At 40.4% G+C, this 72089-nt stretch overlaps 2 protein-coding genes across 2 annotated transcripts; both read left to right on the top strand.

The window, feature by feature from the left end:
- Positions 1-25746: 25746 nt before the first annotated feature.
- On the top strand, positions 25747-26862 carry LOC111911223 (uncharacterized). Its single transcript, XM_023907003.2, has one exon. The coding sequence runs from the start codon at positions 25747-25749 to the stop codon at positions 26860-26862; it is 1116 nt and encodes a 371-aa protein (XP_023762771.2).
- Positions 26863-29830: 2968 nt separating this feature from the next.
- Positions 29831-31765, top strand: LOC111911287 (berberine bridge enzyme-like 21). The gene has a single exon (XM_023907091.3). The coding sequence runs from the start codon at positions 29869-29871 to the stop codon at positions 31522-31524; it is 1656 nt and encodes a 551-aa protein (XP_023762859.1). The 5' UTR covers positions 29831-29868; the 3' UTR covers positions 31525-31765.
- Positions 31766-72089: the final 40324 nt, after the last annotated feature.

Here is a 72089-nt window from a genome sequence, read left to right as displayed (position 1 = left end):
GCCTCTCCTCTTCTCTTTCTCTCTTCTAGAACTCCTTTCACTGCTCCACCGGTGTGGATTCCTCCCCCTGCTTTTGTGCCGCCTTGGATAGATTCATCTTCGCTTTCATAAGAAGAGATCAAAGCTGAAGACAATGGAGATGAAGAGACAAAATCTTTCATATGCATTAGTTCACATGGTGAACTTAAAACTCAAACTAGTTGTGAGACCTAGAGGAGAGAGCGCAAAGATAGAGGAAGGTGGGCACTTCAAATTTTTGGGGGATTTGGTTTTCCCCCTTAACGATATCAATAAAAGGATGAGCGTATTAAAAACTTATAAAACGACGCCTCTACACGAAACCCATTTGATTTAGGTGCCCTCCGTGTTTGTAATTTTTTTTGTTGGACACTAATTTTAGGACACGCATAAATGTGTGTCCTCTACCCTTCAAATTTTGGAAAGCTAATATTGTTTTTAGGACATGCAAAAACTGCGTATCATAAATCCGTGTGTGTCATTGTTTGTGAGTCATTAAAGGGTTGTTTTCTAGTATTGTCCCTTATGGATAATTAGGGAGTAGATAATTACCAAATTTGAGATATTAATATAATATTCAAATTAGGGTTATCTAGGGTTTCCTAACTCAACTATATAAAGACCCCAAGGGCTTCAATTTTCGGCCACTCCATTCTCATAAGCCAATGTCAAAAGTTTGATCTACCCTCTCCTCTCTCTTTAAGCCTTGATGTTGCTAGGTTGAGTGTGAACCATCAGAGGCACAAGATTTTTGATGCTAGCTTCCAGGCAATTTCAAGAAGGATTTTTATTTGATTATCTACTAGTATAATCAACATGTATGTTTTTCTAAACCATTTTATGATTTTCGAAAATCCTAGGGTTCTTGTAAGTTTCTTGATATTCAATTGGTTATTGCATTCAATAGTGAAACCTTAGATCTTTAGAGTGTATGCGAATTTAGGGTTTATGTTTTTCGGCCAAAAAATAGTTTTTTATAACATATAAAACTCATCAGTGGTATCAGAGCGTATGTTTTCAATTGATTTGTATAATATTTGAATATATCAAGATTAGGGTTTACAAAAATTAAACCCTAAGGGATTAAAATTTTGAATTGGGCCACGATTCTTGTAACCCTAGCCTCCATCCTTATTTTCAAAATTTCTAGGGTTTCCTTTTTTGATAATTATTTCTTTTAAATTGTTTAAAATGGGGATTAAATAAAATTGGATAACCCTTATCCCTTGATTTTTGAAAAACCTAGATGGGAAGGGATTAGGATTAAATTTAACTTATTTGATCAATAGTTAATAGTAAATATAATCTTTAATCCCCATATAATTTAAATTAAATTAATTAATTGTTAATTAAAAGATAAAGATTAACTCTTAATTGGTTTATTTTAAATTAAATTAAAATTTTTAATTTTGAAAATTAAATTAAATTTTTTAATTTCGAAATATTTAAACCTAGTATTTAAAAAAAATACACCTTGTATACATAATATTAAAAGTTAACTACTATATGTATAAGATTAAGTCAGTCGGATCGCTAGTATGCCTCATTCACGAAACCGAACTATAAGGGGTATAAGAAAATTGCATATAAAATGGTAGTTGAATGGGTGTCCACTCCCACCCACCACTTTCTTGTTTGGTGGAGGGTCGTTAACAGAATGGATCTGATAAGACATTAACTTCATTAAAAGTATAATGTTATTAAAGTAACTAAAGCACTTTTAAAATTTTCACTCTAAGTTACTTTAGGAAAAATGTGAAAAGTATGCTAATGCATAAAATTGCACATTATACTTTATTAGTTATTAGTGGAGCGCATGTGGTTAGCCGGAACACTAATAGTGACTATAAAGAGTAATAATGGGTATCTCAATAATTATCATTGTTTAATGGAGCGCATATGGTTAACCGACACATTAATACGAGATGACAAATGACATCGAGAGTGCCAAGCATATTTGAATGGTTATTCACATCTTGTTTGTTATCCTTGGTATCCCAGTCACAAATAGTAGAGAATAATCTTAGATTAAACATTACATTGATAGATTTAATGAATCTCAAAAGATCTAGGAAGTTCATAGTTCAAAATTGATAAATTGCTTTTACCTGCCTTTATAAATTCACATTAAGATTACGGGATCCCTCTTCTTAGTTTTGAATTGTTATTTTGGATCCTAGCCTTAATTATTTATTATGGGTTAAAATATTAAGGATTATTGTTATCTAACTAAAAATATTCTTTTTCTCTATAGATGTCTGCTCCTAGTGATGCTTCTGTTCCTTCGTTGTCTACCAACCACTCGGGTTTCTCCCAACTCTCTATCGTGCCCAATGTGGCATTTGATGGCACCAACTACAATGATTGGATGCATAACATCAAGATGGCTCTTCATTTCGAGGGCGAAGAATATGTCCTTGAAAAAAAACTCATTGAAATCGATGAAGCCAAAGCAACTCCAGAACAACTAGCCTCCTACAAGAAAAACTACGATGACACAACAAAAGTTGCTTGCATCATTGTCGCTACAATGGCTCCTGAATTGCAAAGGTTATATGAGGACTATTGTCCATATGAGATGAACAATGACCTTATGGAAAAGTAGAAGAAGAGATCTCTTCAAGAAAAATATGAAGTGGTCAAGTCCCTCATGGCTTGCAAGACGAAAGAGGGAGAGTCTATGTGAAACCACATGCAGAGAATGCAAATATACGTGGGGCGCCTTGTTAGGCTCAATGTGCATTTTGATGAGGATTTGGCCATTGACATGGTCTTGAACTCCTTGCCAAGTTGTTATGATTAGTTCATATTAGCTTATCATTTGAACAACACATAAACCACATTGTCCCAACTCCACAACCTGCTACAGACTATTGAGTCAGGAATGAAGGGAAATAATTCGGCCCCTTCTACTAATGCTCCCGCTCTTGTTATTGGATAAGGAAAAGGAAAAAAAAGGAAGGATGATCCCAAAGCTAACTTGAAGAACAAGGCCAATGTTGGGTCATCTAGTAATAGCCAAAAGGCAAGGCCCAACTCAGACATTCCAGGTCTTAGTGACCCCAAAGAGACCACTTCTTACTATTGCAATGAAAAGGGCCATTAGAAGAGGAGCTTCCCTAAGTATTTGTAAGACATCAAAGATGGCAAGGTGAAGCCATTGCCAACAGGTATGTACACTATTCAATCTAATAACTCACAATCTACTCATTCTTGGATCCTGGATACATGATGTGGTTTCATATTTGTTCTGAATAGCATGGGCGAAAAGAAAGTGAAGAGGTGGAGCATGAGAGGATGAATCTAATCATGGGAAATAAGCGATCTTCTCTTGTTACCAAGATTGAGACCCATCATCTTGTGCTTAGTAGTGAAGTTAGTTCAGATTTGATAGATTGTTGCTATTCGTCAGAAATGACCTGAAACATTATTTCATTTCATGCATTGTTTAGACAAGGTTATCATTACTCATTTAATGATTTGAATGGTTCAACTTTTATTTTATACAAATGGTATTTTTATATTTCACATTGTTGGAACTTATACACACAAATGTGTGTGGGCCCTTTAGATCCACCACAAGAGATGCCAATCGATTTTATGTAACATTTACGGATAACTATAGTAGATATGGATATATTTACTTAATCAAACATAAATAAGAAACCTTTGAAAACTTCAAAGAGCTTAAACATGAAGTTAAAAATCAATTAGGAAAGAAGATAAAGATGCTCAGATCAGATAAAGTAGGAGAGTATCTTAGTATCGAGTTCCATGACTACCTCAAGGAATGTGGAATTGTTTCACAATTGACTCCTCCTATGACAACACAACTTAATGGTGTGGCTGAAAGGCGTAATCGGACCTTGTTTGACATGGTTCATTCCATGATGAGTCAAGATACTCTTCTTATTTCCTTCTGGGGGTATGCCTTAGAGACAACCGCCCTTATCCTCAATCTTGTCCCTAAAAGGTTGCCAAAACACCTAACAAGATGTGGACAGGGAATGTTCCCTCGTTAGCATATATCAAAGTCTGGGATTGTGAAGCTTTCGTTAGACGAGAGACTCATGACAAGCTAGAAGCCAGAAGTGAGAGATGTATTTTCATTGGCTACCCATAAAAGTCTTTTGGATACTTGTTCTACAAACCTAGTGAAAACGTGGTCTTTGTAGCACAAAGAGGAGTCTTTTGTGTGTGTGTGTGTGTGAGAGAGAGAGAGAGCTCATATGTAAACAGGAAACTGGGAGTACAATTGACCTTGAAGAGATTCAAGAGCCAATCAATGAAGGAACCTTAGATGATGCTAGCACTCAATCTGACGAAGAAATTACAGTTGAGCCAGTTGACAACTCATTACCTCTTCGTCATTCCAATAGAGTTAGCATGCCACCAACACTCTATGGTTTCCATATAACGTCAGATTGTGATACATTTATCATGATCAAACACTGGTAAATTTGGATGAGCCAGCTAACTACAAGGAAGCAATGGCATGACCTGAGGCAATGGAGTGGAAATAGGCAATGGACAACGAGATTAAGTCCATGTATGACAACCAAGTTTGGAATTTGGTTGATCAAGAACCTGGTCGAAAGACAGTTAGTTGCAAATGGATATTCCAGAAGAAGACCAACATGGATGGAAATGTACAGACATTCAAGGCATGACTAGTTGCTTTAACTCAAAACCAATGGGTTGACTATGATGAGGCCTTCTCACTAGTGGCTAAGATAAAATCTATTAGGATAATGCTTGCTATAGATGCATTTCGTGATTATGAAATTTGGCAAATGGATGTCAAAACCGCTTTACTTAATGGGAAGTGGGCTAAGGATGTTTACATGAGTCGGACAGAGGGTTTTGTTTATGCAAAGTTTCCTAATAGAGTGTGTAAGCTTGAGAAATCCATTTGTGGATTGAAAGAAGCATATCGCAGTTGGAATCCTTGCTTCCAAAGAAACTCAAAGAGATTGGTTTTTCTAGAAGTGAGGATAAGTCATGTCTATATGTCAAAACTAGTAGGCGTATAGTAACTTTTATAGTAGTGTATGTTGATGACATACTAATCATGACCTTGCAAGAAGTGAAATCTCGGCTTGGAAAGTGTTTCGCTATGAAGGATCTAGGACAAGCTACCCATATTCTCGGGATAAGAATTTTGAGAGATAGAAAGAACCGACTAATTGGACTTAGTCAAAATACATACTTGGACAAGGTACTAAAATGATTTTAGTATGGAAAATTACAAGAAAGGAGAGATACCTATTTAGAGCAATGGTAAATTGAGTAAGACTCAAAGCCCAATTACTTGCCCTGATGTATCCTTTGCTTTAAGCATGCTAAGTTGTTATCAGGGAAATCCTGGCAGAGCTCATTGGACAATAGTAAAGAACATTCTCGAGTATTTGCAAAGGACAAAGGACATGGTCTTAATTCTTGGAGGTAGTGATACATTGAGAGTAACTAGGTATAATGAGGTCGGTTTTCAAACAGATAGAGACAACTTTCGTTCTCAATCTGGATGGGTGTTCACATTAAATGGTGGAGCAGTTACTTGGAAAAGTTCCAAGCAAGACACGGTGGCTGATTCTACTTGTGAATCAGAGTACATAGCGGAAAGTGAATCATCAAAGAAAGAAACTTGGTTGAAGAAATTCATCAGAGATCTTGGAGTAGTTCCAACCATTAAGGAACCAATAGAACTTTTTTGTGATAATGAAAGAGTGGTTGCTTTGACCAAAGAACCGAGAGATCATGGTAAATCAATACATATCAACAGAAAGTACCATTAAATCATACATAGAGTTGAAGAAGGTCATCTTATAGTGAAGAGAGTTTCGTCAGAAGATAGTCCTATAGATCCTCTCACAAAGGCTTTAAGTACGATTAAGCATAGTCAGCATGTTAGGAGCATTGGTTTGAGAGATGACATTAGTTTTAGTAGTTAGATGATTAGTTTCAAACTTGTAATAGAATAAATGTAATTGATTTTTGGTGATTAAATAATAGAGATTATTTATGAGTTTCTTACGGCCTTTGTCAATTATTTATTCTTGTGTTTCGTTTTGCATGTTTTACTGCCCGAATAATTTAATTATTAAAATTCCACAATCACTCATACTTTTGGAAGTAAGTAGTGAATTATGACTGTCATGAATTGGATTGTAGATTGTCTAAGGAAGTTAGACATAGCAATTTTATTGCAACAAAATACATGAGTACTTAGAAATGGAGATTTAAGTATTGGATAAAACCACGCTCAGAGAACTACTTCGTGGATTATATTATGAATAATTCTTAGATGATAATATCTTATATACTTGGAACGTAGATATATGAGTTGTAATTTGCAAATCGGTTGTTCATTGGTGTTGCAAAAACGCATCAGTAACTTGATGTTATAAAACATAGTGTCATGTATGATTTGATGACTAAAATTTGTGTTCAATTTGAAGTCTTATGTCGTCATCACAAATCAAGAAATCGTGAAACAAAATTTTGGATAATGAGATTGATTCTAATCCGTGCCTCATGTCTGTATGATATCTAGTAGAATAAAGGAATATTTGATCACATATCTTAGGACCAATGTTTGTTCAGTTTAGAGTTCGACAATTGCTATGGAAGCACTCGTTGTTGTTTAATTTAGAAGTTATACTAGTGATTTAGTTTTAGACTTATCCAAGTGCGAGATTGTTAGATTAGGTGTCTAAGCCAGTAACTAAATTAGTATAATCTTGAATTATTATCAAGGTCTTTTTGGGTTGCCTTCAAACCTAGTAATTGAATACGGTGACTTTTAGAGAAATAGACTAATTTATTGATTTATAATATGATTAATAAATAAAAATAAATGAATTTATTAATATGTTATGAGAATAATATATTAATTAGAAATTGTAATATTTAATTAATAATTAATCAGAAATTAATTGGAATTAATTTTAGGATTAATTGGATTAATAAAAAGTGTAGGGGTCTAACTGTAATTGTTTAATAGTTGAGCAAGAGGTTCCAGAACCTTCCCCTATGGAGGTGGACGGTTTCTTAGGGTAATCTATGGTTTCTAGATTATTCCTTATGGATGCCAAATTTGAGATAATAATATAATATTCAAATTAGGGTTATTTAGGGTTTCCTAACTCAACTATATAAAGACCCCAAGGGCTTCAATCTTCGGCCACTCCATTCTCATAAGCCAACGCCGGAAATTTGATCTCCCATCTCCTCTCTCTTTAAGCCTCCTTGTTGCTAGGGTTAGGTGTGAACCATCAGAGGCATTAGATTTCTGGTGCTAGCTTCCAAGCAATTTCAAGAAGGATTTTTATTTGACTATCTACTAGTATAATCAAAATGAATGTTTTCTAAATCCTTCTATGATTTTCGAAAATCTTAGGGTTCTTGTAGGGTTCTTGATATTCAATTGGTTATTACATTTAATAATGAAAACCTAGATCCTTAGGGTGTATGCAAATTTAGGGTTTAGGTTTTTCTGCCAAAAAGTAGTTTTTTGTAACATATAAAACCCATCATGTTGCCTATTGATCATGTGTTACTGTTAGGAATTATGTTTGATTAGGGTAACTGGGGTGGGCTAATTATCCGGATTATGTATGAATGACCAACGAATGACTAAATTGAGAAGTGGTAAATGGTAGTGTAACTAGGGAAGGCTAGTTGCCAAGGATATGCAATATGCTTGTTTATGTTATGTGTTTATGTTAAATGATTATGTGTTAATGATAGCTTTGGTTCAATGCAATATAAGTTGGATATCCTGAGAACTCTTGGTCTAATGCCTTATTGTGATGTTCTTATATGATTATTCGCTCTTGTATGGATCATTTACTCAATTTTCTATCAGATCCCTGACTACATATGACTTTATGTATTGTATGAAAGACGAGGATTTGGCCCATGATAATTCCATAAAAGACAATGGGAGGACCATGGTATTTTTATGAAAGGCCATGGGAGGACCATGGCAACCGAACGTAAGACTATGGGAGGACAATAGCAATTAAGATTGAAGGAGGACTGCAACAATGAGTGATTGTAAGACTGTGGGGAGGGGGGCATAGCATTCACACATATTGTACTGATATGTATGTTTTATGTATATTGATAGGTCGATGCTAGAGCCAAGGACTTTATGTACATGCATTGTATGTATGGTGAAATATGTGGTATATTGGGGAACTCACTAAGCTTTATGCTTATAGTTGTGGACTAAACATTTTGCAAGTCGTTCGTGAGAAGAGCTCTGCGGGATTGTACACACGCGTCGAAGATATCTGTTTCTGCGATTTTGTAAACTTAACTATGATAATATATGGTTTCAATCAAACAAATGTTTCTCAATGGTTTTTGAAGCAAACATTTAATTTGTTATTCTATTATAAAAATGAAAAATCTCTTTATAATTTTTAGGACATTATACGTCACCTAGTGGGTCATGTACCGTCTAGGGATTAATCCGATTAATCGGAGATTAATATGAGACTATTTGGTATTTTTACAATATTTTCAAAAAATGCCCTCACAATCCCTCGAAGGTAGATCACGGCCATGTAATCAAAAGCATGGAAATGAATCTTGGTTTTTCATGTTTCTGTCTTTAGAACTTCATTCCAAGTTGCTTCCATTGAACTTCTAATTTCCTTTGATGTTTCTAAGCTCCGGTAATGCTCCAAGCTCCCATTCTGCATCCATATGCCTCAAAAATCATGTTATGCACAATTTACCCTGAAAAATGCATCAAATCGTGAGTAGTACGTTCATTCTTGTCAAAAAATAAGTTGTCCAAATAATATTACAAAAGCAGGTATAAATGTAGAAAATGATATGCAAAACAAACGTAAAACATATAAAAATGATGTATAAAAATGAATCTAACAGATCTCTCCAAGCTTAGATATTATTTGTCTTCAAAGAAGGAAAATAAGAATCTCTCCAAGGAAAATAAGAATCAGTTAAGGAAATGTAGATGACTAAAAAGAACCTAGACAACAAAAATACACAAAAAGAAACTAATGATCCTAAGATCCTACAAATGAAAGCTGAAAAATTTTAAAAAAAATACTAAAAAGTTAAAATAAACCAAAACTAAACTAAAACAAAAAATTGAATGTCATTGCACACTACGAATTGTAAATTCGAATAAGGTATTGAGAAACCTGGATAACAAACAGGAATCGTGTAAAACACTTTCCTTGTTTGATATTTCGATCCTATATGCCTTGGGTATCACAAAATCCAAACTAGGATAATTCCTGATGTAGTAATTCTGATTTTAGACACAAATCATAATCAATTTTTACACAGTAGATTAGGGTTCAGTACTAACAATGTTTAGTAAATATAAGTGTGCACTCCCACACCTCCTAACTTGTATTATAACTAAAGCATTATTCTTGAAACACTTGTTAAGTCCATTACACTAAAATATATTTGGTAATAAAATCACCAACGTAAATAACACATTCAAATATTTAATACCCAAACAATCCGACAAATATATTTCATGATAAAACATTATTCCGCAAAAGTTTTAACAAAATAATAGACTAGAGGTTTTACTCAACAAAACAGGTGCAAACCCAATCTCCAAGGTCGGAAAGGTGTGTGACGATGTGCAAATTTATACCAACCATAAAATTAAATAAACTGTATACCTTAAATGCAATATGGTTCCCTTTAAAACCCATCGAGGAGCAAAAGTCGTAAATAGTTGAATACCAGAGGGTCAAGACTTCTCAATCTGGGGTCTTACTTGGATGTTGTAGGAAATTGGTTCAAATATTGTTTTATTTTTGCTCGTGTGGTGTATCAATATAAGATTTATTTGGTTTAATAATTTACCGACATGTTCAAACGTTTAACATTTAACTATGAATAAACTCACTGTGGTCCAACATTTTGTTTAAATTTTTAACTGAAAATAGAAAAAAAAAATTAGGATTTTTTTCAAATTTTTCTTAAAAGAAAAAATCTGAAAAAGGAAAATGTTTTTGGATTTTGTTGTTTTCATTTATTTTTTTAGAATATATGACGGGAAAACAAAAAAATTGAAAAATGTTTTCACAAAAAAATGATAATGTTACAAAAAAAAATGATAATATCATCTCCCCAAGTTTAAAATTTTCCATCATCCCCATGTTTGGAGGAGTGGACAACTTAATTCGGTGATCGGTTACCAGATCCCCTGGAGGACAGGTGAATGTATAAAGACAGCTAAAATTTTGTTCTATGTAGATGCGAAAATTTTAAAATTGATCAAGAAAATCCCAAGGATCTGTGTTAGTTTTCACGACATCATTATGAGGATCTACCATTTTTTCCATTAACTCTTGATGTTGTTGGTGATTAATCAGGGACCGGACCTTGGGTTGCTTGTGGTCAGGCTGTTGTAGTGGAGGAGGACAGTGAAGAAAACAGTATGACCAATTTGTTGGGACCTGATTTGGTGGAAGGTTCCATATAGTGTTAGAAAGGGATTCTCTAAGAAGGTGTAGATTCTCCATAGTAGTGCTAAGATATTTATGTTAATCCACCAACCATGTGAACCATTAATCGTGTTCCCATAATATGTGCATTTCATCCAAAGTGTCAAAGGTCCAAATTATTTTTCCTAAAAGGGTTGGCAGGATGGTACTGAATGATTAGGGCATTAACTATTGGAAGGCGAGCCAAAAGTGTAACAAACCCGGCATATTGAATTTCCCCGTTATTACTATTGGAGATTTTGAACAATTTCCATGTAAGACAAGCTCCTAGGTGTGGAATACGAATTTAATAAATCATACACCATAAATGTAACGTCCCATTATCACAACAAAAATTTTCATTTTTAATTAAGATAAAACCTCAAATTTATAGAATCCAAGTTAAGAGAACCAATTATTCCAAAATACATTTGTATAAAAATCAGAGTAATATAATAAGCGCGAAATCTCCATTGTTGCTAATGAATGTGTATAGTCACGCCTTCTCATTCCCACGATTATCACGGGTATGAAAAACATTTAATCCACAACTATAAACCAAAGTTAGTGAGTTCCCCCAAATTACCACACACCACAATATACATAAAATGCATGCACACCGAGCCCACATCACGAAGACGGGATTGCCACATGACCACCACACGAAAAATGTATTGCCCCCTGAGCCCATAACTTAAGAATGGACTGCCCCCGCCTGGCCCACAGCCTAAGATTGGATTGCTCCTTAGCCCACAACTTAAGATTGGATTGCCCTCGCCAGTCCCACAGCCTAAGACTGGATTGCTCCCAGGTTTATTAGCATACAACAACAAGCCTGGCTGCTCAACCCACCCCACCACAATATGTCGACATATGAAACAATTAAGTAATCAATTAATCACATAAGCACAAACAAATATCTACCCTAGTCTTCCTGTGTAACAACTCACTACTACATACCGGACCTCATATATTACTACACCGCTACCAACATATATCTAAGGAATGCATAACTATATGTAACCAAAGGTGAGATAGACATCCGATCATGAGATACCACTCTAAAGCCACAAACAAACAAGGAACAAGCAAGAAAGTCTAGAACAAGAGTTCTGAAGCTATCCTACATAACTACATACAATCCCTATGGAACTCCACTAAATGATCACCAACCCACTGGTACTATAACCAACATACAACTAATCTTATATCCTAACATACAAGGATATACATTGCAATACATAGTATAGTGAGGAAACTCAACTAACTTAGAGACCAAAGAAACACAACAACACGCTCACTCTCTGCAATAATTGCTCTAGCGAACCGACTATCACCAAAACACGGTAGAACCTTAATCAATAACCCAATTCCTTCAAGTTTGACCCAAAGTTAAATTGATCAAAAATTCAACGGTTAACGGTCAACAAAAGTCAACAGTCAACGACTCCCCACGACGTGGCAAGCTCTTGGTTACGTCGTGGCCACCTAAAGAAAAAATAGTCGGACTTTTAAGAATCGTCAAGATGTGGCCACCTTTGGCCACATCGTGAGATCTGGAACAATGCGAACTTTTCCATTAAGTTGTAGCACTCCAAAAATTATATAAATTTAATTTTTTTTTAAAATCAACCATTAACCATCATTGAATTATCAAAGTCCCAGTACTGGAAGACTATCTCTTCCACGAACCCCAGCGGATGCAACACTTGTGGTAGTTGCTGCAACAACAGCCTCAGAAAGTACAACATAGCGATCATCAAAAAGCTCAATCATGGCGGTCTTGATAGACCCAAACAACTATGGTATTTATCATCGATCAGCAGTAACCACCTCAGCATAAATCAACTCCCTAATATGATCCTCAGTAACCCCTGACCTATCATAGCTGCTCGCTTCAGCTCATGAACATGATCCCCTCCTGAGCAGAATATTGAAAAATAAACCATAAAATATCAGACAAGACGCATTTCATACCATATGTGCTATTCTAAATAACAAAACCCTAGGGTTTGTGACTTCCCTGTTATGCGTACGGGTCCATACTACCTTGCATACATACCCATATTTGTCTCAGAAGATCATCACAACAACCCTAACATCACACACACTAGGATACACATACATCTCATTCTCAATACCTAGAGAAAGGTTAGATATTCCTCAACTGGCCGGATGCTCACACATAAACCCATCCATGAAACTTCCACCAACCTTGTAACACTTGTGTATGCTAATCATACATAACCTTGGATCCTATATATAGTTGAATACTTGACTCTACCCTAAGCCCTTCATTAAACAAGAACAGGAAATAAGGGCAAACCAAACATTCTCAAGATATAGAATCTTAGTTATGTACAACTATGATGCATACACTAAGAAACTATAGTAATGATGTCAATTTCATACAAGAAATAATCCTAGTCTATCAGACATCACATATCATACAATTCGATCATGCAATTCCTGAAGATCCCAAGCCTACAACTAGCATGCTCTTCTAACATAAATATAATATCAATAACAGTATGGGTAACTTGGGGTATACTTTCTTGCTCTCTCTGATCATACACATCGCATACTTCCTTGGTTACTTTTGGAAGAAATATTGAAAACCAGTTTAAAAACTTTTGCAATTCCCTAGTTTGAGTCTGTATTCACATGAATGTTCATATAATTCTCTCAAACCAAGGCTCTGATACCAACTTGTTGATGGGTTTTGAGCATTCTAACACTCCTAAGTGTACATGCAACCCTAAATACCTTGGATCTATGTTTTCTCTATTATACATGCAAATATGAACTTTCCAAGGTATTATCCTAATCTAGCGTACAAAACAAAGAATATAACAAGATAGAATACATACCTATTTGATGTAGAAAGTCTTCATGAAGCTTGAGTGCCTAGTGCCCCAAGTGTGACACCTAAAATGGTTCACACAATATCAATTGCTTTTGTAATAACCTTGAGAGAAAAGTAGAACACTTGAAATCGGCTAGCCCTTCTCTAGAATCATACTAGTGCCGTTTTTGGTCAAGAATAAGATGCATGTATAGTTAGGGTTACACCATGTAAACCCTAATTGGCATGGCCTTTCATTTCCATGATCCATGGGTACAAAAACACCATGGAGCATCCATGAAGCATCATATGAGTTTTAGCCCAACTAGATAATCCATGGAGCATTAGCCCACTATATAAGTATGGATGATTTACACACTCAACCCATATATTTAATTAGTCTTCTTTTGATCACTTAATTAATCCTAGATTAATTCTTGATCAATACTAATTAAATAATGTTATTAATATATTAGAACTTATAATATATTAACCAATCTTAAGTGTTATTTCTCTCATTATAGTCTATCCAAATGCATGATGCCATGCAACCCAAATGGACCATGTCGGGTCGGGTCAAGTCTCACCAATTATAGTTATGGACTTAGACATTAATCCAACACTTGTAACACTCCAAAAATCATAAAGTTTTAATTTTTTTTAAAAATCAACCATTAACCATCATTGTTTATAAAAAAAAGTCATTATTTCAAAAGTAAAGTCATATCAGAGTGTCCCAAAAATCCATATCATTAAAATAGCAAGATGTGCATGATTAGTCCTTCGCTTTCCCACGATCCTTAGAAGTACCTAAAACAATAAGCTAAACTATAAGCCAACTCTTAGTGAGTTCCCCCAAAGTGATGGGTTTTGAGCATTCTAACACTCCTATGGTGTACATACAACCCTGGAAATACATGCAAATAATTATTTTTCCAAGGTTCTTATCCTATCTAGCATGGCATGGGGAACTTGAATCAAATAAAGCTAGTAGAATTACTTACTTTGTACTTGTAGTTGATTGCTTGGAGTTTTAGAGCCTAGAACCAATAGTGTGGATGCCTCAAATGGAAATCACAAATCACCACAAACTTGGAACTTTAAGAGAATAGTAATCACCTTTCTTGAGATTCGGCCCTCTTACTTTACTCACCACAAATAGTATGATTTCAAGAACCAAAGCCTCCTTTATATAGTGTGGTGGATTAGGGTTACATCCATGTAAACCCTAATACCCATGTCTTTTCATTTCCATGAGATCCATGGGTTAAAGCTCCATGGAGTATCCATGGACTTTCCAAGCCAGCCTAGCCCATTCCAAATAAGCATTAGCCCACACTATATAAATATAAGAGCCTATATTTGATTAGTAATGCTTTTGATCTCTAAATTAATTCTAGATTAATTATAGATCAATACTAATTAATAATATGATTTTATATTAATATATTAGAACTTATAATATATTAATAAATCATAACTTATACTATTCTCAAAAGATTATCCATAAATTGTTCGGGTGACGTGCAACCCAAATGGACCATGCCGGGTTGGGTCAAGTACATACCAAATATAGTTATGGACTTAGACACTATATCCAACAGTCTCCCACTTGGATAAGTCTAATAACTATAGTTGCAAGTATGACTTCAGGAACCGATCAGCAATTGTAGCTCTTTAAACTCTGTTGAACTATGTAGCGCCATTTGAGATAAGTGATCATATAACCCTCTGTTCTAGATATCAGCCGTACAAATACATGGAATATGGTCTTGCTTATTGTCCAACATTTGTTTCCCGATTTTCGATTTGTTTGACATAGAACTTAACTGAACACATCAATTTAGTTCTGACCGGGCCCGGTACATAGGTCAAAACAAAATCATCGAGGGGCCCAGATATCACTTCTAATCCTAGAAGGAACAGATAAACTTCGACTCATATGTTTGCTCTACTACTTGTTGAATTACACACAAAAGCACGGTTTATAACATCGAGTTACCAATGCGTTTTCGTGCAATCAATGCATAACCAACTCCTAGGCAACAAATCATATCTCTAGGTTTGAAGACTTATATGATATTACCGTCTCACGATCACTCGAGATGAATTCCATGAAGTGATACAAGTGAGCGTAGGTTGAATCCAATACTCATAACTTATGAGCACTCGTGAGTGCTATAGCCCCACTTTGTCTAACATCTTAGACCTCTACAAGCAAACCCATGATAGTCTTGATTCATATCTACTTCCAACATATGACCGACTGTGGAGAGTTTGAATAATATGATATAAACCATAACATAATTATTTTGGAAGTCAAAACATGCAAAAAGAAATAATAGTAAACGATTGACAAGAGATAGCCACACTTTACTCATAAATAACAACTTTTATTTATCATCAAATGTCAATTACATTTTATAAATTTCAGGATTATCTAACTACTAAACTAATATCATCCTTCAGCCCTATGCTCCAAGCATGCTGGAGATGCTTAACCCGAGTCAGTCCCTTCGAGAGGGGATCTGCTGGGTTCACATCCGATGATACCCTCTTTGCCATGAGGATTCCTTCTTCTATTCGATGTCTGATGAAGTGATATTTTCTGTCAATGTGTCTGGATCTCCCATGATCTCTTGGTTCCTTGGCTAAGGCAACCGCACTATTGCTGTCACATAAGATCTCCATTGGTTCCTTTATAGCTGGTACAACTCCAAGGTCTCCGATGAAGTTCTTAAGCCATATAGCCTCCTTTACTGCCTCGCTTGCTGCTATATACTTTGATTCACAAGTGGAATCAGCCACTGTCTCCTGCTTGGAACTTTTCCAAGTAATTGCCCCTCCGTTTAGGGTAAAGACCCAGCCCGACTGAGAGCAGAAATTATCCCTGTCAGTCTGAAAGCTAGCATCACTATACCCTACAACTCTCAAGTCATCACTCCCACCAAGGGTAAGGACCCGGTCCTTAGTCCTTCGCAGGTACTTAAGAATATTCTTTATAGTCCAGTGTGCCATGCGAGGGTTCCTCTGATACCTGCTAACCATGATTAAAGCAAAGGCTACATCAGGTCGAGTACACATCATAGCATATATGATCGATCCTACAGCTGAAGCATAATGTATTCGACTCATTTCTGCTATCTCAGCCTCTGTACTTGGACTCTGAGTTTTACTTGGTATGGCATTACACTGGATAGGTAACTCACCTTTCTTGGAGTTATGCATGTTGAACCTTTTCAACACTTTGTCCACATAGGTGCTTTGACTAAGTCAAATTAGTCTTTTACTCATGTTTCTCAAAATCCTTATCCCTAGGATATAGGCAGCTTCTCCAAGGTCCTTCATAGCGAAACACTTCCCAAGCCAAAACCTTTACTTCCTGCAGGGTTGGGATGTTATTTCCTATGAGTAGTATGTCATCCACATACAGCACCAGAAAGCTGACTATACTCCCACTAGCCTTGACATAGACACAAGATTCATCTTCACTTCTTGAAAAACCAAATTCTTTGACTTTCTCATCAAAGCAAAGATTCCATCTGCGAGGTGCCTGTTTCAATCCATAAATGGATTTATCGAGCTTACACACTCTATTGGGGTACTCTGTACTGACAAAACCCTCTGGCTGAACCATGTAAGCATCTTCAGCCAACTTTCCATTAAGGAAAGCGGTTTTAACATCCATTTGCCATATTTCATAGTCATGAAATGCAACAATGGCTAACAGAACCCTAATAGACTTAATCTTGGCCACTGGTGAAAAGGTTTCATCATACTCAACTCCCGGAGTTTAAGAATAACCCTTTGCAACCAGTCGTGCCTTATAAGTGTGTACATTACCATCCATGTCGGTCTTCTTCTTGAAGATCCATTTGCACCTAACTATCTTACGATCAGGTACATTGTCAACCAAGTTCCAAACTTGATTGTCATACATGGATTGTATCTCGCTATCCATAGCCTCTTTCCATTTAGCAGCCTCAGGGCCTGCCATGGCTTCCGTGTAGCTGTTAGGCTCATCCAGATTTACCAGTGTGTTATCACTGATAAGTGTCTCACTTTTTGTAGTAATATGGAACCCATAATAATGCTCAGGTGCATTCCTAACTCTAGTGGAACGCCTCAGAGGTATAGATTCTTCAGTCTGCTCAACAGGAATTTCCTCCTCAGGTTGAGGGCTAGGGTTTGAGGTTCCTTCACCACTTGACTCTTGAATTTCCTCAAGGTCAATTTGCCTCCCACTGTCTCCTTGGCTCATGAATTCTCTCTCTCTCGAAAGAATCCTCTTCTTGCTACAAAGACCACATTATCACTGGATCTGTAGAAGATGTAGCCAAAGGATTTCTGTGGATAGCTGATGAAAATACACCTTTCGTTTCGGGGTTCGAGCTTATCGTGAGTCTCGCATCTCACGAAAGCCTCACAACCCCAAATCTTGATGTGGTCTAGATTGGGAACTTTTCCAGTCCACACCTTGTGAGGTGTTTTGGCAACCTTCTTTGTAAGGACTATATTAAGGATATGGGCGGCAGTCTCTAAGGCATACCCCCAAAATGAGATTGGTAGCGAATCTCAGCTCATCATGGAACGAACCATGTCCATCAAGGTCCGATTGCACCTCTCAGCTACACCATTCAACTGTGGTGTCCTAGGAGGTGTCAATTGTGAGACAATCCCACAATCCTTAAGATAGTCAAGGAACTCAGTACTAAGATACTCACCACCACGATCGGATCGAAGCATCTTAATGTTCCTACCCTACTGATTCTCCACTTCTTTCTTAAACTCTTTGAATTTCTCAAAGGTTTCTGACTTATGCTTGATTAAGTAGACATATCCATATCTACTAAAATCATCAGTAAAAGTCACATACAACCGATTATCATCTCTTGTGGCAGTTCTGAAGGGTCCACACACATCTGAGTGTATGAGGTCCAACAAACCTTCATCCCTAGCACAAGTGCCAGTAAAAGGTGACTTTGTCATTTTACCAAGCAAACAAGATTCAAAACTATCATCTGACTTCAGGTCAAATGACTCCAAGACTCCATCTTTTTGGAGTTGGCCTATGTGTTTCTTGCTTACATGTCCAAGACAATGCCATAAACATGCTTTATCTAAGCTAGTGGAAGAGTCAATACACAATACATTATTTCCAAGATTATCTACAGCAGATACAGTTTCATACACACCATCACAAGGTAATGCTTTAAAATAAAGAACATTATTAAAGAAAGCATCAATACTACCATTATTATTATCAAAATAAAAAGGTAAAACCTTGTTTATACAATGCATTAAAGGAAATAACATTTCTTGCCATTTCTGGAAAATAATAACATTTATTCAAATCTAATGTAAACCCACTATTTAGCACTAAGGAACAAACTCCTATCTTGGTGACAGGTGAAGCTTTCCTGTTACCCATGATCAAGTTTATCTTTCCCTACTCTACATTCTCACTTCTTCTTAGTCCCTGCAACTCACAGCATATATGAATACCGCAACCTGTATCAAGGAACCAAGACTTAGAATGACGTGAGTTATTAGACAATATAGTGTATATACCTGCATGGTTGGGTTTTACTTTCCCATCCTTCAAATATTGCTGGTACTTTAGGCAGTTTCGCTTCCAGTGCAACTTTTCATGGCAATAGAAGCATTCAGCCTCATTAGGGTTAGCAGAAGGAGTGACAAAACCTTTCGTGGTTTTGCTTGAAGAGGAGTCTTCAAGGGTCTTACCCTTGGTACCCTTAGAAGGGTTCTTTCTCTTCTTCCCTTTGCCATGCCCGATTGCCAAGACATTGGCCGCAGTTGGAGTAGGAGTAGGAGTAGTAACAACCGACTTACCCTTTAGACCATTTTCGGCGGTCTTCAAGAGTACTTGAAGTTTGCTGAGGGTGACTTCTTCCTTGTTCATGTGATATGTCATGCGGAATTGATCATAACACGATGGTAAGGAGTGAAAAATGATGTCTATTTCTAACTCCTTGCAGAATTTCACATTCAGCTTCAGTAAACGGTCCACATACCTTTGCATTTTCTGCATGTGGCCCATGATGGGTTCACCATCCTTCATTCGGGTTGTTATCATGGAGGATATTATTTCATATCGCTCTTGATGAGCACTTTGATGGTAGCGATCCATCAAGTCTTGGTGCATCTCAAAAGGATAATAGTCATCATAGGACTTTTGGAGCTCGGCTGTCATAGTGGCCATCATGATGCATGCCACTTTTGTAGCATCTCTTTCATGTACCTCATATTCAGCAAGCTCTTCAGGAGTAGCAGTTGGCTCGAGTACCTTCAGCTCCTTGTCGAGAACATATTCTTTGTTCTCATACCGAGTGACCATCCTAATGTTTCTGATCCAATCAGTAAAGTTGGATCCATCAAAGATGACTCTCCCACAAAGATTCATGAGAGAGAAGGAGCTAGTAGGGTTTGAGCCAGAAGCATTGTTATTGGAAGACATCTGAAAAGAAGAGGGAATAAATTAGATTAGATATAGAGATAGTCCTTAATAAAACACCCAAATGTAATATTAAGGCTAGGACCCAACACAATATTTTATAACTTAGAAGAGGGATGCCATAATCTAAGCTATAAGATATTTGAAGGTAGGTGAATGACGATTCACCAATTTCCACCATGAAAAATGAAATATTTAATTAGGCTTTAATTGATTTAGAAACTCCTAGATTCTTTGAGATTCATTGAACTTTCTTCAATGGCATGTTTCAATCTCGAGTGTGCCCTTCAAGTTTTGTGACTGGGATGCCGAGGATCACAAAACAAGGTGTGAAGTAACCATGCAAATTACTTGGTACCCTTAATGTATTACCCCTCAATCGATGTGCCGGTTAACCACACATGTTCCATCGATACTATGATAAACATTAAGTCACCCTTTACCTACCTTGTTAAGTTCAAGTTAGTGTGCCGGTTAACCACACACGCTCCACTAACGACTTAAACAAAGTGTAATGTATAATTTCATGGATTAGCACCTTATTCACATTTTCCTAAAATAACTAAGATTGGGAATTTAATAAGGTTTAGTTACTTTAGTATTATCATTATATTTTTAATGAGAATTAATAAGTCCTTGTCCTACCCGTTCGGCTAACGACGTTCCACCGATCAAGGAAGCAATGGGTGAGAGTGGACACCCATTAAGTTGCCATTTTATAGGCAACAACCTTATACCTCTCCCCCCTTATAGACCGGCTTCGTGAATAAGGCGTACTAGCGGTAAGACGACTTGATCTTATACATATATATATATATATATATATATATATATATATATATATATATATATATATATATATATTATTAACTTATAATATTATAGAGTATAAGGGTTGAATTTTAACTTTTAAAATTCTAAGGGTTGGAACTAAAGTTTTAATCATGACTTTACTTGTTCCAAAACTTGAGGGCAAGTTTTGTAAACTTTCAAAACTTTTCATTTCTTATAACTTATGAATTTAATTGAGTATTAAAAGTGAAGACTCTTCATTTTAATAACCCTTGTGTTCTTTTAATGGTTTTTATTAAAGTTTGACCTTTGGATTTCCATAACTTGAGGACAAGTTATGGACTCCATTAAAACACATAATGATCATGAATTTAAACTACCAAGTAGGTTACAAACAATTCCTATGATCATCTAATCTTCATAAGTTCAAGAACATGAATATGAACATTTCAAGAATCATAAATTACTTATAAAACTTGTAATTTTTTATAATAGCCATTGTAAATGGATTAGCATAAACATTACACCATCTAAAACAAGTTTTATACCACCAAAATTAGTTTAGAGTAATGTTTCTAGTCCATTTCCAGCAGCAAAACAAGAGAAACTGCATTCTGCAAGCTAAACTCGTCGAGTTCCCTAAGGAACTCGTCGAGTTCATGTGTTAACTCATGAACTCGGCGAGGTTTTGGCCAGAACTCGTCGACTTTTGCAATCTGTACAGTTTTAGTTTTTGAAAAACCAACTTTTGCATCAAGTATCATACAAACAAGCCTAGGGTCTGATACCACTGATGGGTTTTGAGCATTCTAACACTCCTATGGTGTACAAGTAACCCTAGAAACCTTGGATCTATGTCTGACTAAGATACATGAAAATAATTGTTTTTCCAAGGTTCTTATCCTATCTAGCATGGCATGAGGAACTTGAATCAAATAAAGCTAGTAGAATTACTTACCTTGTACTTGTAGTTGAATGCTTGGAGTTTTAGAGCCTAGAACCAATAGTGTGGATGCCTCAAATGGAAATCACAAATCACCACAAACTTGGAACTTTGAGAGAATAGTAATCACCTTTCTTGAAATCGGACCTCTTACTTTACGCACCATAACTAGTGTGATTTCAAGAACCAAAGCCTCCTTTATATAGTGTGGTGGATTAGGGTTACATCCATGTAAACCCTAATACCCATGTCTTTTCATTTCCATGAGATCCATGGGTTAAAGCTCCATGGAGTATCCATGGACTTTCCAAGCAAGCCTAGCCAATTCCAAATAAGCATTAGCCCACACTAGATAAATATAATAGCCCATATTTGATTAGTAATGCTTTTGATCTCTAAATTAATTGTAGATTAATTATAGATTAATACTAACTAATAATATGATTTTATATTAATATATTAGAACTTATAATATATTAATAAATCATAATTTATACTATTCTCAAGAGATTATCCATAAATTGTTTGGGTGAAGTGCAACCCAAATGGACCATGCCGGGTCGGGTCAAGTACATACCAAATATAGTTATGGACTTAGACACTATATCCAACACAAAGTACCAACACACTACAAAACAAACAAAGCATGCAAATATGAGCCTTCAACTTAACTAGGTCGCCTCGTAGGGCCTACAGCTTATCTGGACCACTCTATGAGCCTTCGGCATGACTGGACCACCTCGTAGGGCGTACAGCCTATCCAGACCGCTCACCGGGCCATCGGCATGACTGGACCGCCTCGTAGGGCCTACAGCCTATCCAGACCACACCGAGTGTCTTGGCCTTCAACACAAAGCAAGACTGCCTCAACCCAAACAAAATATGTCGGGATATGCAATAGATAAACATAAACACCGAACCAACAAATACATATAATCATTCAGATTTACTAATCAACCATATGCTAGCATAACACTATTCTAACTATGATAAATAATCTAGTGGATTGGCGTTGGTGTCTTCGACCCACGAGTACAGTGAGGAAAACTCACCTCTTAGTCTAAAAAGGTATCTGACAGAACATAGCTCTAAATGACAACACAACTGGTCACCTAAACACCAAATAATGACCAATATCAGATACCACTCAAATTACCTAAAATAGCCATAAGTCTAACTTGGTCAAATGTCAAATTTCATGGTCTACAAACAAGCCGAGTCAACCTAGCTGAGTCAACTTAGTTGAGTACACTGGGTGTACTCATCTGTATGCGGGGCATACCCTTCTTGACCAAGAAATTAGGACTTTGACCGCTTACGTGCAGTGTAACATTTGGTACGCCCAGCTTACACACTTGGTCAACCCCTTTTCTCATTAAGAGCTTAATACATCAAGTCCTTACGTCCAAAATCAAATCCAAGCCCAAAATAACATCTTTGACCATAAATTTTCCAACTTTATGGTCTTGCATGGCCAATAAGTGCTTAGCACTAATAACCTTAACTACTTAACCCATTAAGACCTTGTAAATCATGCATGGAAGGGAAGAAATGATCAAGACCACATTTTTATGCTTCTAAGCATTTCAAAACGTCTGAAAGGACAACTTAAATTGATTGGAGTAGCTTATACTCAAAATACCAAACTAACGGGACCAAAAGGACACAAACTTCATAGCTAGCTTAGATCTATGCATAGCTTCATCAAGTTCAAAGATTTTTACCTCCAAATGATGCCAAATGGTGATGAGATTCTGGATCCAAAGAGTCCTACTCCTCCAAGATGATCTTCTCTTCTTCCTCTCTCCTTCAAAGTAGCAAAAACACACACACAAAGCTTAAGAGTGCTAAAAAAATGGATTACGGTTTGCTTGGGGACGAAGGTGGGTTGGAGGCTAATGAAAGAAGGTAGGTTGGGGACTTAAGGATGTTTAAATAGGGTCCAAACCCTAAAAATTAAGGCTTGGTAATCATGCACATACGCCCTGCGTATGTTAGGTACCCCCAATGTACGTGACCTCGAGCTAATAATAAGTTACAAAAATGTCACTATGGGCCATTTTGTAACATTTCTCATACATAGGGGCTAAATACAATAAATCATCATACTTAGGGTTTAATTTGGAAATACCTCATCAACGGGATGTCACATAAGTGCTTAATCCTTTCAGATCAAAGCCCAAAATCTCAGATCTACCCTTTCACACTGACTTAATGGATTAAGTTTGCTACTTTACCCATTAGAACTTCATACCAAGGATAGATCTAACATTCTATGTCCATTAAGTCCTTAAGAAGGCTATATCTTGAGCATGAACACAAGATACACCAAACATGGTCCTTTTTCTTACTATACGAAAGTCTAATGAGTCGATGATCTGATGCACTGCTTTGAGGACAAGGTAAATGATGTGTGAGGCTTTCGTCTAGGATGTGTTATATTCCTGTTGTCTAATAATTTCAACACAAAAGGGCTCGAAATTGAATGATCATATAACTCAACCCAAATCTGGATCGTATGTGTAATTAATAGGTGCATTGATTAGCTTGCAAATTTGATCAATATGTAACAGATAATTTTGAATAAACAAATGAAGAGAAAGAAACCAGTGATGTCATTAATAGATATAGAGGACAAAAACGGAAGGTTCGTGAGATTGTAATTCTCCATGTGGACATATAACGGTCCTTCCCAATCCACATTTTGGAAGAGTGTGCAAATCCTCCAAAAATGTTGATATTCTATAGGGTTGGAATAACTATGAACTTATGGCTTCTGCAGCCACACTATGCATAACCGATGAACATGTCCCTAATATTTTCACTAATAAATTCAATGGTCTACCCTTCTACCATAAGTGTGAGTTCATCAGGAACCAACAACCTTACCACGACCATCTCATCCACCATTGATCTCCAGCTAACAACTCTAACACTAGAACTCTCTCCACTTTCTCTGTGTCTCCACCTAACCAACAACCTTACCTGACCAATCTCCTCGACCATCGATCTCTTATTCCTCCTCCTCTCACCCTAAAACTAGGACACTTATTTCAACACCGATCTCCTCTCTCTACCCATCAACTCTGATGTCTCTCTCTCCTGCAACTCTAGCATCTCTCTCCCTTGTTTCTTTCTTACCATCCACCAAAACCCTCGACAATGGTAGTAGTGATCTAGTGTAGCTGATTATACCCATAAGGTCATGGATAAGGGTCGGTATGGGCGTGAGTAGGGTAGCACTGATGGGGCCCATTACTGAATAATTAAAGTATATATTATAAGAAAAAAGATAAAATTTGGAAACGGGAAAAACAACGACAATATTATCAATTTGAACTTACTTAAACGGAGTTATATGGACGGTACAAAAGGAAGGGCCAAACACTACAAAAAATATGTTATTTAGTGGCACACAAAAAGTGCCATAAAAACCCCCCAAAAATTGTCAATAAAGGCTTCTTAGTGAATGAGCGACACACATAAGAAATACCACTAGAAACGCTCCACCTAAAACACTTTAGTGTCACTTTTTTGATGTGTTGCTGCAAACTTTTTGAGTTTTAGTGACACTTTTTTTATGCCACTACAACCCTTTTAGGTTTTAGTGACACTATTTTATGCCACTATATGTTTGCTAAAATAAAAACAATTTTCTTGTTTTTAGTAGCATATTTGTTTTAACAAAAAAAATCCATTTTTAGAAATTAGTTACAATTTTTTTCATTGGATTATAAATAGTGAAAACACAATTAAAGTAATAAATGAAAAACACAATATTACTACTTAAAACAAAAGTTAACTTGTTTAACAACAATACTCCCAATATCTAAAACAAATGACTTCAAAAATGTTAAATATAAATCTTTTACATGTAGCACATAAGGCTTCTCGGTGTGGTGCGGTATGAGACCGCGGTTGGCTGCCACGTGGGACAGAAACACCGCCCCCAGGGTGCGGTTTGGGGCGGTCGAGACCGCACTGCGGCCTTTAAAGACCGCGCTTTGTGATTGGCTGTTCCTTTCTTTCTTGACCGTTCAAAGATTCGTTCCATTTATTTATTTATTTTTATTATTTTTTTTTAACCTTTTACTCCATCTATATGTACATATCTTATCATTTTTACATTTATACAACCTTTAAACACATATCAATACAATCATTTTATCCATTTTTTTTTGAAAAAATGTCTTCTTCCAAAAGACCTAGCAAAGAAAAAACACCAGTCAGAAACACCAACATCCCAATACCTTCATTTGATCAACCGATTTTCTCACCTCCGTATTACCACTATGGCGGTATGTTTCCTTCTTTTCCACAACGACCAGGGCAACTACATCCACAAACACCACCTTCTTTTCCACAACCCGACCCGAATTTTAATCCATTTGATTTTTTGTCCCAACTCGAGTTTGTGCAACAAACACAAACACAACCAGAAATGGTCGTTTCTGATTCTGAACCGGAACTCGTTACAGAAACTCAGCCCACTCGAGCAACGAATAAAAGAAAAGAGAAGGCGGAGGCTAGATGTTGGGAACCTTTGGAAGCGTTGGTGTTGGCACAATCTTGGATCGATATTTCAGAAGACGCGACGGTTGGAAAAGACCAAAAGCATGACCGCTTTTGGATTCGCGTTTTACACAGGTTCCATAAAGGAATGAACCGTGGAGAATACCGTTCAAAACATCAAGTGTACTCCAAATGGGGGAAGATGAACAAGGAAGTCATGTTGTTTAATGACTTGTGGAACAACATGAAACGTCAATGGAAAAGTGGAGAAAGTGATGAAGTCATTTTGAAGAAAGCCTTGAAAGTGTATGAAAAAGAAAATCTGAAGGCTTTCAAGTTTCTTGAAGTTTGGAATTTTTTGAAAGATCACAGGAAATGGCTGAGTAGCAAAACATCTGACCAACATATCGACAGTGGGTCAAAACGCAGCAAAACATTTGAGTCCGACCACACTACATCAGATGCTCGTGTTCAGTTTGATCTGAACGAAGATGAACCTGTTCCAGTTTCACCACCTTCCCGACCATTGGGAAGAGACAAATCAAAAAGCAAAGGCAAAGGCAAAGCGTCGGATTCAGATGATTTGAAAGAAATGGGAACCGACATGAAGGATATAAAAGAGAGAATGGACAAGATTTTGAAAATTGCTTCTGAAAGAGAGCTTCGGAAACAAAGGGAGAGCGACATGCGAATACTAGCAATGGACACGTCGAATATGACCGGGGCCGAGCTTGAAGTGGTTTTGGCGATGAAGGAGGAAGTGAAAAACCGTTACATGAATCGTGGCTAATTTCTAGTTTTTTTTTTTTTCAAGTTTTTAATGGTTTCTAGTGTGTTTTTTTTTTAAAGTTGTTGGTTTTTTGTTTCTACTTTGTTTTTCTAAATTTTTAGGTTTTTTTTTAAATTAAGTAATGTATGGTATTTGTATTTTTAATTAATGAACTATTATGTTTTTAAAATTATGTTTTTTTTTATTAAAAAATAAGTTTTATTAAATTAAAATAGTTAACAAAAAAAAACAAAAAAAAAAAAGAAAAAAAAAATAAAACTAAAACTGTGGCACCACATCCTTGGTGTGACAAGAAACCACACTTAAGTGGTAAAATCCGACGTGGCGCTTACGTGGCGAGGGAGGGAATACGGTTTCGGTGGCACCACTCCCTCCAGCCTAAAACCTAAAACTATTAAACTAAGTACTTGGTGAAGAAACCCAAAAACTGATTGCAGATAAACTTTGCACATGACCATGATTGACACATGACATGTCGTGTGATGTTTGTACTATTGAAGAGTGACCTATATAAGATAAGAAAATTTAGATGAAATTTACAAGTTATAAGAACAATATAGTACATAGATATTACCCTTCGCTAAAAAAAACATGAGTGATCATTTATATTTTCCATACTTGGTTCAAACTAGAGTAAGACTAAATCCATGGTTGGTAAAGGATGAGGTGGCTTCAAGAACGCCTATGAAAATTCTCCTTACATAGATACAAAGATTATATACCTCATTAGAAAATTTATGTTGCAACTGTAACAATAGCTTCCAAATCTAGCATAATACAAATATTTGAAAGTAGATTAACATAAAAAAAAAATAAAGAACAACTTTTGGCCTGCAATTTTAAAAGAATAGGCACGTGTTTGGGGAAATATTAGTCACTAGAACAATCAGAATAGTTTCTATGGAGAATAACTAATTTACCGATGTCCTTTTCGTTTTAAGCACATCCCACATTTTATCTTTTAGTTAAGGGAATTTCATTGAATTATATGGTTGAAATAGGTAACAAAAGATCAACGAATACAAATCTATTACCAAAAAGCTTTTCCATGAGATTGAAAGTAAAGTTCTATCATGTGGTACTTGAATAAATTAACTTTACATTTATTTGGAAAATATCATTATATATGTTTTTCCATGTATGTTCATGTATACTACTAAAATATAAAAGATTATAGCAAGACAATATCTTAATAAGTGAAAAGTTTAGCAATTGAAAAGTATAATGTTCCATATAAATTATAAGCAGTAAATATTAAATGGAAGTTAAAGTGAAGGGAGGAGTTTAATTAAAAAAAAAAGCTCTTGTGGCATTTTCACAAACACTTGATATGCAATCTTATCTATTTAGGTTTGTAAGATATTACTTCAAATTTACACGACCTCCATTTTGAAAAGATAACAAAAAGGAAGCAATGGCTTGAGCCTGAGTTTTTCCTAGGTTATTGATTGGTCATCCTGTTTAGACCTTGTACATGAAATCCTCAAGGGAATTTAATGTATAACATGCTTGTAAGCACTTATTAGGATGAACACTTTGGTAAGACATAAAAGATATGCTTCATTGAATCCAAGTATTGTATATCCTACCCATTGCTCTGGTTTGTTCCAAAGAGATCGAAAAATTGATAGATGGTAGAGGAAGTGTTACGTTCGTATAAAACCCTAAATCACTCCATCTATGTGTTGAGTTAACAGACGCGATGGAGGGAGATTGAAAAAGTTGAGCGGGAAATAAGATGAAATCCCTATATGTACAAAATATAAAAGAACTGGATCGTGGTTTTCTAAATTTTAAAGAGAAAATAGTGGCACAAATAAATATATGCTAATTTCTAAATTTAGTGGCACAAAGATGAGTCATTAAAAATTTGTTACATTAAATGTAATTTTGTTTGTTGTGTTTTAGTAGCATGTTAATTTAATAGGCCATTAATAGATATGAAAATTAGTGTTATAAAATATAAAGTGTTACTATATTTATTAAAAGTTATACCGACATAAGTAAAAGTGTCACTAAAAGTAGGTTATAGTGGCATAAAAACAAAGTGTCATTAAAACTTTGTGCCACTAAATGTAAATTTATTTGTAGTGAAAGGTGATGTTTTTTTTCAACAATGAGGATCAATGGTGTCAAACTTCCAAAATTATGACCACACATATAGAAAGGTGTATAATACATGGACCAAAACTGTAATTTACTCTAAAAACAATTTAAGCTGTCGACTATCTATATTGGTAAGTAATTCAATGATAATTATGACATATTTCCTACTTTGCACTATTTTTTCTTTGGTATATTATTATTATTATTATATACTATCGATTAAATGTAATGGATTTTTCAACCATGAGTATCAATTGTATCAATTTTCCAAAACTATGATCATGCATGTAGAAAGGTGTATAACACATGGACCAAAACTGTAATTTACTCAAAAAACAGTTTAAGTTGTTGACTATCTGTATTGGTAAGTAATTCAATGATAATTATGATATATTTCCTACTTTGCACTATGTTTATTATTATTATTATTATTATTATTATTATTATTATTATTATTATTATTTTGGTATATTATTGTATACTATCAATTAAATGTAAAAGAACTAAAATGGATAGTTAATTACGTGATGCATTTAATCGCCCATTGAGATTTGAGGGCACGCTCAAAAAGTCCAAAACAATGGACCACCGGTGAGTGGTGACTTGGTCCGCCGAATGTAATTAGATTTAGATCCACTGATTATATGAGCCAATCATCGGCCGGCGCCGGCGCACCATGAGTACATTCCGTGTGGCTCCATTTGATCGAACCCGTTGACCATTTTGCACATTCCTAAATATCTTAACTTTAAGCATTTTGACACGTTCGTGTAGAATTTCTCTTTCTTACACATAAAAACACACTGTTGGCATATATCCCATATAATATATATTCCCACAAGTGTATTGTATTACTATAAATATCAAGGCAATCACCTCATTGTAGAACACAACATAATCATGTCTCCAATTATGCTTTTTTCAATCATCTTCTTCCTTTGTTCTTTTTCTTGTTTTCCCCTCAATATAGGAGCTGCTGATTCTAAATCGATATACGAATCATTCCTTCAATGCCTCACATTACAACCACCTCAACACGTCCCCACATTCTCCGCCATTGTTTACAGCTCCGCCTTTAACTCCACCTCCTACACCACCGTCTTACAAGAATACATCAAAAACCGCCGGTTCAACAGCACTTCCACACCAAAACCCGTCCTAATCATCACTCCGACTAAAGAATCTCACGTACAGGCTACCATAATCTGCGCCAAGAAACTCGGTGTTCAGATCAAGATTCGGAGTGGTGGGCATGATTATGAAGGAATATCGTATATTTCATCAGAAAAGGATTTCATCGTGCTTGACATGTTTAATTTCCGTGATGTTAATGTCAATATCGCTACTGAAACTGCGGTTGTTGAAGCCGGAGCTCAGTTGGGTGAACTGTATTACCGGATATGGGAAAAGAGTAGAGTGCATGGGTTCCCCGCCGGAGTGTGTCCGACGGTGGGAGTTGGTGGACATCTAAGCGGCGGTGGTTATGGTACCATGCTTCGGAAATACGGGTTATCAGTTGATCACGTGATTGATGCCCGGATCGTTGATGCTAAAGGCCGGATTTTGAATCGGAAAACAATGGGTGAGGATCTTTTCTGGGCCATACGTGGCGGCGGAGGCGGCAGCTTTGGTGTTATATTATCCTACACCGTGAAATTAGTTCCGGTGCCGGCGGTTAATACTGTTTTCAGGATAACGAAAACGGTGGCAGAAAACGCGACGGACCTCGTTTATAAATGGCAGTTAGCTGTGCCTCACATCGACGATCGTTTATTTATCCGAGTTCTTTTGCAACCGGTGACAGTGAATAAACTAAAAACAGGTCGAGCTTCATTTGTAGCTCATTTCTTGGGTGATTCCGACGCATTGTTGGCTATAATGAACAAAAACTTCCCGGAATTGGGTTTGAAGAAAGAGGATTGTCTGGAAGTAAGCTGGGTTCAGTCGGTACTTTACTGGTCCAACTTCGATGTCAACACGACGGCGGTGGAGATCCTCCTCAATCGCCACTCCGATAACGTTAACTTTTTGAAACGAAAGTCCGATTACGTGCAAACCCCGATACCAAAATCTGGGATGAAGTCGATATTCAACAAGTTGGTTGAATTAGGTAAGATTGGTTTAGTGTTCAACCCTTACGGCGGGAAAATGAATGAACTTCCGGCGGACGCTACTCCATTCCCCCACCGTGCCGGAAACCTGTTCAAGATCCAGTACTCTGTGAACTGGAACGACAATGATCCGGAACTGGAGAAAAACTACCTTAATCAGTCAAAGGTTTTGTATAAGTTCATGACAAAGTATGTATCGAAGAATCCAAGAGGTGCATTCTTGAACTACAGAGATCTGGACATCGGCGTTATGGCAGGAACCGGAAAGAATGGTTACAACTCCGGCAAGGTTTACGGGGAGAAGTATTTCATGGGGAACTTTAACAGACTAGTGATGGTGAAGACTGCTGTTGATCCAGATAATTTCTTTAGGAATGAACAAAGCATTCCTACTCTTCCCGGAAAAAGCACAGGCAAGCCGAGGAAGATGACGACTTTAACTTAGAATCTAATTATCTAATTTTGTGTGTCCTATTAACGAAAGAAACTATTTTTTTTATGTATCAATGCTGGAAATCGAATCTGATGTACGCCATATGTGGCTTTGAATAGGAAATTTGATTTGAATTTTATTTTGTAGGCACATGTTTGGTAAAGAAAATGTGGTATCTATATTCATGTAGGCATATAAATGTATTGCTATTCAAATAATCCATGAATAGGAGACTGGAATATGATTTGATGTATTCAAAGCTAGCAAAGCTCCAAACATAAAAAAACATCGAAAAGAACAATATCAAGTAAATAACAAATAAACAATCCACATCACACAAGGTTGATGAATCATGACCTATAACGTCCATAACTATATTGATACAGCCAAATCAAGAAAATGAACGTAAAAGAATCATGATTGACAATTTATATATGACCAACAGCGTAATTTGGTGATACACATCAGTTCCTATTCACAACCATTCGAGAATTGAGAATCACAAGATGAAGAAGCCGTATCACGAGTTCTATGCGGCTTGGCTACGATTTTTTGTGGGCTCAGTATCTCGCATGTTGGCCATTGGTTCTATACTTGATGGTTTTCTCTTTGGTTTAGTTATTGCTTCCCAATCTTGACTACTACCGTGTAGAATGAGTGATGGAGGATATATTTGTTCAACAAAAATGTCTTACTTGTCTTGGGGTAATATGTTGGCTACCGGATCATCATCATTGTATGTTGAGGTGTGGTATGCTATATATTATTTGTATATCTAATTGGAATAAGGATGGGAACTTTGGTATATCTAATTGGAAGATAATTTGTTTTACCGCTAATTGGTATTATTTGGTCGGTTTTGCTCTCGAGCAACATGAACAATGTTCGCCACCATAAGAGCTTGAGGAAATGAGATGATGTGCATTAAATCAACTGTGGTTAGGCACAGGAGATAACATTATTGGCCAAATTTGTACATAGTCTATTGTCTAGGGTATTTGGTATAAGATCAAGGAGTCATATTTGAAGAATTCACTAGCTAAAATGTTAGTTTTTTTAAAGTTAATTTTCTATTACAATTTGAGGGAAGTACCAAGTATTAAGAACCAATTGACTATACTTGAGAGTCTCGTCATGAGATCCAAGGAAACAAGTTTGAAGCATGACATTGATCATTTAGCTCTAGTTTTATTACTTTCACTTCCTGCTAGATATACCGATTTTGTTAATAGCCTAATATATGGTTGGGAAGCCATAACACTAATTTATTTGAAGACTTACATCCTCATTAAGGATTCAAAGATGCACACACATGGGTAGGTCTAGTTATGTTCTTATTGATAGTGGCTGTATTCATGCCTTGTATGTTAAATATGGTTTGGGCATATAAGAGTCTAGTAAAAAAGGTAATACTTATGGGTGTTCCAAATTGTGAAAGCTCACTAAGGGAAGTTTATCAGAGTAAACGTGTAAGCCATTCTTGTCAAAATGACTATTTTGTAGCCATTTTTTGGAGATTTACAAAAAAAAGTTGAAAATGAGAATTGATAGCTCGTTTGTGACTATTTATGGTGAGGCTTTATGTGCATTAATGCATACTCTAGTGAAAAAATGTTTTGAGTACCAGCAACATTCGTAGTCTTTTGACTGGACTAAAAAAAACTTTTGTTTGACCGATGATTGTATATGTGGTTCAAAGTTCCGCTTTTTGCTAATTAAACGTATCTTGTTATCATTTCCATCGCAACAAATATTGGCTCCGTGTTTGTTTAGATCATCTTGAGTATTTTGAACTACCTTGACTTTGGAGATTGTTTTATGGTAAATATAGGATCATTTCGTGTTCAGCTAACTATGAGTTATTTGTAAGTTTTGTAAGTTACAATTATATGCATTTTTGTTTTCGTCCTTATTTTGTATCAGTTCTCGCACGCCAAACTTGAAGCATACAAATTGTATTTGTGTGCTACATGTAAGTTATCCTGGTTATCGATCGAGGAGGAGAATTCCATTTGTTTAGAGGTTTCTTCATTGGGGGGATTTCTTAGAGGTCTTATGATCTTATCACCCATTTGCCTAGAGAAGTTGGCTGAACTTTAGGTGTTTGTCCTATTTCAAATAAGGATATTGTTTGACAAATGAAATATATGAAGTTAATTTATGATTGTTCAAGTGCATAACACAAACAATTATGGAATAACTCTCCAAATGTATTGAGAAAATAAACTCAAAACTCAATTGTTACAGCATAGTTCCATGACTCGGTATCTATACATGTTTTTATACTCCTAGACTACCAAACTTGTAGAATAAGAATAAGACTAGGAAACTTAAAACCAACTTGCTTAAGCCCCAAGAAATTGGATCCTAGAGTCCTACTTGATTTAGGAATTCCAACAATCACCCTCTAATTTCTAAGTCCTTATAGAAATGTATTCAATCTAGACCAAGGTCTTCATCTCCTTGAGCTTTGTTCGAGCTAGTGGATTTGTCTGAATGTGTGCCTTCTGTTCTTCACCAAGAATGTACTCCACCTCCACTTGTTCGTTTTCAACACCATTACAAATGAAGTGGTATCTTGTGTTTATGTGCTTACTTCTTCCGTGAAAAACATGATTTTTCGTGAGCTCTATTGCAGACATATTATTCACCTTTAAGACCACCTTTTCTTGAGGTGCTTTCATGAATTTGCCTAACAGATCTTGAAGTCATACATTAGCTGCCATGAACTTTGTCTCACAAGATGACAATGCAACTGTATCTTGCTTTTGTGAACACCATGTTATCGGGGATGACCCATAATGACCAGTTGTACTTTTTTCGTCATCTGGATCAATATTGTGATTGTTGTCACTATAGCCAACAAGCTTCTTTTGCCCAGTCCTCTCATACTTTATTTCATGTGTAGTTGTCCTTCGTAGTTACCTTAAAATTTGTTTGATTGCAAAACCATGTGATTCTCTTAGACTTTGCATATATTGGCTTATAACTCCAACCGAAAATGCCATATCGGGTCTTGTTTGCAAGAGATACCTTAAACACCCTACCACCTTCCTGTATTGATTTGGATCAATTTCTTGAACATCTTCAACCTTTGTCAACTTTCTTCTAGGTTCCATTGAAATGTGGGTTGGATTGACATCATGTAAACTGACTTCTTTTAAGATTCGTTAAGCATAAGCTTCTTGACTAATTGTAATTCCAATTTCTTCTTGCTTAACTTCTATGCCAAGGTAGTAAGTCGACTTTCCAAGATCTAGCATATCAAAATTCTTTGACATTTCGATCTTGAATCTTCTAATCATACTTAAGCATGTACCTGTAACAAACAAGTCATCAACATAAACTGCCAAAAATAGTATAGTAGTCCCCTCATTTTTCCGGTACACTGATGGTTCTTTCTTACACCTTTGAAATTTCATATTCTTTAAAATTCCAACAAGCTTCATATTCCATGCTCTAGATGCTTGTCTTAGACCATATAGTGCCTTCGTGAGTTAATATACCTTATGCTAATTTCATTTCTTTACATATCATTCCGGTTGTGTTACATAGACGGTTTCTTTCAATTCTCCATATAAGAATGTCCTCTTGACATATAAATAATGAAATTCCCATCCGTTAACAGCAGCTATGGCTATAAGAAAATGAATTGTTTCAATTCGAGCCACAGGAGAAAATACTTTTTGAAAAGTGCAAACGTTGTTGTTGCACGTAACCTTTAGCAACTAACCTTGCTTTGTACTTGTTAATCATGCCATCCACATTCTTCTTTATTTTGAACACCCATTTAAGTTCAATTGCTTTGCTTTTATCCCTGTAGGCTTCTCCACAAACTTCCATGTATTCTTATTTATTGATTCAATTTCTGCATTCATAGCTTTGACCCACTCCGACTACTTATTTGCCTCTTCAACCGTTGTTGGTTCATCACTAGTTGCTAATAGAAGTTCATCGAGTTCATCAAGATCAAGTACATAATCTTGAAATCGTTTTGGAGGTATAATTGTTCTTGAAGACCATTATAAACCAGTCACTATTTACGTTTCTTGTTGTAATGTGTTTTGTTCATTATTTGATGAACTTGGTTGATCTTCATCTTCTTTCTCATTCGATTCAAACTCTGTTTCATTGTTTTGATCTATCGTATATGAGTCGTCGTTAGCTTCGATATTTTGGTTGTCGCATGTTGTCGTGAATGAACCCAATTCTTCAAAATTGGTTCCCGATTCGGAACCAAGGTGTACAAGTGGTCTTGATCTTGCATCCAACTTCTTTAGATTCACCGATTCTACTTTTGCTGTTTTGTATATACGAGACACCCAAATATATGAACAGTTTCTAAATTCGGCATCTTTTTCTTGATTTTTTTGTATTGAGTTTCATCAACTAGGACTCTTGTGTACACGCGACTTATCAAAATTTTCAATTGATTTACTTCTTCTCCCCACGAGTAGTTTGGAACTTTCATAGCCTTCATCATGCTTCTTGTCATATCCGTAAGTGTCTGGTTTCTTCATTCCACCACCCCGTTTTGTTGAGGTGTGAATGGTGCAGTAAGATGCCATTTTATGCCATGTTGATCACAAAAATTGTAAATTTCGAGTGATGTGAATTCTCCACCTCGATCACTTCTAAAAGTATTCAAAGTCTTTCCCATTTCATTCTCCACCAAAGCTTTGAATTTATTGAAGAGTGCAAATGCTTCACTCTTTTCTTTCATTAGATAAATCCACATGTATCATGAGAAATAATCAATTAATGTGAAAATGTACTTGTTTCCTCCCATGGTAGTTGGAGTAATCGGTCCATATAGATCACCATGTATTAGATCTAATGGTTGATTCGCTTTGTATTTTGTCATAGTGGGGAACGATTTCCTAGTTTGCTTTCCCACCAAGCAAGATTCACATAATTGATTCTCATGATTGAAGTGTGGTAACCCTTTGACTAGACCTTTCTTTGACATTAATTTTACTGACTCGAAATTAATGTGCCCAAGTCTTGCATGCCACCTCCATGTATTCTCACTTAGATTTGAGTGAAGACAAATAGGAATTCAAATTGTCAATTTTGTCTTGTAGAGACGAGTTGGAGTTCTTTGAACCTTCATAAGCAAGCAATTTTTTTCATCGTGCATCGTTAGATAATTGTCTTTCATCCAAATTTTGCATCCGACTTCCGTTGCTTGTCCAAGGCTAATGATGTTAGTCTTGAGATCAGGTATGTAATAGATCCCCGTCATCAATCGTTGTTGCCCCGACTTTCCTTGAAAGAGAATTGCACCTTTTCCTTTAATCTTCACACAAAAGTTATCTCCAACTTTAGCCCGCCCAGTTATCCCGTCATGTCACAACTAGCATTTATGCCTAGGAAATTCTATCCATGGATGATTAACTCTCAATGTATCTTGTAATTCAAAGTTAGATGATTTACATATTATTCATTTAGAAACAACTATTCGAATCAAAACTCATTCATGAAGCCCTAAGCCTCAGTATACTACACTCACTTAACTATGGGTTGTAACCCAAACTTTTCCCAATTCAAACCTTTATTGGGCCAGGAATCATTTATTGGGCCTAATGAACCAATAAACTCTCAACATGATTCTTTTGGGCTAAGAATCCTCATTTGGGCCCTAATTGGACCCACATTCATTAAACTATAACATTTTGGGCCATAAGAATTTATGGGCCTCATTGGGCCGTAAACAGCATTCTTGAACCTTATAAAGCTGTAAACCCAATTCCTTTATCATTTTTGGGTCGTAAACCCATAAAGACGGCCCTTTCATATCAGGCCTTATAATTTCAAGAACATTCAATATAAGCCCAAAACACTCTTTTCTTTCACCTTTTCTTCCCATTCTCAGTTCTATAAAAAAATGTGGAAATGGCTAGATTTGTGACACCTCCATATTGCTTTGCATGTAAACATGCATTTTACCCCACAAATATCTATCAAGATAACAATTAACCACTAAGTATTACCTAAACTTCTCTCTCCCCTTCTCTTCTTCTAGTCTCGGCCAAAACCACCACCCCATCACCTTCATTTTTACTCTCACACTCACCCAAAATTCTCTCTAGAGCTCTCAAGAAAATCTCATTTCCCTCTCAAATTCATGGGTACTTGTGTGGTGTTCAAGAACACTTTATCAAAGATCATCACTTTTGGGTAAGCTAATCTGTAAACAAGATGATTAACTTCATTTTATGATAAATCATTCACTCTTTAACACTCCATTTCATGATCCATGCTCATAAAATCTCCTAAAATTCGAAGATCTCATCAAGAGGTGTGCTAGGCCGAAAACTCCTCAAACTTCTTCAGAAACCGAACCCATCAACTCAATGTGAGTTCATACCCCCTATTTTCGGTTTTACTATGTTTTGGGGGAGGATACAAGTTGCTTTGTGTAGATCTATGTGTTTATGCTTGATTATATGTGTTTCCATGTTATATGTTGTGCTTATGGGTTGGAACTTCATAAATCTCAATATATCTACTAAAATATGGTGATATTGGTAAACTAAAACACTCCATGCAACTTATTATGAGGATGAAAGGATTAAAAACATGTTAAGGATATGTGAAACTAAGAAAAATCATGTAAAGGGCCAAAAATTTACAAAATAAACAAAAGTGAGGAATTCTTATGTATCTCACGGTTTTGAGAGGACCAAAATGGTTCATTTTTAAATAAAAATGGATTTTTATGAAGTTCATAGTTTTATAAGGGCCAAAAGTGTAAATTTTCACAAAATGGGCCTCAAATTGGGATCACGGTTTATTAGGCTAAATTTGTAAATTTTGACTTTTGTGGATTTAATTGTCATTTCAAACAAATTTAGGCCAAAAATGTTAAGTTGAGGTCAAAAGGGCTAGAAATGCCAATTCCATTAAACTTGGGCCGAAAATGTCAATTTCATAAAACTGGGCCGAAAATGTTATTTCTACTAAAAGTGGGCTAAACATGTCATCTTATTTTGAAACATGCCCTAAATGTGAACTTTTGGTCTTAAGGGACTTAAAGTGTCATTTTTACCAAAAATGTGCCTTAATTGTAAATTTTCAGTTTTATGGACCAAAAATGTCATTATTACAAAAAGTGGGCCCTTTTAAGTAATTTTGATAAACAATTGAATTTAAACAACCAACGTAATAACAAACGAACCAAATACGTCATTTACATTTTCAAATTGGGTCGGAATATACCTTACATGCTTATTGGGCCTGAGTCGCCTATTTGCATGTTTAAGTGGGCCTAGAATACATACTGCATGTTTATTGGGTCCATGTGGTCCAATATCATGTTTATTGGGCCTGGAATATACATTACAAGTTATATGGGCCTTTGTGGCCCATTTACATGATTGTTGGGCCTAATAAACTAAAAACATACATGGAAACAATATACACTGTGCAATTCAATATTCGCATAAATTCAGTTAAGACTATTGTGAGACATTTCGTTTGTTCACACCTATCCAGTGTACAACCGTAGCCTGTAGTTATAACCAGAGTCTCCTGTAGGGAGAGCGAGAGTTTGTGTATAGATCTATACGGGGGTGACACCCCACATCTGAGCTGTTCGCTACAGTTAGACGAGGCCAGTCTAGGGTGACAAACATTACCTTAAACAAGTCGGCCTTCGAAAAACGCGACGACAAGAGGATCAGTCATTATCAAGTATGGTTATAATGACTCACCTAGAGATTAACCCCCATTGTAAAATTTATGGAATACATAGACAGATTTATTTTGCGAAAACATACATACATACACTGGTTACCAGTCTTTAGGTTTAAGACCACAACATTTATTACAAGTAGAAAATATCAAATTTTCTGGGGAATCATACAATTATACAATATCATCTACTTACAACAGAAACTATCAGATTTTCTGGAATACTCGCTTTATACATTTTCAAAATAAGAAACACACATGCGTTAATACATGATTTGACACAATACTTCCAACCATTTTTACAGAAAATATCGGATTTTCTGGTGCTTACAAATTTATACAAAATCTTTTCATACCAGCATGCTTATGAACTCAGCAACATTATATATGTTAACTCGTTTTCAAAATAACTTGTATTCTCAGGAAATCGTTAAGTAGGTGGACATCAAGAATATGTGGAATTTGTTGCATTTTGTTGTTATTTTAAAACCTCATATTTTTGGGATGTAACATTTGTAAACAATTACAATGATGTAAACTCAGTATTGTTGTATTATTGTACGTGTGATAATGATGCTTGCCTTGTTTATATTATATTCACTGTGATGATATTACAAGATGAAGTCACCCAACCCCCCAAACATTTCTGTCGTTCCGGTTCAGGGGTGTGACACTCCATAGACCCCGAAAAAGAACGAATGATTTCCCATCATGTGATTACTTGCCCCGTTTTCAAGGTACCACACATCGTTTTCTTATGAGTTGTATTAAGACGGTACTACTTTTTCTTCATTTAAGAACACAATTTCATGAAGGAATATCGTTGCATCAGTAACACTATTCTCGAGAAGATTTTCCTCTTGTAACTTTTGGAGTTGTTCGGGACATTAAGATGCAAAGTGACCCGGTTTGTCATATCTATAGAAAATAATTTTAGAACGATCTTTCTTTTTTTTTTTTTTATCTTTTCACACCATATCATTAGTTGAATACGTATTTTGGACATTAGATGACCCTCCACTTCCTCCATTTTGATTGCCCTTTTCCTTTTCCATTTGAACCTTCAATCGTCCCTTATTGTTACCTTAATTCTTCTGATTTTGTTGGTCCTTTTTAGTGAACAACAATTTTGATTGATTGTTATCTTTGGAATCATCATCATTCACTCGTTCTCCATAGGCTTTTAGTCTTCCAACCACATATTCAAATATCGTGGCATTGAGATTTAATACTTGTTCAAGTGATGCAACAATATGTATGAAATTGGATCGAAGTAAGGTTTTAAGAAATTTTTTACAAGCTTGGATTCTTCAATTGTTTATCCTAGTGTTGTTACTTTTGATGTTATTTCGGACAACTTTTACCCTGTTCCGAATGGTTTCCAAATGCGGGGGGTGAACCGAAGATCGAGTATCATAAGGTTTAGCGCCTTTAGGAAAGATGGATTTAGACCCATTGGGTGTGGGTAAGGTAAGTTAGATTATCCTGGAGTTCGATTTTTGTTTTGAGGACAAGAGGTATATCGGTAAAGTATATGTTCGTTTTTGGATTTTATTTTGGAAACTTTTAAGGCAGGGATGAGTTGATAAAACTGTAGACCTTCTTGTTACCTTTCCATGGATATAAGGATCGTAGAAATCGGACTCCGAACGAAGAAGTTGGTGGTTTAAAGGGCATTGAAGGAAGTACGTAGGGCGTACTAATCTAAAAGGATTGTGGACCTTCCTGGAATACGTTAGGCATACTAGGAGGACACGGGGAGTACTCTAGCCAAATGAAAACCCTAGTTTTTAGGGTTTACACCCTATTTAAGTATCTTAAACTCACCTATAGGACATTTTAGACCGGCCTCCATATCTTCTAAACCCTAATTTCACCCTAGCCATTGTTTTGGTGCTTTTGAGCTCTTATGAAGAATTTTGGTGTGTTCTTACACATTTTGAGGTGGTAGAAGAAGATTGAAGACTCATTTCTTGGAGTGGAGCTCCGAGATCCAAAGTTAGCATCATCATTTCGTGGTATTTGAGGTATACACTTCTTAGCTTGACAACTCCTTGTGTAGATCTAGTTTGGGTTTGTTTATGGCATATTTTTTATCCTTTTGGCTGATCCTTGTCAGTAAAGGTTGTTTCAAAAGCTCAACCCTTAGATCTGGATTTTAGGGGTCCCTTATGCATAAAAATGCAACTTTATGTTGTATCTTGACCCATGCATGTATTAAGACCTTTGTTAAGCTATTTTTGAGCCCTTGAGCCACATTAGGCCATGCATGCATGTAAAGTTGCCAACTTTGCGTGATAAGTAGCCTTAGAGAATCTGATCTGGGAATTTGGCACTTTGTCTTAGCCGATTAAGTGCTTATTGGAGTGAAAAGGTGGTCTGGGAGTACGATGAGCATACCCAGCTGGTATGCTGCGCATACTAACCCCAAACGGAGTATGCTTAGTGTATGAGCTGAGTACGCCCCGCGTACTCAGCAGATGGAAGTTTGGGCTTGGTGTTCTACGTTTGGGCCATTAGTTGGGTTTTCTTAGTTTAGGGCTTGTTGGGCTATTAGACTTCTATCTTGGGCTTCTGGTTTGTATTTTCGGCTCCTTTGGATTTACGCCCATGTTGGCTTTGGGGCTGAATTTGAAAGATTGGGTCATGTTGAGCTTTGGCATATCATTTAGGATTTGGGCCTTGGAAGTAGATAAGTTGGGCCTTGGCTTTGGGCCAAGTGAGACGAAGTGTAGAATGGTGTCTTACCCTGGTTATGGGCTAAGTAGCTTAAACCGTTGGTTATGGGTCAGAATCCAATTAATAATTGGATGCCATTTGATGATTGATAGCGCGAGGATTCTCTGGTCCAACAGTCAGAGATTTATTCGAGTGTTTTAGAAGCTAGAGGTGTGTCACCTCATTGTACTCGTTTGTCGAAGGCACCAATGTTGCCCACTAGATTTTGTTATGTTAGATGTCTTTGTGACTCTTGCATGGTATGTTAGGCTAGGCCCATTTGTATGTTGGGTTAGGCCCATTGTTTGACGAGTTAGTCCTATTTGTATGTTGGGCTAGGCCCATTTGTATGTTGGGCTAGGCCCATGGAACAGAAGGGCTAGGCCCATTGTACATTACGTAGGTGTTAATTGTCTTTGTGACTTTTGCATTTGTATGATCGGGCTAGGACCATTATGGTGGGTTAGGCCTAATATGCGAGTTGGTCCTATGCCCAATGGTATGTATGGTATGTGGTATTTTTGGGAACTCACTAAGCTTTATGCTTACGGATTTAATGGTTATGGTTTTAGGTACTTCCGGATCGAAGGGAAGGGCCCAGCTTGATCGCAGCGCATCCACCCATGTTTCGCATTATGATGGTTTTAGGATTGTACTCTAATAATTGTTTTCTTATAAAGTACCTTTCAATATTAAGAGAAAAGATAATAAATGTTTAACTTAAAGTTAATTAATGTTTTGGTTGAATTAAAAATGAAATTTTTACCTCATAATTTTTGGGACTTTACAAGGTTGTATCAGAGCCTTGGTTTGAGGGATTTAGGCACACTCTCTGGTATGTCTGAACTCAAACTGAGGAATTGATAATCTTTTGGAAGAAAAGTAGTTTCTAAAAAAAATTAAAAAAGGGAATAAATTTCTAAAAGGATTTTATAAAGACAAAAGGGATGGTGCATGCAATCAACCGAGCTCAAGTAAATGATTCCCAAAATTCCCATACATGTTTGTTATATTTATATATTATGAGAATTGCATGCTAGGATAAGGCTAGGGATAATTTCAGGAATTGCATGATAGATTTTCCTGATATGTGATGTCTTGTAGCCTAGGGAGCGTTGGATTCTATGTTAGATTGAGAATATGTACTGGTATCAATAATTGCTAAGTGTATGCTTTAGAGCTTGTATACGGTTAGGAACATATAGCCCTAACATGATTGACTTGGCCATATTGTTTGTTCATCGTTTAGTTGTGGTCCTAGGGTAGAGTATTTTATTCGACGGTCTATTTGATCTTGTATTGTGTATAATTTGCATGTATAAGGCAACCGGCAGTGAGGTGGAAGTTTCTAATTTGAGTTTGAATGTTCTTTGGTTATTCTATGGATTGGAGTGCTACTACACAAACGTTGCTTGCTTTGTGCTTTGTGGAACTCTTAAGTGATGTGAGTTAGCTATTAAGTGAATATGTTAAGTCACATGTGACAAAGGTTGAATAATCTCAGAGTGAGGGATTTGACCATATTATGCAGCTCTTGTTTGAGTCTAATCATTGTAGGGATGAGTCTTTTACTCGAAGGATTATTTAAGCTTTGTTGCATGTGATTGTATTCGACATTATGGGGAGTTCTTTGGCAGCTGATAGCAGGGTGATGTTGGAAACCTTGGAAAGCCTAAGAAGTGCTTCAGTAGATTTAGTTACATTGTTTAGCCAGTATTTGGAGTATCAGTTTGAGAAGGTGACTTAAAGGATTCGGGATGATTCTTGAGGAAAGTATGGATAGGTGTGAAAGGTAGTATTAGGCCCGTACTACTGAAAGTACAGGATCCATACTTGAATCAGGGAGAATCTTGGAGAATCTAGGAAGCCAGTGGGATGAGGATTCTTGAGTATGTTCTGATCATTTGCATGTTGTTTTTCAGTATGGTGATGAGTGCTTAAGAAGGAAGTTCAGGTTCGGGTTCAGGCTCAGGTGCAGGTACCGAGTCGATTGATGAGCGGATGCAGGAGTTCATCTAGGCGGAGATTACCCGCGGTATCTTAGAGCAGACTTCTGTGATTTTTGGCATGGTCAAGGAGGGGATTTTGGAGATTTTGGATGAGCGTCTGGGCGCATGCATTCCGCACTAAGGTTATGGCTTTTGTTAGAGCTCGCACTCTTTCTTTCTGTGAGTTATGTGCTTTTTGAGCTCTCAAGTTCTATTTCGAGAAGGACCCCGTTACCAATAGGAGATGGTTAGTGGATGTGGCTAACACTTCAAGACGAGTTTCTGCTCCGAGGGGTCGAAGGTCAAATTTGCCTCCTATCTTCTGAAGGACAAAGCCTGAGGTCGACGAGAGGAGGTAGACTTCACTTTGGTAGGTGAAGCCCTGGAGATGACGACTTGGGATGAGTTTGTGACCGAATTTAGGGCCAAGTTTGCACCATCTATTGAGGTGCAACAGCTAGCAAGGGAGTTTCGGGACCTTCGCTAGACGACTAAGATTGTGGCAGAGATCATTGCCAAGTTATGGGAGAGGGCTTTGTTTGTTCCGCAGTATGCTACAGACGAGGAGATGAAGAAGGTAAGGTATCATGACATGTTGAGGGATGACATTAAGGAGTTTGTGAGTTTGTGAGGGAACGAGACCCTGAATGATATAATTGGTATAGCCCAAGAGCATGAGATTGATTCGGAGCATCTCGGGAAGAGGAAGCCAGAGCAAACTCAAATTTTAGTAGGGCGGTAGAAGAGGCCCAAGACTCATGATTCACGTTCGAGAGGCCATCGGGTTCAGGGCTGTTATGCCAAGTGCAGGAAGACCCATGAGGGAGGATGTTGGAAGACAGTTTGAGGATGTTTCAGTTGTGTTCAGATGGGCCATTTTAGTATGGATTGCCCCCGTCGGATCCAATATGTTTTCACTACAACCAGGTAGGCCACAAGAAGGCCGACTGTCGGATGTTTAGGGTGGAGCAGTGAGTGCACCTGCTCCAGTTACATTGCGGATCACTGATGGTCATGAGGGTAAGGCAGGAACCCCAGCAGCGAGGAGCCAAGCATTGCGTAGCACCTGGTTCCTGGTATGTATTTCATTCTAGTACTTTGAATTTTGGCCTTGGAATCGGCGAGTTGAGATCCAACTCGTCAAGTCGGAGCGTATTGGTCATAGAAGTTTAATGACCTACTCGACGAGTCCGCGTCCGGACTCGGCGAGTAGGCACTGTCCGGACAAAACCCTAGATGAGGGTTTGCACCCTATTTAAACCACTTATTCATCCTCCCTTTCATCCCTAATGCTTCCAGAACTCCCCATAGCAAACCCTAGCTGTTTTTGAGAAGAACTAAGGCATTTTGGGTGGATCTTGCTAGTTGTGACCATAAGGAGGAAGGAGAAAGACTTGACGAAACAAGTGGAGACCAGGGGACCCAAGTTTGTGCAGCTTCCATAGTTCATTGCAGGTATAAAGTTGTTACCTTGCTCTTTCATTTGATAGATCCCTTTTTAGGGAAATTTAGGGCTTTTATAAGCCATTATTGGTAACCAACCATGATTTCAAACATGGTTGGGGGTTGAGGCTTCAGAATCAGGTCATTAAGGGAGTCATAAGGCAGTTAGGGGTTGCTTTTGCACCCATGTAAGGTCTCATGCATCACAAGAGCTTATTTTATGTCCTTTTGAGCTCAAAGTCCCATGCATGAACGTAAAGTTTGTAAATTTACTTGCTATAACGACTGAAGGAGCTTAGATCTATCTTTTGGTCAAGCGTTATACGCTAGAAATCGATAAATGAGACTTGGACATGCTCGACTCGACGATTCGTTCTTGGGACTCGACGAGTCTACGGCAAAACTCCCCTTTGCTGCTAGGGTTTGAAGGAACCCAGTTGAGCGCTAGAAGGGTTTTTAGAGGGTCCAAGGGAGTGACCCAACGTATTGGACTTAGCCTTAAACCTGGAGTTCATGGGACTCGACGTGTGCTAGAACAGACTCGGCGAGTCCAAGGCAATCTCCTTACAGTTGAAGATGAACTCGACGAGTTGTTCATACAACTCGGCAAGTCAAGGACAAGACTTGTTTATCAGATGAAGGTAAACTCGCTGAGTTGTTCATACAATTCAGTGAGTCGTATGAAGGTTCATTCGATGTTCACATAGAAGGGGAACTCGTCGTGTCGTTGCTAAACTCGACAAGTAGAGTCGTGGATAAGGACGGGTAAACGATCAGGGACTCAACGAGTTGGCAGCCCAACTCGGCGAGTCGGGTCAACTGGAAGTTGACTTTGACTTGGATTTGGTTAAGGGTAAAATAGCCATTTTACCCTAAGAGTAGGTATCAGATACTGACTGAGTGTTTTGTGGGGATTATAGCCGTAGGATTACCGGAGCAGCAGTCAGACAGTTGCCGAGCAGTTTTTCAGCAGTCAGCCTGAAAGACCCTTCATGCTTTCAGAATTTAATAACAATTGTTACTCCAAAACATGCTACATATATATTCATAAAACATATTATATTATACATTGATAGTTTGATTACAAAGACTAGATACAAACCAACTAAGTTTTAATATTTTACATAACTACCCATGATATTGTAATTTATACAAACATGAACTGAAGTACAAAAGTACTATTACAAACTATTCTAAATCTTCCAATAGTATACTACCATACTGCTTATTTATCTCCTGCAATTGTTAAACATTGAGAGGGGTAAACGGTGACGCTTAGTGAGTTCAATAGTAGATACAATATAACGTTATGCCATATATATATATATATATATATATATATATATATATATATATATATATATATATATATATATATATATATATATATAGACTTCAATATGGCAGAAGCAAAGAGAAATAAGGAACAACAAAAGTATATGTGAATCATGCGACAAGTTTTCCATATTAATCAATGAAACATAACAATTTCAATAGTTTATATACATCAATAAAACTTCAGCCCAAGTGGCACAGAAAATACTCAAGAATTTCCTTTTTGCTATAATATTTAAGCTTTCAGCCTTATCTTAGCATATTTACCGAGGCTATATCATACACTTCATGGTCAACGGTACATACCAATACCCAAGTGATGCCTATGTCATACACTTCATGGTCAAAGGTATAACCTTGCTATCAAAATAGCAGAAATAATAACACGAGATGATAACACGGAAAAGCACATAGCATATATAACACATAACATAAAATTGTTCTTATTTATTGAACTCACCTTGAAATAACCGGGGTTAAAATATTAATTTGGGCAGCACTTCAGCTCTAAATATGACTTTTGGCGACGAAACCGGGGTTTTCAGTTGAAAACCGGACTTTACTCGGGCAGAGTTTCGACTTGAAAATAAGATTTTCTCGGGAACTTCAGAGTGTCGGAACTTGCTTCGGGTGTCGGGAATGATACTGGGGCTTTGGAGGGTTAAAAGTGGGCTAAAAGGATGAAAGGGGGTGTAAAAGTGCAATATTTGTAAACTAAAACCGGAGACCTTCGCATCCCTTATATAGGCTGCGAAGCACCTTACTACGCGGGGGGTAATTCCTCGGTACGTTGGGCGTACACGAGGTGTCACAAGCTCGGTTCCCGGTTCGGACGTATCATGCAAGCGGAGCTCGGAGACGTGGCTGATTATGGATCGCACACATGCGAGGTACGTTGGGCGTAACTCTCGCGTACACGGGGCGTACGGCTTCGGATAATACTTCGATTTTTCATTTATTTTTATTTAATAACTTCAATTTTCCATATCTCTTGCGTACGAACTCCGTTCTTTGACGTTCTTTATATGCATGTGTAGGTGAGAATATACTCTACAACTTTCGTTTAGACTTCATCGGCTAATTTTGACTTCATTTTTATTATTATATTTTTAACAGGCCGGGACAGGATAAGACCGTTAAAAAGTCATAACTTCTTCATCTGATGTCCATTTTCGTCAGTCTTTTTACCGTTATACAACTAATGACGAGACCTTCGATTCTCGTTTAGGTTGTTTCGGCTAAATAGCTCTCGATCTTTATTTCGAGTTTTTAGCTGTCTACTGCTAATCCGAAACCTAGAAAAATCATAACTTCCTCATATGAAGTCAGATTCAAACAGTCTTTATATGAAAGTTGATTATTTTTACGAGTTCTACAAATTTCATTTAGATCACTAAGGCTAAAAACTAGTTTATCGGAAACTCACTTTTTACCCGACATAGTGTTTGTCGGTTTTATCGTAGATATTCGATTGGTCATAACTTCTTCGTTATAACTCGGATTTCGACAAGGTTTCGCCTAAACTTTTCTAACGAGATTCTTTACAACTTTAAATAATAAAATTTTACTTATTTCAAATTTTATATTTTCGTTAAATTTCAATATTTACCTTTTGATTGGAATCTCATAAGACTTCCAATATTTTCCAAGTGATTCTAAACATAGTTTTACTTCATTTTTAGTAAAAATCATCTGTTAGAACTCAATACTCAATATAACATAATATTTCATAATATTATTTATTACAAAAACACGATTTCAAAACGTGTATGTTCAGCCTTACGAGGTGAGTTACCTTCCAGTAGCAGTGAGTCTACGGCCACAATGTCGGCCCACTAGTAGGAGTTGTATGTTAGATGATTGTCTTTGTGATATTCATCTAGGTTTGCTGTTACCTGTTATGTTTTATGTGCTAGCATGTTATGATGTTATAAGATAGTGGTAGTAGGGGGTGAAATCGTCCCCGGTTACCGGTCCATAGGATCGAATGGGTAGTTTAGTACCTAGCCATGCTAGCCAGATTATGATATATGTAATATGTATTTATGTTGTAGAAGTAGGGGTGAAATAGTCCCCGGTAGTCGGGTGAAGTAGACCGACGGGTACGTCAAGCACCCCGGAATGGCTTGACCTGGGTACGTCAAACATCCTAGAATGGTTTGACCTGGGTAAGTCAGGCGCCCCAGAACTGCCTGACAGTATATTAAATGGTATGTGGCACTATAGGGGAACTCACTATGCTTCATGCTTACAGTTTTCAGTTTTGTTTCAGGTACCTCTTCAGCAAAGGGGAAGGAGCCGGCGCGGTAGCTGCACATCATACACACACCTCAGATTCCGCACTATGAGATGACATTATCACTATTTTACGATTTGGGTTTTCAGACATTACGCATAGATTTATAAGATGTTATGATTCGACAATATATTCTACGAATGTGTAATTAAATTAAGTAATTAAAATGAAATTTTTGGACGTTACAAGTTTGAGGGATTCGGACACACCCTCAAGGGTGTCTGGACTCAAATCGAGGGATTAAAAGCTTTTACAAGAAAATGGTTTTCTAAAAAAATAAGTTAAAAGAGTTCTGAGAAAGAACGAAGTGTGTGATTTGCGCGACCGGCCGAGCTCAAGTAAGTTTTCCCCAAAGTACCCATACAAGTTTATGTTATGTTTATCAGCTTTAGTAGAACAACATGCTAGAATAGGACTAAGGATCTAGGGATGATGCCTTATGTGCATATTTTTCATGTTTTCAGCTTGTGAGAATTGCATGCTAGTATTGAGTAGACATCAGTAGGATAGCCTATTTAGGTTGTGCATGTTAGTATAAGCTTAGCATTGTATGCTAGTGCAGTTTCTCGTTATGAGAACAGGTTTGCTTAAGTAGTTTTCCTGCATCCAAATATTGCTTGCTTTGTGCTTTGTGGGACTCTGAATGATGGGAGTTAGCCATTAGGTTAGTATGTCGCGTCACATGTGATTAGGGTTGAATAATCTCAGAGTGTTGGATTTGGCCCTATTGTGTAGCTCTCGTTTGAGTCTAACCGTTGTAGGGGCGAGTCTTTTAGTTGAAGGATTATCTGAGCCTCGTTACATCCGATGGTATTCAGATGATGGCTAATTGGCATTACAAGGAGGCCTTCAGCAGTTGAGGACCGGTTTGGGTAGAGTCAGAGATTTTCTTTAGGGTAAGCCCAGGATGAGAATAGTAGAGAACAGTAACAGTAATAGTAACTTGGTGGAATCAAGGCGGTTCTTGAGGAAAGTACGGATAAATGTGGAAGGTAGTATGGGCCCATACTACTGAAAGCAGAGGATCCATACTTGAATCAAGTAAGGCTGAGGCAAGATCAAGGAGCTCGAGATGGATGTGATCCCTCTAGATGTATCTGTATCACTAACGGTTGTAATTATGTATTGCAGAATGGTGGTACTATGTCCGAGGCCCGCAGTTGGCGGCTCAGGAGAGGGATTGTGTTCGGGTTTAGGTACCAAACTAGTGGACGAGAGGCTACGCGAGTTCATCGCGTCCGAGATCACTAGAGGCATTCTTGATGCGACCCCGGTCATCTTTGGGTCGATCAAGGAAGGGATTGTCGAGCTGATGGAGGATCGCCTTAGGGCGTTCAGGAGTGACACGGCTACCACTCAGTCAGGATCACACACACTGTCCTTTAAGGAATTCAAGGGCAATGGTGCACCAGATTTCCATGGGTCGAAGGACCCCATTACTGCCAGACGATGGATTACAGACATTGAATCTGTACAGTTGACCAGCTTTTGCCCTGAGGGGTCGAAGGTGTGATTTGCGGCAGGATGTTTGAAGGACAGGGCTATATATTGGTGGGAGTCGGTTGGTGACTCTCTAGGAACCTTGGATATTGAGGCTATAACATGGCCGGATTTCGTGACCCGGTTCAGGCCGAGTTCGCACCCGCTGTGGAACTCCAACGACTGGCCCGGGAGTTCCTCGACATGAGGTGGACGATTGAGACAGTGGCAGAGATCACCGCCAAGTTTCGAAAGAGGGCTTTATTGGTGCCCCAGTATGCGGGAGACGAGGATATGAGGACGACCCGCTACCACGACATGCTGCGAGCTGACATTCGGGAGCATGTCAACTTCTCAGCTTGTCCCACCCTGGATTCTATGACTGCCAGGGCAAGGGAGAGAGAGATCGATCTGGAGCACATTGGTAAGAGGAAGGCGGAGCAGGGATAGGTGACTGGGGCTTCAGGGAAGAAGCCCAAGGGGACCGAGCCGCTGCAGGAAATGCGGCAGGACACATGAGGGAGCATGCAAGATGGGATCGTTTGGCTGCTACAAGTGCGGCAAGACGGGACACTTCAGCAAGGATTGTACCGCCCCTGCACCCACTTTTCAGACATTAGAGTTTCTGTGTTTTCACTGCAACCAGAGGGGCCACAAGAAGGCCAATTGGCTAAGCCCCAATGGGGCGGTGATCGACTGCACGCAGTAGTTGGTGCGGATCAGGACCCCAAGTGGGGGAGAGCTGGTGATTCAGGGCGAGAGGCCACAGCAAGGACCAGCTTTATGTGCGGCAGCGAGGGCCAGGCATTACCTTCAGCAGGGTTGCCAAGGATATGTTGCCTACGTCATGGATACTTGGGAGGCAGGTAAGGCGACGGTGAGTGACGTTCCGGTGGTGCAAGACTACACAGATGTGTTCCCAGAGGAGCGTCCTGGGATACCTCCGGAGCGATAGGTGGAGTTCAGGATCGACCTAGTCCCTGGTGCGGCTCCGATAGCCAAGGAACCATATCGGTTGGCTCCTCCCGAGATGCAGGAGTTGTCTACGCAGCTGCAGGAGCTGCTAGACAAAGGATTTATCAGGCCGAATAGTTCACCTTGGGGAGCCCCGATTCTATTTGTCAAGAAAAAGGACGGGTAACATCGCATATGCATAGACTACCGGGAGATAAACAAGGTAACGGTGAAGAACTGCTTCCCACCTCCGAGGATTGACGACCTCTTTGACCAGCTTCAGGGAGCATCTTGGTTTTCCAAGATTGATTTGCGCTTGGGTTACCATCAGATGAGGGTCAGAGAGGAGGATGTGCAGAAGACTGCGTTTCGGGCTCGCTATGGCCATTATGAGTTCGTGGTGATGCCCTTCGGGCTCACCAATGCTCCTGCCACGTTCATGGATCTCATGAACCATGTATGTAGAACGATGCTGGATCGGTCCGTGATAGTATTTATTGATAATATCTTGGTTTACTCCAATACACAGGAGCAACATGCGGAGCACCTGCAAGAGGCTTTGGATACTATGAGGAGGGAGAGCTTGTACGCCAAGTTCTCCAAGTGTGAGTGTAACACTGGATTCCCGGTACGATTTCTATTTATGTATTTTTCTCATTTTGCCTTGGACTCGGCGAGTTGGAGGCCCGACTCGCCGAGTAGGAGCGATTTTGGCACGGGATTTAAGCGAGGGACTCGGCGATTCGTGTCCCAGACTCGGCGAGTCCGTGCTGGGCGAGTAAAACCCTAACCCAGGTGTTTGCACCCTATTTAAACGATCTAACTCGGCCTCCCTTATCCCTAACACTTCCAGAGAGCTGTAGAGCGAACCCCTTATCCCCCATATTGTTCTTGTGAGTGATCTTGGCTTTGTGAAGGAAGTTGGATCTTAGAAGAAGAAGGAGGAGGTTGAAGAGTGCAAGGAGGGGAAGTAGATCCGAAATCTACACTGTGAGAAGCTTCCATTTAGGTAGAAAAGTCCCTACCTTGATCACTAGTTCATTAGATCCCCTTTTTGTCCCTAATTGGAGGTTTCAAGCCCTAAAACCTCAAACTTCATGTGTTTATGCTCTATGTTCTGAAAGGAATTCAAATCTGGACCTTATGGTCGTCTTAGAAGTGTAAAGTCTATGTGGTTGAAGTGATTGAGGTCCCTATTGAGTGTATGACCTCATAAAGAGCTTGGAATTGCCTTTTGGAGCTCACAGGGCCATGCATGCACGTAAAGTTTGCAACTTTACGTGATAAGCATGCCCTAGGAACCTAGATCTATGGTTTGGAACCGTTGCATGTCTCAGATTTGGTCTGTATGGGAGAAGGGTTGAAGAGACTCGGCGAGTCCTATGAAGATGGTCTTAGACTCGGCGAGTTGGATGAACTCGGCGAGTCCTATGAAGATTGCCTGGAACTCGATGAGTTGTTATTCAAACTCGGCGAGTCATATGAACTGTTATTGAGTTAAGATGGGTTTAAGTGTACAAGGTCCAACCCTTCGTAGATGCACGCGGAATTAGCAATTTAACGTGTATCAATAGTCCTAGAAACCCAAATCCTCATGAAGGATGCTCTGGTGAGGATTTGAAAGCGAGTAGGAGATCTGCTCGTGGAACTCGGCGAGTTGTTCTCGGACTCGGCGAGTCGGATCGCGAGTCGTTCTAATCATCCCAAGTAGTGAGTTAAGGGTGACTCGGTGAGTGGGAAGAGGGACTTGATGAGTTGTGATAGTAGGAGAGGGACTCGGCGAGTCTGTGCCATGATTGGCGAGTCCAGTCAACTGGAAGTTGACTTTGACCAAGGAGTTGACCTTGGACCAAGGGTAGGTCAGTCATTTGACCTAAGGGTATTTATGAGTGACTAATCTATGTTTATGGATATATAGCCAGAGGATTACCGGTTTAGCAGTCAGACGTCTAGCAAGCAGACTTTCAGTAACTAGTTTTCGAGGTGGGTTACCTTCCAGTAGCGGTAGGTCAACGGCCACAATGTCGGCCCATCAGTAGGAGTTGTATGATTAGATGATTGTCTCTGTGATATTCATCTAGGTTTGCTACTACCTGATATTTTATGTGCAAGTATGACATGATGCTATGTGCTAGTGACAGTAGGGGAGATAGTCCCCAGATTACCAGTCGATAGGGCCGAAAGGGGTATTCATGCCCAGCCATGCTAGATAGATTATGTGATATGTGTTATGTGGTAGTAGTAGGGGTGAAATAGTCCCCAGTATCCGGTCGAGAGGACCGAAGGGGAGACCAGCACCCAGATATGCTAGTCAGTATCCGGTCGAGAGGACCGAAGGGGAGGCCAGCACCCAGATATGCTAGCCATTATCCGGTCGAGAGGACCGAAGGGGTAGGTCAGGCACCCAGATATGTCTGACGATATATGTACGTTATGTGATTATATGGTATGTGGTACAGTGGGGGAACTCACTAAGCTTCGTACTTACATTTTTCATTTTTGGTTTTAGGTACCTCTTCAGCAAAAGGGAAGGAGCTGGCGCGGTAGCAGCGCATCACACACACGCTCTTTGTTTTCCGCACTATGAGATATTCTGGGATTTGTACTCTGACATTATTATGTTTTACGATTCGGTTTTCAGATACGAGACATGTTTCATTAAATGATATGATCGGATGATATTTTGTTACAAATGCTTTGCAAATCACTTAATCAAAAATGAAATTTTTGGATGTGAAAATTGGGTCGTTACAATGAGTTCTGGTTGCGCGAGGTGCAGTTTCTTGGGTACCTTGTTAATCAGAACGGGATTATGGTCGACCCGGCCAAGGTGGAGGCCATGATGAGATGGGAGGTTACGAAGTCTCCATCTGAGATTCAGAGTTTCCTGGGATTAGCCGGCTACTATCGGAGATTCATCTAGGATTTCTCCAAGATAGTCGTGCCTTTGACTCGGCTTACGAAGAAGGCCGCAGTTTTCCATTGGGGACCCAAGCAGCAGGCCGCATTTGAGACTCTGAGACAGAGGTTGTGCGAGGTGCCAATCCTAGCCCTGCCTGGGGGCGTAGAGGATTTCATGGTATACTGTGACGCGTCTATTGCGGGTTTGGGCGCGGTTTTGATGAAGAGAGGGCATGTTATTGCATACGCTTCGAGGCAGCTGAAGCCTCACGAGGCAAATTATCCGACGCATGATTTGGAACTGGGGGCTGTTGATTTTGCCCTCAAGATTTGGCGTCATTACCTCTATGGGGTTCGTTGTACCATTTATACGCACCACAAGAGCCTGAGGTATCTCATAGATCAGCTGAATCTGAACATGAGGCAGCGTCGGTGGTTGGACGTGGTGAGGGATTATGATTGTGAGATCCTTTACCACCCGGAGAAGGCCAACGTGGTGGCCGATGCGCTTAACCACAAGGCAGCACCGATCAGAGATATTTGCATGCGGATGACAGTAGTGACCCAACTATTGGAGCAGATCCGAGAGGCCCAGCAGGAGGCTATGAAGGAGGAACATCGGAAGAGTGAGCATATAGTGGGTCAGGTTTCCTCCTTCAACTATGACAGCAGGGGATTATTGACACTACACCGTAGGGTGTGGGTTCCATACCTCGGAGGTGTGCGCCAGGTTTTGATGGAGGAGGCGCACAAATCCCGATTCTCTATTCATCCCGGGGCGACGAAGATATATAGGGATATTCGTCTAGATTATTGGTGGCCCTGCATGAAGCGGGATGTAGCATGGTATGTGGAGCAGTCCTTGAACTGCAGGAAGGTCAAGGCTAAACACCAGAGGCCACATGGCAAAATGCAGCCGTTGGATATTCCCCTGTGGAAGCGGGAAGTTATTACTATGGATTTCATCACCAAGCTTCCCAGGACCGCGCAGAGAGTGGATTCCATATGGGTCATCGTGGATCGGTTGACTAAGAGTGCCCATTTTATACCGATCCATGAGAGCATATCGGCCAAGAAGCTGGACGATATCTATATTCGAGAGGTGATGGCTCGACACGAGGTGTCGGTCTCTGTGATTTCTGACAGGGATGTTCGGTTCACTTCCAGGTTTTGGAAGAAATTCCATGATGATTTGGGTACTCGTCTGCATCTCAGCACCGCCTTTCACCCGCAAACAGATGGCCAGAGCGAGTGGACCATCCAGACTCTAGAAGATATGTTGCTGGCGTGTGCGTTAGATTTTGGTGGTAATTGGGATACTTACCTTCTATTGGCTGAGTTCTCCTACAACAACAGCTACCACGCGAGTATCGATCGTCCTCCCTTTGAGATGTTATACGGGAGGAAGTGTAGGACCCCGATATGTTAGGGCGAGGTTGGCCAGAGGGTCATGTGGAGCACCGATGTAGTTCTCAAGACGATAGAAAGGATTCAGCAGGTCAGGACCAGACTTCAGACTGCACAGAGTCGGTAGAAAAGCTATGCCAACAAGCGTCATTCAGACTTGGAGTTCCAGGTTGGGGATATGGTTCTCCTGAAGGTGTCACCTTGGAAACGCGTCATCCGATTCAGGAAGCGTGGCAAGTTGGGCCCCTGGTATATTGGACCTTTCAAGGTCATAGCCCGGGTGGGCAAGGTGGCGTACCGGTTGGACCTGCCAGCCGAACTCAGTCAGATTCATAGCACCTTCCACGTCTCCCAACTATGGAAATGCCTGGTGGATGACTCGGCAGTGGTACCCCTAGAGGATATTCAGGTTGATGACAGCCTGAACTACACTGAGCGGCCTGTGGCGATCCTCGACCGGAAGTCGAAGGATCTGAGTAACAAGAAGGTCGAGCTGGTGAAGGTGCAATGGTAGCATCGGAAGGGCTCGGAATGGACGCGAAAGCCGGTAGACGAGATGATAGGGCATTATCTAGAACTCTTTCAGGATCGAATAGCAGACTTCGAGGACAAAGTCTAAAATAAGCGGGGCAGACTTGTAGCACCTGGTTCCTGGTATGTATTTCATTCTAGTAGTTTGCATTTTGGCCTTGGACTCGGCCGGTCGAGGTCCAAATCGTCGAGTCGGAGCGTATTGATCGTAGAAGTTTAATGACCTACTCGACGAGTCTGCGTCCGGACTCGGCGAGTAGGCACTATCCGGACAAAACCATAGATGAGGGTTTGCACCCTATTTAAACCACTTATTTAGCCTCCCTTTCGTCCCCAATGCTTCCAGAACACCCGTGTAACACCCAAGATTTTGAAACCCAAGAAAGTAATCGAAACCCTAAATTTAGGAGGGACTCGGCGAGTCCAAGGAAGGACTCGGCGAGTCGGAACGGGATCCGGGTCGGGGAGTAAGTGACCGACTCGGCGAGTCGGCCAAGGTGACTCGGTGAGTCTGGTCTGTGCGAGGAAAACCCTAATTCCGGGAGTTGTATCCTATCTAAAGGGTGTTATGTCCCTCCCTCAGCCCCCATATCACTCCAGAAGACCTGTAAACCTTATAATCCGTGTGAGCTTCCATTATTGAGAGAATAGCTTTGGGAGGAAGGAAACTTTGGAGAGAAACTTGAAGATCAAGAAGGTTGCCTCAAGGGAGAAGTGTGTGCTCGAGATCTACCTCAGTTGTGTTCATTTTGGAGGTATTAAGCTGTCATTTTCCCTTCTTTGCATCTAGATCTATTTTGTCATAAGATTTTGGGGGGGGGGGGGGGGGGGGGGGGTCTTATGGTTGTTTGAGACCCAAATCGGGTTAGGGGCTTAGTTATGTTGTTGCCACTTCAGATCTATTGTTGGGATGGTCTATTATGTCATAAAGCATCAGGAGATGAGTAGTTGGTGAAGCCCTTGTGTCCTTAAACCAAACCCTAATGTGTTTTGAGCCTAGATCTCTTTAGTTATACGTAAAGTTTGCAACTTTACGTAGGGATTGAGCTTTGGAAGTATGGATCTATGGATTGGAGTCCCTGCATGACTCAAAATCCCTCTGCATGTTAGGGGATCTGAATGGACTCGGCGAGTCCTTTGAGTGGACTCGGCGAGTACCATGAAGATGAGGAGGAACTCGACGAGTGGGATGAACATCTCGTCGAGTCGGATGAAGATAGGCATGAACTCGGCGAGTTGGATGAACAACTCAGCGAGTTGGATGAAGATTGTCGTGTGCTCGGCGAGTCTGTTCTTGGACTCGTCGAGTCAGGTCGAGTGGTCCCAAACCCTTCGAGTTAAGACTCGAGTCAGCGAGTCGAGCCAGGACTCAGTGAGTTGGACAGGATAGGAATCGGGGATCAGTAGACTCGGCGAGTAAGGGGCTGACTCGGCGAGTAGAGTCGCGAGTTGAAGGACTCTGGACTTATGAACTCGGCGAGTTAGTAGGGTGACTCGGCGAGTAGGGTTGACCTGGAAGGTTGACTTTGACCAGGACATTGACTTTGACCAGAGTTGACTTTGTTGACCTTTGGAGGCCAGTTAGACTAAGTGTTAGGTTGATATTGGTAGCTCAGGGAGCTAGCGAAGCAAAGGGGTTAGCAGCAGCAGTTCAGAGTCAGTGGTTAGGTAGCGGTCAAAGGGGTTAGCAGCAGCAGTTCATCAGTATCAGGTGAGTTTCCCTTTGTATGAATGGGTCTACGGCCACAATGCCGGCCCATGTAGTTATGAGTAGAAGACCCGGGGGTTAGCCCTAGGCACAGTATGCTAGTATGATATTTGGACGAGGTCCAATGACAGAGAGCGGGTGCCCAAGGAGCGGTTTATGTGATAGTTTATACTTGTTGTTTGTGTGATACTTGTATGTGCCTGGTAGGGAGGTGAGTGAGGGCGAGGTCCCGTATCTCACCAATAGCAGAGTGTGGATGGTGTTCCACATCTCAGTAGCAGCAGAGCAGGGGCGAGGCCCAAGTTAGGAAAGGAGTGAGGGTGGGCTGGGCCCGTACCTCACTATCAGCAGGAGTATGGACGAGGTTCCATGACTCATCAGTAGCAGGACTTGGGCGGGGCCCAGAGATAGGCGAGGCCTTAGAGTAAGAGTTGTTAGTATATGTTTAGCTTATGTAATGTTATGTGATATGTTTATGTGATATTATATGTTAGTGGGCGAGGCCCTGTGACAGGCGAGGCCTAAGTGAAACAGATCTGTATCCGAGCGGGGCACGAAGCCAGGCGGGGCCTGGAGCAGCGGGGGCGTTATAGCGGGCGAGGCCCAGGATAGCGGGCGTGGCCCAGTATGTGATTTTGCATGGTATGTGGTAAGGTGGGGAACTCACTAAGCTTTGTGCTTACAGTTTTCAGTTTTGCTTTCAGGTACTTCCGGTAGCGGAGGGAGGAGCTCGGGGTGATCGTATGGCACACACCATAGAGTAGTCAGCCTGGGAATGTTTACTCTGATAATAAACATGTGTTTTGAAAACTTATACTCAGATTATGTTTTGGAATGATGTTTTGTTTAAAGTAATGATTTATTAAAAAGAAATTTTTGGTCTTAAATTTTGGGATGTTTCAAGTTGGTATCAGAGCCTTGGTTTGAGGGATTCGGGCATACTCTCGGGTGTGCCTGAACTCAAACTAAGGAGTCGGATAAAAAGTTTTCAAAAGTGAAAAGACAGTTTTGTAAAAAGAATTTTGAGAATGAAAAACAGTTTTAGAAAAGCAAAAAGAATTCAGAAAGAAAAGAACTTTGAAAAGAGAAAAGAGGTGTGGTGCATGCAATCAACCGAGCTCAAGTAAGTACCCCAAAATACCCATACAAGTTTATGTTATGATTATCAGGTGGTAGAACAGCATGCTAGAATAGGACTAAGGATCTAGGGATGATGCCTTATGTGCCTGTTATTTGTGCTTTTGAGCTGCATGTTAGTGCTGATTAGACAGTAGTAGGATAGTCTGTTTAAGTTATGCATGAGTTTATGAGTATGTGTTGCATGCTAGTTCAGGCTCTTGCTATGTGGATATGATTGCTTGAGTATGTTATGGTTAGATTTTCCCTTGACCGAATGCTGCTTGCTTTGTGCATTGTGGGATTTTGAGTGATGGGAGTTAGACATTAGGTGGATACGACACGCCACATGTGATCAGGGTTGAATAATCTCAGAGTGTTGGATTTGGTCCTATTGCGCAGCTCTTGTTTGAGTCCAACCGTTGTAGGAACGAGCCTTATACTTGAAGGATTATCTGAGCCTCGTCACATGTGATGGTATCCAGGTGGTGGCTAATTGGCATCGTGAGGAAGCCTTCAACAGCTGAGGACTAGTTTGAGTAGTGTCAGAGGTTTCCCTAGGGTAAGCCTAGGATGAGATAGTGTTGGGGGTAGCATTAGTGGATGAGGGACCTGGTGGAGTCAAAGCAATTCCTGAGGAAAGTACGGATAGATGTGGAAGGTAGTATGGGCCCGTACTACTGAAAGCAGAGGATCCGTACTCGATTCGGGAAGGGCAGAGACAAGACCGGGAACCTGGTAGGGCATGTTTGATCTCACATCAGTGATGAGTATTCTGATAGTGGTTGTGGTATATTTTCAGCATGGTGACATTGCGAGAGAGACCAGCGGGGGGATCAGGCACCGGAGAGGGATCGGGCTCGGGTTCAGGGGCCGAGCAGCTCGAGGAGCGGATGAGAGAGTTGATATCAGCTGAGGTTACGCGCAGTATTCTAGCTCAGACTCCTGTGATCTTTGGCACGGTCAAGGAGGGCATACTGGAGATCTTGGAGGAGAGGTTGGGAGCCTTCCGTACTGAGATGATGGCATTGATGGGAGCGCGTACCTTGACATTTCGAGAGTTCAGAGCCTGCGGGGCACCAGATTATCATGGGGCTAGGGACCCTATTGCTAGCAGCAGATGGTTGGCTGATGTTGCCAACGCGTTTCGTACGAGCAAGTGTCCCGAGGGGGACAAGGTTAGACTCGCCTCTTGTCTTTTGAAGGACAGAGTGAGGGATTGGTGGGAGGAGATTGGTCATGCTTTGGGGGATGATGCCGCGTTGGACGCGATGACTTGGAGCGATTTCTCGGCCAGGTTCAGGGCGGAGTTTTCGCCGATTATTGAGGTGCAGCAGCTGGCACGAGAGTTTCAGGATTTGACGCAGACTACTGAGACTGTGGCGGAGATCACCGCCAAGTTCAGGGAGAGGGCTCTTCTTGTACCGCAGTATGTAGCGGATGAGGATATGAAGAAGGCTCGGTACCATGAGATGTTGAGGGACGACATCAGGGAGTTCGTGAGCAGGTCCAGTTGTAAGACGCTGGAGGATATGATTTCTCAGGCTAGGGAAAGGGAAATTGATTTGGAGCAGATCCGGAAGAGAAAGCCGGATGAGGTTCAGGTATCAGCGGGTTCGGGCAAAAGGCCCAAGGGATCGGATTCGAGATCGAGGGATCATCAGGACCGCAGTCGGTGCGGAAAGTGTGGCAGGGCGCACGGGGGGCGCGTGCAGGAGTGGTAGCGGTGGTGAGTCTGGCTGCTTCAAGTGCGGTCGGACTGGTCATTTTAGCAGGGATTGTACTGTTACCGCCGCGCAGGGATTTGACATGATATGTTTTCATTGCAACCAGCGGGGCCACAAGAAGGCCCAGTGCCCCAGTTTGTCTTCGGCAAGACGGGTGATGGCACCCGCCCCTGCAACCTTGAGGATCACGAATGGCCGTCAGGGCCAGGTAGAGGCACCTGCAGCAGGGAGCAGGGCTTTTCAGATGACGACCTTGGAGACGCGAGCATCGCCGGACGTTGCAGGTATGCAATTTCCATTCCCCGTTCTTTTATTTTGTGCATGATTTCATTGTTATGGTTCTGCATCATTATCGGTATGAGTATTTTATTTTGATTGGTTGATTGTGATCGAGTTATATGCCATCTGCATACCTTGGATATTTGTATGGTAGTTAGGGGGATGTGCTCTATTGAAGAAGGTTTCGAAGGATGCAGTAACTGTAGCATGCTTGGGAGGGATCTGGTACGTTTCGCTAGTTCGGAGTGGTACAATGATTGTGATGGACTGGCTAAAACCCTAGCTATGGCGGGCTTGGGTTTCCTCAGTAGATGGGTTATGGAATGGTAGCAAAGATCGGGATCTCTTTAAGTATTGAGCAGCAAGGGGTAAGCAGGATCGAAGTGGGGGAGAATCCTCCGGGTGTGCCCAGAGAGGAGCACGCAGACCCAGAACGAGTACATGACCTCCGAGAGGGAAGAGAAGTAGTTCAACGTTTGATGGATTGAGGATTTCAGGGTTGGGAGTTTGAGAAACTCCATATCAGCTAGCGCGTGGGATGGTAATGGTTGGTTATGGTTGAGAATTCAGGTTGTGGATCGCCTGAAGGACTCGCGGGAGTCGGAATAAGGATCTTGAGAAGCCGATGGCATGTGGGTGCCTTCGTATTAGCAGTCAGTGGTAGGAAGTGTTGTAAGACTACGGGGCAGTTGTAGCATTCACTAGCAGTCGGCAATGGTTGGTGATGTAAGACTACGGGTAAGCCGTAGCATTCCTTAGTAGTTTCGTTAGCGGAGTCGGGGCGATGCCCTTATCTCCTAGTGATCAGGTAGGGATCAGGAACGGGTAGTGGATGAGAGTAGTAAGGAGTTGCCTGTATAGCTCTAGAGAGGTGAGACCTTGGGAGAGGCCGCTCCAGGATATAGTTGGGTGAGACCCGTGGGCGAGGCCCGTATGAGATTAACAGTGTAGATGAGACCTGGGAGCAGGGTTGCTCAGTAGTATGGTTGGGTGAGACCCGAGGGCGAGGCCCGTGAGTTCTAGCAGCGCAGGTGGGACCTGGTAGGGACCCTAGTGTCAAGATAGGGGATCGGGGATCCCAGGTTTGTGGTGCCTGGATGGCAGGATTGTTTGAGCAGTTATAGGTGGTCGAGGTTTCTTTGGAAGTCGCTGAGAGCGACCAGTGATGGTGTTGGGACTAGCTACCGGTGGGAACCGGTAATCCAGTCATTGATAGGTTGGTAGGGACCAGGGCGGTCCCAGTTTATCAGGAAGTCAGTCAAGGAATAACTGAATTGCCAGTCGGTGGCAGTGCGAGTATGCAGCGTATGGTGAAATTCAGTTAGTTGAGGCGAGGGGTGCTCGTCACCAAGTGTTGGCAGGAAGGAGTGTCAGTGAGTGCTGACGGTGATGACCCGTTCTCGGAATAGCGGGGAGGTGATGGGGTTAGTGAAGGATAGGATCTTCACAGTGTCAGAGGAAAGGTTGGTTATGAGGCTTTGCCTTGGGAAGGCAAGGAAATTGCGCAAGGAAAGTAGTGGAGAATCTCTGTGGGTTCAGTGCAGTACTCGGTGAGTACCAGAAGGAGTTTCGGTTGAGTAAATTTTGTTTCTAAGTTGTTCAGGGTCAGGTTTGACCCGAGGTTTACTCGTGAGGTTCATGATAGTCAGAATGACCAGACGGAAAGCCAGCGCAGGTAGGCGGCTGGTGTTGGGTATTGGAGGCAGTTCGCAGTTGATGGGCCATGGTAAACTTCGAGGACGAAGTTCAGTTTAAGTGGGGGAGAGTTGTAACACCCAAGATTTTGAAAGCCAAGAAAGTAATGGAAACCCTAAATTTAGGAGGGACTCGGCGAGTCCAAGGAAGGACTCGGCGAGTCGGAACGGGATCCGGGTCGGGGAGTAAGTGACCGACTCGGCGAGTCGGCCAAGGTGACTCGGCGAGTCTGGTCTGTGCGAGGAAAACCCTAATTCCGGGAGTTGTATCCTATATAAAGGGTGTTATTTCCCTCCCTCAGCCCCCATATCACTCCAGAAGACCTGTAAACCTTATAATCCGTGTGAGCTTCCATTATTGAGAGAATAGCTTTGGGAGGAAGGAAACTTTGGAGAGAAACTTGAAGATCAAGAAGGTTGCCTCAAGGGAGAAGTGTGTGCTCGAGATCTACCTCAGTTGTGTTCATTTTGGAGGTATTAAGCTGTCATTTTCCCTTTTTTGCATCTAGATCTATTTTGTCATAAGATTTGGGGGGGGGGGGGGTCTTATGGTTTTTTGAGACCCAAATCGGGTTAGGGGCTTAGTTATGTTGTTGCCACTTCAGATCTATTGTTGGGATGGTCTATTATGTCCTAAAGCATCAGGAGATGAGTAGTTGGTGAAGCCCTTGGGTCCTTAAACCAAACCCTAATGTGTTTTGAGCCTAGATCTCTTTAGTTATACGTAAAGTTTGCAACTTTACGTAGGGATTGAGCTTTGGAAGTATGGATCTATGGAGTCCCTGCATGACTCAAAAGCCCTCTGCATGTTAGGAGATCTGAATGGACTCGGCGAGTCCTTTGAGTGGCTCAGCGAGTACCATGAAGATGAGGAGGAACTCGACGAGTGGGATGAACAGCTCGTCGAGTCGGATGAAGATAGGCATGAACTCGGCGAGTTGGATGAAGATTTCCGTGTGCTCGGCGAGTCTGTTCTTGGACTTGGCGAGTCAGGTCGAGTGGTCCCAAACCCTTCGAGTTAAGACTCGAGTCAGCGAGTCGAGCCAGGACTCAGTGAGTTGGACAGGATAGGAATCGGGGATCAGTAGACTCGGCGAGTCAGGGGCTGACTCGGCGAGTAGAGTCGTGAGTGGAAGGACTCTGGACTTATGAACTCGGCGAGTCAGTAGGGTGACTCGGCGAGTAGGGTTGACCTGGAAGGTTGACTTTGACTAGGACAGTGACTTTGACCAGAGTTGACTTGGTTGACCTTTGGAGGCCAGTTAGACTAAGTGTTAGGTTGATATTGGTAGCTCAGGGAGCTAGCGGAGCAAAGGGGTTAGCAGCAGCAGTTCAGAGTCAGTGGTCATGTAGCGGTCAAAGGGGTTAGCAGCAGCAGTTCAGCAGCATCAGGTGAGTTTCCCTTTGTATGAATGGGTCTACGGCCACAATGTCGGCCCATGTAGTTATGAGTAGAAGACCCGGGGGTTAGCCCTAGGCACAGTATGCTAGTATGATATTTGGACGAGGTCCAATGACATAGGGCGGGTGCCCAAGGAGCGGTTTATGTGATAGTTTATACTTGTTGTTTGTGTGATACTTGTATGTGCCTGGTAGGGAGGTGAGTGAGGGCGAGGTCCCGTATCTCACCAATAGCAGAGTGTGGATGGTGTTCCACATCTCAGTAGCAGCAGAGCAGGGGCAAGGCCCAAGTTAGGAAAGGAGTGAGGGTGGGTTGGGCCCGTACCTCACTATCAGCAGGAGTATGGACAAGGTTCCATGACTCATCAGTAGCAGGACTCGGGCGGGGCCCAGAGATAGGCGAGGCCTTAGAGTAAGAGTTGTTAGTATATGTTTAGCTTATGTAATGTTATGTGATATGTTTATGTGATATTATATGTTAGTGGGCGAGGCCCTGTGACAGGCGAGGCCTAAGTGAAACAGATCTGTATCCGAGCGGGGCACGAAGCCAGGCGGGGCCTGGAGCGGCGGGGACGTTATAGCGGGCGAGGCCCGAAGTAGAGGGCGAGGCCCAGGATAGCGGGCGTGGCTCATTATGTGTTGTATGTGATTTTGCATGGTATGTGGTAAGGTGGGGAACTCACTAAGCTTTGTGCTTACGGTTTTCAGTTTTGCTTTTAGGTACTTCCGGTAGCGGAGGGAGGAGCTCGGGGTGATCGTCTGGCACACACCATAGAGTAGTCAGCCTGGGAATGTTTACTCTGATAATAAACATGTGTTTTGAAAAGTTATACTCAGATTATGTTTTGGAATGATGTTTTGTTTAAAGTAATGATTTATTAAAAAGAAATTTTTGGTCTTAAATTTTGGGATGTTTCATCCCCATAGCAAACCCTAGCCGTTTTTAGAAGAACTAAGGCATTTTTGGTGGATCTTGCTAGTTGTGACCATAAGGAGGAAGGTGAAAGACTTTAGGAAACAAGTGGAGACCAGGAGAACCCAAGTTTGTGCATCTTCCATAGTTCATTAGAGGTATAAAGTGGTTACCTTGCTCTTTCATTTGAAAGATCCCTTTTTGGGGGAGATTTAGGGCTTTTATAAGCCATTTTTGGTAACCAACCATGATAGAAAACATGGTTGGGAGTTGAGGCTTCAGAATCAGGTCATTAAGGGAGTCACAAGGCAGTTGGGGGCTGCTTTTGCACCCAAGTAAGGTCCCATGCATCATAAGAGCTTATTTTATGTCCTTTTGAGCTCAAAGTCCCATGCATGCATGTAAAGTTTGTAACTTTACATGCTAGAATAATTGAAGGAGCTTAGATCTATCTTTTGGTCAAGTGTTGTACGCTGGAAATCAAGAAATGAGACTTGGACATGCTCAACTCGACGAGTCGTTCTTGGGACTTGGCGAGTCCATGACAAAACTCCCCTTTTCTGTTAGGGTTTGAAGGAACCCAGTTGAGCACTAGAAGGGTTTTTAGAGGGTCCAAGGGAGTGACCTAACGTATTGGACTTAGCCTTAAACCTGGAGTTCATGGGCTCAACAAGTGCTAGAACAGACTCGGCAAGTCCAAGGCGATCTCCTTACAGTTGAAGATCATCTAGACGAGTTGTTCATACAACTCGGCGAGTCAAGGACAGGACTTTTTTATCAGATGAAGCTAAACTCGACGAGTTGTTCATACAACTCGTTGATTCGGATGAAGGTTCATTCGATGTTCACATAGAAGGGGAACTCGTTGAGACGTTCCTAAACTCGACGAGTAGAGTCGTGGATAAGGACGAGTAAAGGATCAGGGACTCGACGAGTTGGCGGCCCAACTCAGCGAGTCGGGTCAACTGGAAGTTGACTTTGACTTGGATTTGGTTAAGGGTAAAATAGCCATTTTACCCTAAGAGTAGGTATCAGATTCTGACTGAGTGTTTTGTGGGGATTATAGCCGGAGGATTACCGGAGTTGCAGTCAGACAACTGTCGAGCAGTTTTCCAGCGGTCAGCCTTATGAGGTGAGTTACCTTCCAATAGCGGTGGGTCTACGGCCACAATGTCGGCCCACTAGTAGGAGTTGTATGTAAGATGATTGTCTTTGTGATATTCATCTAGGTTTGCTGCTACCTGTTATGTTTTATGTGCTATCATGTTATGATGTTATGTGATAGTGGTAGTAGGGGTGAAATAGTCCCCGGTTATCGGTCGATAGGATCGAATGGGTAGTTTAGTACCCAGCCATGCTAGCCAGATTATGATATATGTGATATGTGTTTATGTGGTAGTAGTAGGGGTGAAATAGTCCCCGATAGTCAGGTGAAATAGACCGACGGGTACGTCAAGCACCCCAGAATGGCTTCACCTGGGTACGTTAAACACCCCAGAATGGTTTGACCTAGGTAAGTCAGGCGCCCCAGAATTGTCTGACAGTATATTGAATGGTATGTGGCATTGTGGGGGGAACTCACTAAGCTTCGTGCTTACAGTTTTCAGTTTTGTTTCAGGTACCTCTTCAGCAAAGGGGAAGGAGCCGGCGCGGTAGCTGCACATCATACACACACCTCAGTTTCCGCACTATGAGATTCCTTGGGATTGTACTCTGACATTATCATTATTTTACGATTTGGGTTTTCAGACATTATTCATAGTTTTATGAGATGTTATGATTCGACAATATTTTCTACGAATTTTTAATTAAATTAAGTAATTAAAATGAAATTTTTGGATGTGAAAATTAGGTCGTTATACATTGCAATGTCGGTCAGGGAAGGCCAAAGATTCATCTTATGTTATTGCACGTATGTTATCTTTTGCTTTCTTCTTGATTATTATCAGTGTTTATATTGCTCTGGAATCTTATTTGAGTTTGGGTAGCATTATCTTTGGTTTAGTTCTCTGTTGTTGCATGGGTTATATAATCAAGAATTGTTATATTCCATTTTACATGCCAAGAGTCATTAGTGGGTTGTATCTTGTTGAGCGGGATTCAGCTTGTTTGATTGTTGTTACGGATCTTTGACGGGGTCAATTCAGGGGTATCGTTTGAAAGTTCTATGATCGGATTATCTTGTTAGTTCTCCAATGAAGTCAAAGTTTAGTCGTGTTATCATTTTTTTCCGGTGGGATCGGCGATCGTCTATGGAAGAACCTTTGGTTCTAATCACTACCGTTGCTAAGGAAGGAATGGTAGCAAGAAGATTGTGATGGAATTCGCAGGAGTTTTTTTTGTTCATTGGAAGTGAAAGGCGAATTTTATAATCTCAAGGGTTGAAGATGGTTAGAATTCAGAGATCCTTCAGAGGATTGGAAGTTGGAGTGAAGATTCGCCAATTCAGAGCAAGGGTTATGGTCTGTTTCACCAGCATATAGGACTCAATGACTTGGTGTTTTGTTATGGGAAGCGATTGGGGTTATCAAACTTGCTGAGATTTCGGGGAGTATTCATATGGATTTCAAGAGTTGTCCGATCATCAAGATTGGCTAGTAAGGGAATGCTAGTATTGGTAAGCCCAGGTCGTCGACGGTTTGTGTTATAAGGAGGTAAGATCGGTTAGGAATCCATCAAATTTTATGGGTTGAGATAGCTCTGACGAATCCAAGTGGGTGAGAATCGTTCGGAATTCCAGGAGCTATATCAGGTGTGAAACTAGGGTGAGTTTCACATCCCAGTCCGGAGGGAAGAAGACTCAAGTGGGCGTCTGGATTGAAGTTGTGTAAGCTGGGAGTTCAGGAAACTTCCAACAGCTGGTTGGTGTCTACTTTGTGATGTATAGCAGGCATGTGGATGGATCTAGGTTGAGGTTTGTGTTAGAGCCTCACTGCATGTTTTTGTTTGATGAAGGCTTTGGGGTTCGAAGCATGACCCTAACACCTAATTGGGATTCAGTCGGATGTAGGTTCCACTCAGGAAGATTGAGGTTGATATGGTAAAGGTGTGATAAGACCATGGTCGGTAACCATGGTGCGTTAGATGTGTTGTAAGACTGCGGGGTAGCCATAACATTCAGCAGGATATCAAGAAGTTTGGAAATTGTTGTAGGTCTGCAATGGGATCGTATCAGTCACCAGATTGAGGTAGACCATCTTTGGAGTGGTCGTGAGTATAAAGGAGGATCAACTTATGCCTTGGTCAACGCGTACAGTGGGGTCGGATAGAAACTCTCTATTATGGGAGGAGAACCATTGGAGTCTGAGGCGAGGTTAGGGATGTGTAGTTCTCGATGGGGTGAGACTCGTAGGTGTGGCCCATTCGTTGGTATAGACTGGGTGAGACCCGTGAGTGAGGCCTATATGATTATGGTAGTGAATGTGAGACCTGGTATGGAGGGATTACGTCAAAGAATTGGATCATGGTTTTAATAGGATGATTATGTGGTTAGTGAGTGGCATAGAGTGATGCTTAGGCTAAGGTAGCCGATGACGTATCCCACCAGGAATACGTCAAACATAACAGAAACCGTGAATCTGATAGACGGTTTGGGCAAAGGATGGCATGTGCCTAACACCGCATCCTCACCCTCGCCCTCGCGATCCCATATTCGTTCCTTAGTGCCCAAATGTCAGGGTAAGCTTCAAGACAAAATAGTACCAATCGCCTCCCAGTGCGACATGTGTAGCGCTCAGGACACCGCTCCTGGCATACCTGCACCAATAGCAAACAACCACTCACGGAGCACGATCTACCAATCGAAGGACATCTATCCCTGTCAAACCTGAAAAGGTAGAAGATACTGTCTGGGATCTGTCCCGCTGACCACAAGTATAAAAATGTCCCTTCTCCTCCAAGAGAAGGGATAAAAAAACTCCACCCTTAAACTTTTACCTATCACTTGTTCACCTTCACTCTAAGAAATCAACTGACTTGATCGTTGGAGCCTCATTTCGGGATTGCCTCCCAGACAACGTCTAGCGATCTTGTTTTTTCTATGATTCTCAAGCCCTTTAGTTCCATCCCTCAAAGAGGCAGAGTTAAGCGGGAGACATATCACAACAGTTGGTGCCATCCGAACGTGCACCCAGTACGACATAACCCACTTCACAACATCAGGCGCCGAAAATGGCAGATAAAGGACCGATATGGAAGTAAGGTGAAGACACTATCCCAGTTAGACCAATGCGGTCCCTCGACAGAAGTAGTATGTCGATATTGGAAGGGCAGCCACTCACATGGACGCCAATGACACCGCCAGTCGGCCCCGCGGCGGAGTGCATCGCTCGTCTATGGCGATCGCTGCCCGTCACAACGAAGCATCCCTCCACGGCTACCACCAAAGCGCCTTGAAGAGCGTCGACCACCCAATCACAACAAACAAAAAATCGACCACAGCCATTGACGCGACGGGTGGGGACTAGTGCCTAGTCCCCTGGCACCAGCCACACCACCTGCAGGTCATCAGTCTTCCCCAATGGCTGCCATGTCGCATATCCTGCTATTTACACAACAACCACCGTTCAACCCATAATCTTACTACTACCAACGCATGTACCCTCAAATGCAGCCACAAACCCACAACATTCAAGGCACACCAATGCAGGGGATGAACTCACACACTACAGGGCCAACAAAGTCAACTTCGCAGTCGAATCAGCCGATGCACACATACTCCACATAGGTACCATGTATAGCACAAGAGACCATGTACAACCATGGGTACAATTATGAGTATGGTCAAGGGAACAACTTTCCATACCACGTACAACAGGTGATACTCAATGGAGCACCCAGCTACCCACACATGAATAGCCTCGTAACAGGTATTAGCTTGGCGTTCTGCCAAGAGCTATTACAATATGAAATACCACATTCCGCCATGATCCCAAACATCCCAAAGTATGATGGCACGACAGATCTTGATGAACACATAGACACCTACGAGTGGACAATGAAATCCCTCCGGATGGACAAGAGATTTACCTGCACCTACTTCCCGTTCATGCTATCGGGAAATGCTAGAAAATGGTTCAAGGCGCTACGTCTGGGAAGTATCTCCAGCTTTGAACAACAAAGGAGATGTCAACTCTATCATGGCATTCAAGAAAAAAAAACACGGAGTATCAGTCTAAGCATACTATGATCGGTTTACCCTTGCTACCCTGAGCGTCCCCAGTCACAAGGAATTTTTAGTCACGGACCTTCACCCAAGGGCTACTCGTAGGCCCCTTATCAAGGAAAATGAAAGGAACAATGCCAAAATCTAGGGAAGAGCTCAAATATAGGGTCGAAAAATACCTCAGGTAGATCGAGGGAGAAGAACGCAAACAAGCCAATCTAAAAGATGCAGTGAACGCCTACCTCAAACAAGAATCGGCTGGCTCCCACTACCGCCATAGCCACAAGGAGCGCAACGATGGAAGCCATGATAAACTTAGCAGACATTCGAGACACTCATCTCATACATTCTGCCAATTCATCAAAGACGAGCCCAGGAGCCATAAGATGGAAGTACACGTGGTAGAAAAAACCCCTCAGTGAACGGAAAAAGAGAAAAGCAGATATTATGAATGCCACAAGAGCAAAATTGAGAGTGTGCAATCTTCAAAAGAAGAGTAGAAGACAAGCCGCTAAGTAGAGACTTAACAGAAATCGCAAAGACTCTACGATCAAAGTTGAAGCCAAGCGGAAAGACGGGAGAACCCGGAAGGAGGTGAATAAATGACCAACCAAAAAGGAGGAAATCTTCGCAATTGTAAAGCTTGAGAACAAATCCAGGTGTCGGTTGCCAGCCAATGGCGTCGACGGCTCTCCTGGTGATACTCTCGACATAAGATTCTCACCGGAAGACCCACGAGTGCCCAAATGGGACTCCACAGATCCAATCATAATCCCTCCCTCATCCAACAACGTCATATATGGCGAGCCCTGGTCGATGGAGGTAGCAGCACCGACGTCCTCAATGAGCACTATTTCAAATGACTCTTGACATCTTGGAAGAGGAGCCTAAAACCCCCAACCTGATCCCCACTCGTTGGCTTCACAGGACACAAGCTATGGCCTCTTGGGACCATAAACCTCTCGTTGCCACTGCTCAGCCACGATGGAAAGGAAAGGGTGACAAGGAGAATCGATTTCTCGGTAGTTAAACACAAGTCAGAAGACGATATGATCCTAGGGCGACCCGCCCTCTTCCGGCTACAGGCCATCCCATCAACAATACATGGTACAGTAAAGTTTAGAACAACCAGCAGCTTAACAATCGTAACAGCCCTAAACACACGGGCAAAACCACTTTGGGCGATCGCCGCTTGGGCTACCGTGCACATCCCAAGAAAGCGACGCACAACAATAATTATCACCCATACGGTCAAGCACAAGAAAACTAATACCCACACCCAGGACAGTAGGAAAAGAAGCCAACCCCAAACGAATAGCTTGGGGGAGAAGGGCGTGGTAGCAACAACATTACCACTCCGGAAACAAAACCAACGAACCGCCAGCACGGGAGCAACGAGGGTAGGCAACTTCCCCAAAAAAGAAGATGTGGATAGGAGACCCACTACAACGGTAAGAGTCCTCAACTGGCAGAGGCTTCCCCCAAGACAACATCTAGTCAATAACCTCGCAAAAAACAAAGCCAACAACGAAAAAGTCATGCACAAGGAGGTAAAACTGCTCTAAGGTGGTAACCAGGAAACCAAATCTGGAGAATGGAGGAAATTGAAAATCATCTTCTGAAAGACAATCATCCCAGAAACAGCCAATAATGACTTATACACAAACACGAATGCTGGAAAGCTCGTAGGAACGAGCCTTCGAAGGACACAAACCAAGAAAACCAAAAGAATTCTTCCCAATGACCTAGGAGCCCCAGAGCCCAAACCAGTAGTCTTAACCTGGGGAGAATCAAGGGAAGGGGCCAAGTGATCAAGCTCCTAACGGAT

The sequence above is a fragment of the Lactuca sativa genome, chromosome 8 (genome assembly GCF_002870075.4).
Source record: "Lactuca sativa cultivar Salinas chromosome 8, Lsat_Salinas_v11, whole genome shotgun sequence".
In the NCBI taxonomy this organism is placed as follows: Eukaryota; Viridiplantae; Streptophyta; class Magnoliopsida; order Asterales; family Asteraceae; genus Lactuca; species Lactuca sativa.
The sequence above is the reverse complement of the archived record's forward strand: the minus strand, read 5'-3'. Positions and strand labels throughout refer to the sequence as shown.

Coding starts and splice junctions, on each gene's coding strand:
- LOC111911223 (XM_023907003.2), top strand. CDS start 25,747: ATGTCTTCTTCCAAAAGACCTAGCAAAGAAAAAACACCAGTCAGAAAC.
- LOC111911287 (XM_023907091.3), top strand. CDS start 29,869: ATGTCTCCAATTATGCTTTTTTCAATCATCTTCTTCCTTTGTTCTTTT.